Source organism: Malania oleifera, chromosome 2 (genome assembly GCF_029873635.1).
Source record: "Malania oleifera isolate guangnan ecotype guangnan chromosome 2, ASM2987363v1, whole genome shotgun sequence".
Classification (NCBI taxonomy): Eukaryota; Viridiplantae; Streptophyta; class Magnoliopsida; order Santalales; family Ximeniaceae; genus Malania; species Malania oleifera.
Genome location: NC_080418.1, coordinates 101982635 through 102054723, shown reverse-complemented (window position 1 = coordinate 102054723; position 72089 = coordinate 101982635). Strand labels below are relative to the sequence as shown.

Sequence of the window (72089 nt, the reverse complement as noted above, 5' to 3'; positions counted from 1 at the left end):
CAAACTGTCAATGGTTTGGTGTTAAACCTCCATTATTTCCTTGTTTTCACTTCTCTTTTATTTATTTTATTTTCTATTTCTTGGTTTGGGTTCCTACATAGTCCCCCCCCCCAACACCTATAAAAACTTCTTCCTCGAAATTTGCTAACTCATACTTATCATCACTCTTGGAATTACTGATTCGATCATCCAACTCTAAGAAGAGCTGGTAGCCTTCCACATGGTAGCCTCGTCCTAAATTTATTAATTACCTTCACTTATGGCAGAGGAATACAGTTTTTACAATAACAATCCTTAGGAGATTACAAGTAGATCAAAAAAAATTCTCCCAATACCACTTGAAACACTAAACCTAAAATTTAAGGATTTACAAACACTCAAACTTAACTAGACAACTTGGACAAAACATAGTATATATGCAACCAAATTCTTACCTGAATCATCGTACCTACCTGCCTAGTGTTGGTTCTCACTGAATAGTTGCAGGTACTTCTGACATATTTCCTCTTCCAACTCTCATGAAGCTTTTTCCACAGTGTGGTTATGCCAAAGCACCTTTACTAATGGAATATTTTTAGTACGAAGTTCTTGTTCCTTCCAATCTAAAATCTAAACTAGTACCTCCTCATAGGATAAGGTGTCTCATATTTCTAAAAATTCATAACTTAACACTTGTGAAGGGTCTGAGACGTACTTTCTCAACATCGATACGTGAAAGACGTCGTGGATCCTAGAAAAATCTAGGAGTAATGCTATCCTGTAAGCAACCAAACCAACCTTCTTTAGAATCTCGAATGGAATGATGTACCTAGAGCTTAGCTTACCCTTCTTTCCAAACCTCATAACTCCCTTCATCGGAGCAATCCTCACAAATACCTTATCTTTTATCCCAAACTCTAGATCTCGTCAGCAAGTATCAGCATAACTCCTCTGTTGACTTTGAGCTATCTTAATTCTATCCCTGATTAATTTGATCTTCTTGAAAGTTTGCAGAATAAGCTCTAGTCCCAAAATTTTTTGTTCACCAACCTCGTCCCAATACAGCGAAGATCGGCACTTTCGAACATACAACACTTCATATGGTGCCATCTCGATACTAGCTTCATAGCTATTATTATAGGCAAACTCTACAAGTGGTAAAAACTGAATCCAACTACTGTTGAAATCTATCACGCAGGTCCACAGCATATCTTCTAATGTCTAAATCGTTATCTCTTATTATCCATCAGTCTGCTGGTGAAATGCAGTACTAAAATTCAGTTGAGATCCCAAGTGTTGACTTAATGAGTCCTTCCTGTTTTGATTATGGCAAATCAAATAGTTCATACCTGTGCACGGAGCTTATCAAAAGGAATTAACCCTTAGCACACACGGATGGTAAGGACGGAAGGTAGACATAAGGACCATAACATTCACATCATATGGTTCCATTTGAAGAAGCAAAGGAAATGAACACCAAATAATTTCAATTGTATTTATTGCTCATTTGATTTTGGGTCTGTAATATTAATCATGGTCTGTAATAATAAATGCATTGCATGCATGATATGACAGATAAGCTTAAAGACCATAGATTGAGTTTTGGCCCCCTAAACATCACATGAAAAGTCACTTATAACTCATAAGTTATACTTATGTGAACAAGGGTAAAAGGACCATTCAAAGGGCCTCAATCGACCGAACTAGTCTAGTTATACTATGCTGGTTGACCGAACCACTGCTGGCTAAGGAGATTAAGCCTTGGTCGACCAAACTTATGCAGTATAAATGATACAATCGACCAAACCAGACCAAACTTATGCAGTATAAATGATATAATTGACCAAACCATACAAAAATCAACATTTTGATTTCGTATGGTTGACCGTCCAGGTTTGAACACAGTGTCCTCGGTTGACTGAACCGCTATGTGTCTGACACCCCGTACACTCGGTAGACCAATTTTTTAGCTCTCTTTGACCACAATCGACCAAACTATTTGATTAGCCGAACGAACTCTTTGTTGGTTGACCAAATCTCCAACGAGTCAAAATCGCCCAAATATGGTCGACCATATTCTCAGTTGAAAATACCACAGTCGACCGAAGCTCCCAAAGTGGTCAACTGAACCTTTAGTACGGTCGACCGAAACTCTCGGGTTGCCCAATTTTTACCGAGGTAAAACAGGGTTTATTTTTTATTAACCTCACTTAAACTTTTTCAAAAATACTGAATGAGTCCCAAACAGATACATTTTTTGGTGTGTCTATATATACTCCCTCATTTGGTTTGATTAGCACTAATTTAGCAAATTGATTAAGAGAAATTTCCTCTGAAATTTTGAGAGCACTTTCTTCACATATAAGCCATATACACTTCCCTTGTTCGTTCTATTGCAAAATATTTTTTGAGTGAGAGTATTCTACGTGATCCTATATGTCCTACTATTGCTTAAACTCTCATACTTGCAAATTGCTTGTTGATTTTTTCATTCAGAGTTAAGCCCAAAATCTCTCCCCCTTGAGTTAATCAATAGTCATTTTGTGGGGAAACTTTTCATTAGCTTGTGAGTCTTTGCATTTTTTATTGCAAGACTCTTAGGCTTGTTTTGTGCTTTGTAGAAAACTTTTTGACAATCTTTCTTTGAAAATATCTCTTGTGCTTAAACTTGTGAAAATCATTTTGAGATATTTTGATTATATCCTTAGAAATCTTTGAAACCCTATTTTTGGTTGATATATATTTATATATTGTTTCAAAGATACTATCATAGCGCACTCTCACACTTTGATTGCTAAACTTGCATTACCTTAAGAGTAGTCATTTAATCTACATTGAACTTATAATATCCTATCATATTGTAGTGCATTGGTTATACTGGTACAAATATGTTTATTGGAGAAGCATGTATTTTTGTACACAAAATTTATCTTGTGAATCTGTTGCATTCTAGGCGTGGCCTGAAGGGGTAATAATCTAACCCGGAAGGATTGCATGTAAAGGTTGAGGTTTGCCCCGATAATTTGACCTAATTGTAATCTTTCTTGCATCACCCTTTAAATTAGAGGTGACTTATGAAGGTACTAAAGATGTTAAAGATAGTAGAATTGATATGTTGACTAGTGAATATGAAGCATTTAGGATAAACACTGGTGAATCTATTTAGAGCATGTACACAAGCTTCACTCATAATTATTAACTCTTTACATGCATTAGGCAAGACATATCCCATGTATGAGATGATTAGGAAAATCCTTAGAGGCTTGCCACCTGTGTGCGAAGCTAAGGCTACTGCCATTGCTGAGGGTAGAGGCTTAAAAGCAATGTCCTTAAATGAACTGATAAGGTCACTCATCACATACGAGTTGGCCATTAATGAGAGAGTAAATAAGAAAAATAGAATAAAGAAGGTGACTACCTTGAAAACATCAACTAATGTGTCAAGTGAATGTAGTGAACCTGAATCAAGAGATGACATGGCTATGCTTACCAAAAAATTTAGTAGGTCCTTTAGAAAGAACAGCAAGCCATATAGAAGGTTCAGAGATCCAGTATCTGAAAAAGGGAGAATCAAGCAAAAGAAAAGACAAATCAAATGCTCCCACATTCTACAACTGTAACAAGGTTGGGCACATCAAACCAGATTGCCCATTGCTGAAAAAGGAATCAAAGAAAAAAGAAGAAGGCAATGAAAGTCAGAACATCATGGGACAAACAAAATAGCAGTGATTCAGACACGGACACCAGTTACTCTGAGGTTGCTAACCTGTGTCTGATGGCACACGATGATGAGGTGTGCTTAAGATTGTCCTCATCTAAGGACAAATGGTATAAGGATATCGGTTGTTCACGACATTTGACTGGTGATGAGGCCAAGTTCACATCCATTACTCCCAAGGAAGGGGGGTTTGTGACATTCAGGGACAATGCAAAAGGCAGAATCATAGGAATAGGTAAGGTTGGTAAGGAACCTTCCCTCATTATTGATAATGTCTTACTTGTTGATGACTTAAAACATAATATACTGAGTATTAGTTAATTGTGTGATAAAGGATATAAAGTATCTTTTGAAAATGATAAATGTATTGTTGAGAATAGATCTGATAACAAAATACTTTTTACTGCTGATCGTCATGAAAATGTGTACACCACTAGTTTTGATAACCTTGCTTCCCAATATGTAACATGCTTTTCTACTATAAATAAAGCAAGCTAGTTGTGGCATAGACGTCTAGGGCATGCTAGCATGGATCTTTTGTCAAAACTTTTGGAAAAGGGCTTAGTTAAAGGCTTACCAAAAACACATTTTGTGAAAAATAAAATTTTTGATGCATGTCAAATGGGTAAGCAAACGAGATCAAGTTTTAAGAAAAAGAAAATCATATCCACCACTAGACCACTTGAAATGCTACACTTAGACTTGTTTGGTCCTAAGCAAGTTCAGAGTCTAGGAAGAAAATTGTATGTATTTGTTATTGTAGATGATTTTTCTAGGTTCACATGAGTACTATTTCTTACACATAAAGATGAATCATATGATCAATTTACTAAACTTTGTAGAAGAATTCAAAATGAAAAGGGCTATAAAATTACACATATAAGAAGAAATAGGGGAATTGAATTCAAAAATGATGGCATTAAGAACTACTGTGACCTAGAGGTATATCTCACAACTTCTCTACACCTAGGACCCCACAACAAAATAGTGTTGTAGAAAGAAAGAATAGGTCCTTGCAAGAAATGGGTAGGACAATGCTTAATGAACATAAGTTACCCAAATATTTCTGGGCCGAAGTCGTAAACACTGCTTGTTATGTAATGAACAGAGTATTAATTAGGCCCTCTCTAAATAAGACTCCCTATGAGTTATGGAATGGACATAGACCAAATATATCTTATTTTCATGTCTTTGGCTGTAAATTCTTTGTACTTAGGGATAATGAGCACCTAGGAAAGTTTAACTCTAAATCTGATGAAGGAATTTTTCTAGGATATTCTCTTAACAGTAAAGCATACAGAGTATTTAATAAAAGAACATTAATTGTTATTGAATCCATTCATGTTGTTTTTTATGAATCTAATCCTTTTTCCAAAAAGAGAAGATGAAGATGATATTGAAATTAGAAAAGGATTAGATAAGCTCTCCATTGAAAATAATGTAGATAAAGATTCAGAGATTAATGATAAATCCATTGAAGATAATAAAGTTGAAAATGAGATTCAGGAACTTCCTAGAGACTAGAAATTTATTAGGAACCATCCCTTAGATCAAATCATAGGTGAACTCTCTCATGGTATTGCCACTCGATTTTCTTAAGAAACTTGGTTAGTCATTTTGCATTCTTATCTCAAGAAGAGCCCAAAAATATTAAGGAAGTCATAGAGAATGAATCATGGGTAATGTCTATGTAGGAAGAGCTAAATCAATTTGAAAGAAGCAAAGTTTGGACCCTAGTTCCTAGACCTGATGATCACTCTATTATTGGAACCAAATGGGTTTATGGAAACAAAAAAGATGAAAATTGTGTAGTAACTAGAAACAAAGTTAGGCTATTTTCCTAGGGGTATAATCAAGAGGAAGGAATAGACTTTTGAGGAAATCCATGCTCCCATGGATAGGATGGAAGCCATTCGCATGCTACTTGCATATGCCACTTTTAAGAATTTTAAACTATATCAAATGGATGCTGAAAGTTCCTTTTTGAATGGGTATATAAATAAGGAAGTCAACATATAACAACCACCATTTTTTGAAAACCATAAATATCCTAATCATGTGTATAGGTTGCTTAAAGCCCTGTATGGATTGAAACAATCTCCTAGAGCTTGGTATAAGAGGCTTAGTGGCTTTCTTCCAGAAAATGGATTTACCAGGGGTAAATTGATACTACACTTTTCATTAAATTTAAAAATGATCATATGCTCCTTGTACAAATATATGTTGATGTTATCATCTTTGGATCTACAAATGACGAACTGTGTAATGAGTTTGCCAAATGCATGCAAAATGAATTTGAAATGAGCATGATGGGTGAACTGAGCTTCTTCCTAGGACTCCAGATTAAACAAGCCAAACATAGGACTTTCATATGCCAATAAAAATATGTTAGGGACTTACTCAAGAAATTTAATATGGAATACGGTAAAATTTTAGGAACTCCTATAAGCTCTTCCACTAAACTTGACAAATATAAGCAAGGCATCCTTGTTGATGTCAAACTTTATCGTGTCATGATTGGTAGTCTCTTGTACCTTATAGCTAGCTAGCCTAACATTATGTTTAGTGTTTGTATGTGTGCTATATTTCAGGCTACTCCTAAGGAGTCTCATTTGTTAGAAGTTAAGAGAATACTTAGGTACCTCATTGGTACTATTGAATTAGGTTTGTGGTACCCTAAGCATACGTCATTTGAGATTGTTAGTTATATGGATGCTGACTTTGCCGGCTGTAAAGTAGATTGTAAGAGCACTAGCAACAGTTGTCATTACTTAGGACAATCTCTGGATTCTTGGTTCACCAAGAAACAGAACTCAGTTGCCTTATCCACAGCCAAAACTAAATATATTGCGGCTGGAAGTTGTTGTACTTAAACGCTTTATATGAAGCAACAACTTATGGACTTTGGGTTGCACTATGACAAGGTTCCAATCAAATGTGATAACACTAGTGCAATCAATATTTCAAAGAATCCCATCTCACATTCATGAACCAAATACATTGAAATTAGACATCATTTTATTCGTGATCATGTGCAAATAGGGGATGTGGCACTTGAGTTCGTGTGCACTAATGAACAATGGGCTGATATACTCACAAAACCTCTTTAGGAGGATATATTTATACAAATTAGACATGAGTTAGGTCTAATGCATAATAGCAATGCCACCTAGAAATATGATAGAGTGCACAAATTGAGGGGGATCTATATAACTTAAAAAAACTACGGCTCTAAAAATTCAAGTCTATTCTTGCTATGCTTTGTACTCTCTAAAATTATTTGTATTAGTCATTATGCACTACATAATTATTCTATCTCTTGGATGTTGATAGTTATAATTATATTGATTGTTTTGCTCCATACTGGATTGTTTGAGTTGATAGTTGTGGATTATTGTAAATTTGAAATTTAAAAGGTCTTTGATTTTGGGAAATGCTCCATTTTCAAACGGCATGCTGCCAAATTTTCTAAAAATCTTCCCAAGAATCATTCACCTTCCTATATTAGCCCCTTCTTGCTAATGTCAAAAGCGGGAGTAGTATAACATTGCAAAATTGGGAAAGGCAACTACATGGTAGTTTTTAAGCATTAATGACATTGAATGCATAAACTTTGAATTCTTGTCTTCATTCATTATATGCTTGAGCTTCTTTGTTAAAATTAAAATATTATGCATATTCTCAGGGGGAGCCTATTAGGCTTTTCCCACTTTTACTTGTTGTATTTGTCATCATCAAAAAGGGGGAGAACGTTGGCTCAATGAGTCCTTCCCATTTTAATTATGAAAAATCCAATAGTTCTTACCGGTGCACTGAGCTTATCAATAGGAATTAACCCTTAGCACACACGGATGGTAAGAACGCAAGGAAGCCATAAGGATCACAAAGTTCACATCATATGGTGCCATTTGAAGAAGCAAAGGAAATGAAGACCAAATAATTTCAATTGTATTTATTGCTCATTTGATTTTCGATCTATAATATCAATCATGGTCTGTAATAATTAATGCACTGCATGCATGATAGGACATATAAGCTCAAAGACCATAGATTGACTTTAGGTCCCTAAACATCACATGAAAGCCTTTTAAAACTCAAAAATTATACTTATGTGAACAGGGGTGACTTCAAATAAAAATCAGGACCTAAAATGACCATTCAAAGGGCCTCAATTGACTGAACCAATCTAGTTATACTATACTGGTTGACCGAACCACTGTTGGATGAGGAGATTAAGCCTCGATCGATCGAACCTGTGCAGTATAAATGATAAGGTCAACTGAACCGTATGAAAATCAACATTTTGATTTTGTACGGTCAACTATCCGGGTTTGAACACAGTGTCCTCGGTCGACCGAACCGCCATGTGCCTGACACCCCGTACACTTGGTCGACCAAATTTTTAGTTCTCTTTGGCCATGGTCGACCGAACTGTTTGATTAGCCAACGGAATCTCCAACAGGTCAAAATCGCCCAAATACGGTCGACCATATTCTCAACTGAAAAATACCATAGTCGACCGAAGCTCTCAAAGTGGTCGACCAAACCCTCAGTACGATCGACCGAAACTCTCGGGTTACCCAATTTTTACCGAGGTAAAACAGGGTTTATTTTTTATTAACCTCACTTAAATTTTTTCAAAAATACTGAATGAGTCCTGAACGGTTATATTTTTTTGGAGTGTCTATATATACTCCCTCATTTGGTTTGATTAGCACTGATTTAGCAAATTGATTAAGAGAAATTTCCCCTGAAATTTTGAGAGCACTTTCTTCACATATAAGCCATATACACTTCCTTTATTCATTCTATTGCAAAATATTTTTTGAGTGAGAGTATTCTACGTGATCCTATACTCCTACTATTGCTTAAACTCTCATACTTGCAAATTGCTTGTTGATTTTTTCATTCAGAGTTAAGCCAAAAGCTTTCCCCCTTGAGTTAATCAATATTCATTTTGTGGGGAAACTTTTCATTAGCTTGTGAGTCCTTGCATTTTTTATTGCAAAACTCTTAGGCTTGTTTTGTGCTTTGTAGAAAACTTTTTGACAAGCTTTCTTTGAAAATATCTCTTGTGCTTAAACTTGTGAAAATCATTTTGAGATATTTTGATTATATCCTTGGAAAGTTTTGAAACTCTATCTGTGGTTGATATATATTTATATATTTTTTCAAAGATATTATCATAGCACACTCTCACACTCTGATTGTTAAACTTGCATTACCTTGGGAGTAGTCATTTAATCTACATTGAGCTTATAATATCCTATCATATTTGTAGTGCATTGGTTATACTAGAACAAATCTGCTTGTTGGAGAAGCACGTATTTTTTTACACGAAATTTATATTGTGAATATGTTGCATTCTAAGCATGGCCTGAAGGGGTGATAATCTAACCCCGAAAGGATTGTATGTAAAGGTTAAGGTCAGCCCTGATAATTTGACCTGGTTGTAATCGGTGCTGCTCCACTCGTTAAGTGAGCCATAGTGGAATCCTCGAACTTGAGAGCCGAGGCGGGGACGTAGGCACATTTGTTGAACCTTGATAACATATCCGATGTTATCTTTACTTTACTTGCTTTACTATACAGTGCATGCTTGATTGATTTACTTGTGCTAATTTAATTTTTTCATATTTATTAGTTTATTTTATATATTCTCTAGATTGACCCTAAACTTGTGAAATACTATTGCTAGCTATTTGACATAGGAGAGAAAAAATTTAAATATCCAATTCACCCCTCCTCTTGGGATTACAGCAAAGTCAACACCAAGGCCTTTTACAAACTCCTCCAAAACTAGGAGGTGAGTTGTGGACACGGAGATGCCATAAATTCGGACTATCTCCTGTACATTCAGCTTTGCCAGCTTATTCATGGAGTAACTGACTTTAACAGAAACAAAATGTGTTGTCTTAGTCAGACTATCCACTATTACCCATATAGCATTTTTTCCATGCAATGCTAAAGGCAATCCCGTTACGAAGTCCATAGAGATATGCTCCCACTTCCACTCAGGATTACAAAGTAGTTGCAGTGGTCCCGCTGGCCTCTGATGCTCTACTTTCACTTGATGGCATATCAAACACTATTCCACGAACCAGGCAATCTCTCCCTTCATATTGTTCCACCATAAGGATTCTCGTAGATCCCTATACATCTTTGTGCTTCGTGGATGTATTGTATAGAGAGAGCAATAAGCCTCCTCCAGAATTACCCATTTAATCTCTACATCCTTAGGTACACACAGCAGGCTGTAAAACCTCAAAACTTCATCGCCTAAAATATTGAAACATGTTCCTAACCCACTCTGTACTTTCTCCACAATTTTCACCAACTCCACGTCTTTCATCTGAGTGACTTTAATTCTTTCCTACAAACTCTGTTGAACAACTAGACCAGTAATGAACCCCTAATGGTTACCTTCTACAAATTCCATGCCAAGTCATTCCAGATCCATCTTGATTTGCTGTTGCGCTACTACTACCAAGATTGACGCATTCACTGACTTATGACTTAAAGCATCAGCTACCACGTTAGCTTTCCTTAGGCGATAACTGGTGGAGCAGTCATAGCCCTTTATCAACATAATCCATCTCCTTTGTCTCATGTTTAACTTTTTTTGCGAGAAAATGTACTTAAGGGTTTTATGATCGGTGAAGATCTCGCACCTTTTACCAGATAGGTAGTGCCTCCAGATCTTTAATGCAAAGACCACTACTACCAACTCCAAGTCGTGTGTAGGATAGTTCTTCTCATACTCCTTGAGCTACCGAGAAGCATACGCAATAACCTTTCCCCATTGCATCAATACTCATCTAAGCCCTTTATAAGATGCATCACTGTAGACTACAAAACCCTTTTCTCCCGAAGGAATTTTCAGTGCCGGCGCAGTGACAAGTCGCTACTTTAACTCTTGGAAACTCTATTCACACTCATCTATCCATTCATATCTCACATTCTTCCTGGTTAACTTCGTCAAAGGGCCTGATAGCTTAGAAAAACCTTTTACAAAGCTACGGTAATATCCTGCCAAACTCAAAAAGCTCCTGACCTCATAAATGTCTTTTGGTCTTACCCAGTCCATTATGGCCTCAATTTTACTCGGATCCACAGAAAGACCATCCCTAGATATCACATGCCCGAGAAATGCCACCAGTTTCAATTAGAACTCACACTTCTTAAATTTAGCATACAACTTCCTCTCCCTCAATACCTGAAGTACTGTCCTCAAATGATCATCATGTTCCTTAGGACTCTTTGAATAAATCAATATATCGTCAATAAACACCACCACGAACTAATCCAGGTACTAATGAAAGACCCTGTTCATCAGGTCCATGGATGCAACAGGCGCATTCGTTAGTCCGAATGACATAACCAAAAATTCATAATGGTCATACCGGGTCCAGAAAGCACTCTTCGGTACATCCTCTGACTTAACTCTCACCTGATGGTACCTGCATCAAAGGTCGATCTTCGAGAAATCTTGTGTTTCCTAAAGTTGGTCAAATAGATAGTCGATACATGGTAGCGGGTACTTGTTTTTTATCATCACTTTATTTATCTCTCGATAGTCAATGCACATTCTCATTGTGTCATCCTTCTTCTTAACAAACAACATGGGGGCTCCCCACAGAGATACACTGAGCCTGATGAACCCCTTATCCAACAATTCCTGCAATTACCCCTTTAATTCTTTAAACTCGGCTAAAGCCATTCTGCACGGAGCCTTAGAGATCAGCGTCATTCCCGAAGATAGGGCGATGGCAAAATCTACCTCACGCTTAGGAGGTAACCCCAGAATATCCTCCAAAAATACATCAAGAAACTCCTTTACTATCAGAATATCCTCAAACTTAACTTCCCCCTCTGGTGTTTCTTTTGTCCAAGCTAGATACCCCCCACACCCATTCAAGAGTAACCTTTTAGCTTGGGTGGCTAATAGAATCGATGGCGAGGAGCGCACATGCGACCCCACAAATCTATACTCCTACTCCTCTATAGGTCTAAACACTACCTCTTTATTGTAGCAGTCGATACTGGCATAACCAAAAGCTAGCCAGTCCATCCCCAGAATCACCTCAAATCCATGCATGCTAAGAACTAGAAGATTAGTAGGCAGTGTCTTCCCCTAAATACTGATCGAAAAATTTTTAAGTATCCTTCTACATGTTACTGCGGTCCCTATTGGTGTAGCCACTAATAAATTGACGCCCAATGGCTAAGCCTCTATCCCACACAATTTAATGAACTCTTGAGCCATGAATGAATGTTTTGCCTTTAAATCAAACAACACAACAGCTTTATGCAACAAAAATAAAATAGAACCTATCACCACATCACCAGCGTACTCTGCATCTCTCAACGTAAGCGAATACACCCGCACCTGGGCGGTGCCCCTCTAGTGGCCACCTCTGGGTGCCTGATTATATCCCTGAAACTGATGAGGTATGGGGGCATCACTAAAAAGTGCACAACAGTCTCATGCTATGTGGGTAGGTCTACCACATCGGTAACAGCCAATTGATCTACCCCAGCACTCGCCTTGATGCCTCTGATGACACCTGGGGCAAAGAGGGCATGACTGAATTCCCTAAGGAGGTCGGGGTCCCACCGCTTGTTGCTAACTCACGTAGTCACCAGGCCTCCTCTATGTACCCCTACTAGTGCCTGTCTGAAACCCATATGGCAGGGGTCTCTTCCTCTAGTTCGCTACCCCCTCACTATTCTATATACTAGCCTCCACTACCATGGCCTTGTCCACCAACTCAAAGAAACTCTGGGCCTGAAATGCCACCACCTGTGTGCGTAATCCCTGCCTTAGACCTCTCTAAAACCTTCGCGCCTTCCTTAGCTCATCTGGGACTATGTAGGAGGCAAAGCGAGATAGATCCACAAGCCTAGCCGTGTATTGTTGTACGATCAAGTACCCTTGCATTAGATTCAGGAACTCCTTTGCTTTAGCTTCCCTAATGGAAGTGGGAAAAAACTTGATCTCCCTAGATTGGCTCTAGGTAGTAACTGTAGGTCCTGGCATTTGTTCCTCCACCAGCTTCACTGCTCTCCACCACCGCTTAGCCTCCCCAACCGACTTGAAAGAAGCATACTACACTCTCTGCTCATCGGTGTAATGTAGAATAGCCAGAAGTTCCTCAATTTCTTGGACCTAATCCTCAGCCACAATCAAGTCTGCTCCTCCTACAAATTTCGGCAGATGCATACAGGTGAACTGCTTGATGGTGCAGTCCTAGTCTGCAGGTGGGTAGTTCTGCCCTCTGTAGTCCCGACTTATCTCTGTCCTAACCTGCCGAGCTAAACTCAACAATACTATTGAGGCATCGATATCTTCCTTGATGAAATCCTCCATATTATTACCTCTCTAGCATCAAAATCCTTATCTTTAGGATCCAACCTAATAATAGGGCAAAGAGTAATTTTCTTAAAATCCTATTGTCGAAACAAGACTAGTACAGCTAATTAGCTAAAATTATAGGGTTCCCTACATTCGTGTACTACAATACTTAGACTTTCCCTGATGAATTTTTCCCACATAACTAAATCATTCGACCTCCAACTCCCCAATCATGGGTCAGCCTAACTGCTCAAAAACAAGATCGTCGATGGTTTGCAATGATTTTTATGAGACCGTCGCCTCAGGAAAACCACAAAAGACTTTCAAAGGAATTCTGCCTCTAGGCTACTAGACAAAACCCCAACCTCTTAGGTACTCTGATTCACTATCCACCCTATACCTGACCTACTTTTTCGTAGCTAGGCTACTCATTCCGACTCTTATCACCACTCATTCCTATACTTTGGTCATATTATTCCTCTAGAGTCTACGGAATCTAGGAACCTAGGCTCTGATGCCACAACTGTAGCGCCCTGAACCCAGTGGGGCCCAGCGTGCTAATATTCCACTAAAACTATGATACCACAATATCAACTTCCATAATTAATATAAACATACAGCCAACAGAAGCAAAATATACTTATACAACCATACATACCAGAGTACTACTCTTAACGAGTCCTACAAAATTTGTTCCCAAAACATTATACAACCTAGAATGTTCAAAAAAAACTAAACATAACAAAATAGTATCATACCAAGCCCACTCTCGGCTAGATTGTCTAGGTCTTGCCCCAGAGCGCCTAGACTCGGTTTCCTGTAGTTCCTAAAAAATTGATATATTTACTGGGGTGAGACACTTCTCGATAAGATTGAATAAATTATTATCAGTGTGTGGCTAGCATGAGTTCCAATGAAATCAGACCCATTCTTTAATTTACTTTAGTTGACAAATATATCATTTGTATAATATAACTCACACCTATACAGTTGAAAATACACATTTCTTTCATAATATAAAATAGTTCAATAACTAACGACCTTTACATAAATTCACATATATGGGCTGAAGAAACCCCCTTTTGGACATACAACATCATCATGTATAAACCCTCATGATCGAGTTATGCGGTCCGAAGACTGGACCTAGCCCTGGCTGGCCTACCACCAAGCTAAGTCAAACCTCATATCTGCAAGTCCAATTTGCCTACCTAGCCTAGTCTAGCTAGACTCCAGGGGGGTACACAACCTTTCCGTGGCCAAATCAACTTTTCATTACCAACACTTCTATCCAGAACAGTGTGGCTGCACTATCTCAAATACTAGCTATGGTACCATGCTCTCATCACAACTGGTCCTCACGGTTCTTCAACCATATAATGCAATTTAAGTAATAAAACTATAATAAAATTTTCATTTTCGTAATTCAGTATAAAACCTTCCATTTTGATATAAAACCTGTCATATCGAAACCCGGCATTCAGCCGTCATATCAAACCCAACACTCAGTCGTCATATAACATTTCACAAATTCCACCACATTTCCAGTATTTCCATCAAATAGTCCAAATCACATTCTCATGATATAATACCATAAAAAATACTCAAATTCACTTATGCAGTAAAATATGAATAAATCTCATCTCACTTAATTTTTAAACTAATAATCAATAATATACTAAACTGCCTGGGAAAAATAGATTTTTTATTAAAAACTATGTCTGATCATCTCCACAATTTTTATTTAACCAAAACTATATTTTTTAGGAAATAGAAATGATTAACCAACATATTTTAGGTTTTTCCCCAAATACATATAATAATTAAAACATCCATTTCATATGCCTGAATTAACCAGAAAATCATATAAAACATATACGAGTTCATATACTCGAATTTAATCGATTCAAATTCCAGAAAAAAAAAAAAAAAGGCTGACATAATTTATTCCCTTTTCAGGTTCCTAAAAAACTACCTAAAATGATCAGAAACGAACCCTAGCTTTTATGATCCTACCTTATGAAAACAAGTTGGCAAGTCGATAAGAATAAGGAAAGTGATTGGAGGGACTTGCCGGAGCCTTGGGAGGCCAGAGGAGAGAAAGAGATGCGCAGGAGAGAGAGAGAGAGAGAGAGAGAGAGAGAGAGAGAGAGAGAGAGAGAGAGAGAGAGAGAGAGAGAGAGAGAGAGAGAGAGGATTGACATATCTAGTATTAACATGACATAAACAAGCATGCCAAAATTTTAAGGAAGAAACCAAGTAAACAAGACTTGAGGATGCATTGTTGTCATTCACAATATTTAATTTAAACATTCCATCATAAGCATAACATTTTGCTCACAAATATCTCATTCTTAATAATTACATATTGATCAGATTCCGTGATTTTTTAAATCTAGCCCTATCAAGAATAAAACCTATCACTAAATTCTTTCTCATTGAAGGAGTATAATACACAACTTTTAACACTAATACCGTTCCAGATGTAAACTTCATTTCAACCTTACCATTACCTAACACTTGAGTTGTATGTGAATCATCAAGCATAGATGTTTTGGGTTCCTTAAAAGGAGTGTGCAACTTGAACCAAGTTTTATAATAGCAGACATGTCTATTAGCACTTGAATCCTGCACACCACCTTTCAATATTGTGAATCATATTTATATCTATAATCATTGCCACAAATGGTTCCTTAATTATATTGGCTTGAGTATTAGGTCCACATTTTCAAAATTTTCAAACTCGAACAATGTGCCCACTTTTGCCATAAGAAAAAAAAACAAATAAACAAACAAACAAACAAACAAACATTGTTGTTTTGCTTGTTTTGATTATAAGGGAGTCATTGGCTCCAATTTTTTTTACTAGTGTTACCCCTATTAATTTTATGAGTTCTTCGATTATTTTTCATATTTTTTCTTCTTAGGCTTTAATTAAGAGTTTTTTTTTTATAAAAAAATGACCATTATGAAAAGTAGCAATTAAATTTACATTTGTGGTATTACTGTTGCTTTCTTGCATAAGTGCATCTTGCCACCTTACCTTCTTCTCCACCTAGATTCAAGTGATCAAGTGATCAATGTTTCAAGATACATATCCTTTTGCTTGTGGCGCATGCTCTTTTGGAATTCTCTCTAGGATGCGATAACTTGTCAAAAATGCTGACCACCACAAGATTGTCTCCAATTTTTATGCCTACGAATGTTACTCCCACAACTACCATTTGGAAATCTTGAGCTTACTCTATAATTGATTTTTTGTCCACCATTTAATAGCGAAAAAATTGGTTTGTTGCATATTTCTTCGCCCTTGCCTCCTATTCTTACTTTGCGAAGCCTTCTAAATTTTCTTTACAATGGACTAAGTAGTATCATAAAAATCATTAAAAATGATTATCAAGACAATTTAAAATATAATACCAATGTTTAAACTCATCTTTTTCATATTTTTTCAATTTTTCATGTTGATCAACCAACTCATCTTCATTTATTTGTCGGTATTGATTTTGTTCTAATGCTTCTCAATAAAAACATAGGCAACCTAGAGGAGACTAAGGTAGAAGAGCACCTTATCCTTCCATCTCTTGAAGTGGACTCCTTTAAATCAAAAGAGTTTGTTGAGATCTCCAGCATTTTCATTGGGTTTTTCAACTATAGGCTTCATAATTTGACCCTCCTTAAGAATTGTTAGGAAATTAACACAAATATAACAATAAGATTAAACTCAAATCAAATATAAACACAATTCACAATTAGACTAAGACACAGATATCTCGCTCTTTTTAAGGATATTTAAGCCTTTTGCGATTTTCCGGCTTAGCCAACAAACTAGTGCAGCAAAACTCTACTTAACTTGTCTCCCCCAAGATGCAATAGCCCGATTTGAGTCGTATGATTCTCTCTAATTCTACAAAAATGATGATTCCAAAGCTCCACGGGAGTCAATGCTATTGGCGTAAATTTATAGGCACACTAACTTTTCATTATCCAAATACTTAATAAATAGGATGTATCTAAAATAAATAGATACATATTTAAAATCAAGGTACACAAACATAAACTATTTATAGATTTATGAAATACATGAACCAATGATTCAACTAAGTGTAGATAAATTTCTTATTCCAAGGCACATGCCCTTTCCCAAGATACATTCATTTCATTTATAAATTAGTAATATTAAAATATTAAAATACTCACAAAGGGACAATGATAATGAATTCTTTGTAATTTTTACCTTACAACATTTTCGCTCTAGGGTTGATATTAGGCTACATACCCAAATCATCCATAAAAAATTGGTTATGTTTGGTTCAGGCAAGGCCTATTCTTGGAAATAGATTAATTATAATAAGTTAGTTACAGTTAATTATGAAAAAAAATTATGTTGTTACCATAAAACAAATAATGAGTAAAACATTTTATAAATTCATAGCAAGGAATAACTATTCCTATATTTCACCATTAGAGTGTCTATTCTTTTCTAATTACATGTTGAATGAAATAACAAAGAATATACAAGGAATAGATGTTACCTCTATTTTTAAGTTTTTCATTGTATTTCATCTTATTCCAAAAATAACTATTATGAGTCCAACATGACCAAGTATATGCAAATAGAATTTGAACAAATCAATTACACTCTACATACTTCTCAGAAATAGAAATGCATCAACGTCAATTAAGCCATTAGAAAGAAATGAGAGGAGAAATTAGTCAAAACTCTAAATCCTTAACTAAGTAATTCTTGCCAAAAGGCAAGTTAATACATAGACTCAATAGAGATAGGCATAAACTTCCTCTTGCATCTTAAGTCACAATCTTAATTTCAAGTAAATTTGAATTTTAAGAATAAGTTAAACTCGACTAATAAAAGATCCCTTATTTTGTTTTTGAAAATATTTTCTTTGAATATAAATGACCCAAATATTTATAGTTATTAAATTATTACTTTTAGGGCAAAAGATACTATTCTCTTCTAAGGTTTGGCAAAAAAACAATGACCTCCCTTTAGGTTTCGAAAATTCCAAGGACCTCCCTTGAGGTTTACTTAAAAGATACAAACATCCCTTTGCATTTTGACAAGAAGACATGTTTTTTTTAGGGGAGGTTAGTATCTTTTTGGTCCTAACATTAGGAAACATCAAATTGTCTGAGAAGTCATTCTTTCCTTTTATCCTAAGTCTTACACCGACTTAAAGCATAAAACGTATAATATTATTTGCATACTGATAATCTATCTCATGTGTTGACTTTTTGAGTCCTATCTCGTTTTGATAATGACAAATACAAAGTCTTTAATATTTTTCGAGCTTGTGTGCAGGATTAGTCTTGCACATTTTGACAAAATCATATGGTGTCACATGGAGACTTAAAGGGAAAAGAAGGCCCAAAGTGTTTAATTTATTTTTATTATATTTTATTTTGGGTCTATAATATTAATTATCTATCGGTCTGTAATAATTAATGCATGTCATGCATGATAGGATCTATAAGCTCAAAACCATAGATGGACCTTAGGGGTTGACCGACGCCGGATTTTTTTTATCAGCTCTCAAAAGACTTAAACTGACCTTAAGGCTCATAAATCATGCATGAAAATGTTCCTTATTGAATTAAAATTAATCATCATATGAATAGGGACAACCTTATAAAGAGAATAGGACCAAAATGCACAAAAAGGACATGTTCAGTGGACCGAACTTTTACACGTAAAATCCTTTGGTCGACCGAACCTCCACCGGGTCAACAGTTTGACCCTTTGGTCAACCAACCTTAAAATGAGCTACAACGCTCTGGTCGACTGAAATGACACGTGGGGAGATTCCAATGCCCTGGTCGATTGAACCATCAGTTCAAAAATTGTCTAGTCGACCGAACACCAAAGTTGAGTCAACTGAACCCAAAACGGTCGACCGAACCTCGGAGATTTGGAAATCGCCCTATGAATGGTCGACCATCTTCTCAGTTCAAAATTGTCCTGGTCAACCAAACTAAGCACCACGGTCAACCGAACCATGATATTGGTTGACCGACCCTCTCGGGTTGCATAAATTTTACCAAGGTAAATCTGGGTTATTTTTTAATTAAACTCTCTTAATCTTTTTTCCAAAATACCCAGCGTGTCCCCAACGGCTATAATTTTTCCAAATTCTATATATAGGCCCTCATTTGCAAAATTAACTCAAGATTAGGGTTTTGAGATTAGCCAAATTCCTCTGAAAATCATTTTAGCCAAAATCATTTGTACTTCTATATTTTTCATACTCAGTTTCTTCTATACTCATCTAGCCTTTTATTTTGAGTGAGATTGTTTTTACATATCCATCATACAAGCCCAAACTCTCTCACATTTATACTTGCTTGTGTATTAATTTTTAGAGAGTTGCTTAAGATTTTTCCCATAATATTTCACTTATAAATATTTTATTGGGAAAAGTTCTTACATGGCTTAAGATCTTGCATCCTCATTGCAAGATTCATAAGCTTAATTTATGCTTTAACGAAAATATCTTTAGCAAGCTTAAAACCATATTATCTATTCTGCTTTGCATTTGATAAATATTTTTGTGATATTTGTTTAGGGTTATAGAGGTTGTTTGATTATTCATACAAGAAGCATATTAGCTTAAGATCAAAAGTCTCACTCTCACATACACACATTGATATACATTCTTTTGAGAGTTAACACATTGGTTAACAAAATCTCACTTGAGCTTAATATCTTATCATATGTGAGTGCATTATTTGGTTGAGCATATTGGTGCAAATCTGCTTAGTGTAAGAAGCACTTTACTTGTACGAAAATCATATTGTGAATCTGTTGTATTCTAGGCGTGGGCCTAAAGAGGGAGACTAGCCCTATTGAATAATCCCGGATTGGCTTAGACCTAGTTAGGAAAGTTAGGTGCACCATCCTGGTAAGGTGCGGTTGTAGGTTGAGGTCAGCCTCATTAATTGACCTGGTTGTAACCGGTTCCGCTCCACCCGTTAAGTAAGTATTAGTGGAATTCTTGTACTGGTGAGCCAAGGTGGGGACGTAGGCAGTATTGGCCGAACCCCGATAACATATCGTGCGTGTACTTTATATTTCAGCAATTTATTATTCGCACTTTCATTTTCAGCACATGTATGTATTATGTTTATTTCATTATATGTTGTACATGTGTTAATTAGGTTTATATATATATATAGAAAGACTCTAGGTTTGTGTAATACTGCTGTTAGTTAAATTGAACCTAGGAGAGAAATTTTAAATACCCAATTCACCCCCTTCTTGGGAATACACCAATTCCAACATCATGCACACAAGACAAGCAGTTACAAAAAAAAATATAATGCCTTAGACAAGCTTGGCCCGTGAAAATTAGGGATGATCTCTAAGGGCTACAAGATTCCGTTGTGGCTCATTATTATATGGTTGAGGATTTTGTTATTAGAAAATCCCATGACTCTATACAGCCTCCATAAGTGCTCATTGGCATTTTGATGGCAATCATAAAAAGGGCTAGGTTCTGTTGGGGTTGTAACATATGAAAAAGGGTTGCATACACTAGTAGGGGATAGCCAAAAAATGATCTAAACCATGTAGCAAATGGTCATAAAGGGTTGATTTGATTACATATGTGGAACATAGTTATACTAGGTTGATCGAATCATATGTGCAACATATGCTCATACAACGCAAACCTAGTCTTGTGTGGTATGTGGTATACAAGGCTAACATGATTGTGTGGGCAACGTGCTTAATATGTGGCTTTGCCAAGTTGATAGAGTGTTGTATAAACTGTTGCACAATATAATATTGAATTAATCAAATGCAGCAATCAATGAAAGACAAATTAAAAAACATAACCACGCAATATGTGACGCCCTAATTTTTCAACCACTTTTTTTCAACAATAAACAATAATAATTAATCATCATCTGTCAACTAACTCTGATACCATATATCACACATAACCCGTACGGGGGGGTACCAGGTATTTAGTCCATCCGAACATACTATCCACGCAACAGAATACATACTGTGTCTAGGTTCAAAATATAATACCATCCAAAATACAATACAATACCAGAGTGCTAAGACCTCTACATACATATATACACCCCCAAAAATCCATAAAATAGTCTAGGGGTTACACAAAACACATCCCATACTCAACCACTTACACTGAATACTAAGGTACTACGGTCTCCTCTACCTCAGGGCTCTCTCTGCTCTTCTGTCCTTATTTCCTGAAATGTTTAGATTCTGGGTAAGACACCTCTCAGTGAGATGAAATAAATTATTGACAGTGTGTAGCACATGAGTTTAAATATATTAACACATCCATTTAAATAATTATAACAACTGAGAAAATATACTGATATGTACTCATAATCATATATAAAACATAGTGTCATAAACTTTCATATCTTTTTCATAATCATATGCTCATTCATTTCTTATATCATATACGTACTCTGTCATTTCTCATATTCATAATCATACTCTAACCTATGTGTATCCACCAACATATAGCACAACGCGTCTGTAACCCATGGTTGTTTATTTCTTATATCATTTTTTTTTTCATTTTCATAGTCTAGCTTATGAGTATCCACCAGTATAGAATACACGGTTGTTCATTTCACTTTTCACTTTTCATAAACATTTTCTAACTCATGAGCATCCACCAGTATAAAATACGTTGCACGTCTATAGCTCATACCCATTCATTATTGCGTCTGTAATGAGAAACCATCCGGAGGATAATCACTTCGTCATGTATTCACCCCACATGACCACGTTGTGCGACCTGAAGGCTGGACTTAACTGCGGTTGGCCTACCCAATTAGATCAAAATAGGGAACATGTCTATAGTATGATTGGCCTACCCAATCCTAGTCCAGACCCCAAAGGGTAACACAAAACTTCATAGGCCCAATCAAATGTCTCGCCACACTCTGTATCAACGTGTGGTTGCACTAAAACAATGCTAGCAATGGTACCATACTCTCAAAATAACTCTGGTCCATTAGGGCTCTCATTTCCACATTTCAGTATTCATATTTCATTATGTCTATATAATTCTTACTATATATATATATATATATATATATATACCTCATCATTTATGCATAATTCTCTGTTCAACATTTCTATACAAAACATCTTTAAGTATTTCACATATCATCATTTCAGTATAAAACACATCTATGTATTTCTCGTTTCATCATTTCTATAATTCTCATTATTTCTGTATAATTCTCATCGCATTTCATCATTTCTATGTAAAACATATCTGTATATTTCATATATCATCAATTCATAGTAAAAACATATTTGTATATCGCATTTCATCATTTCTATATAAAATATGATTGGGTTTCTCATCTCATGATTTCTGCATAAAAATATTTATGGGTTTCTCGTATTTTCATATCTGCATAAAATATAGCAGTATATCAACATTTTTCAATACAAATCATATATTTCAGTATCATTCACATTCCCAATATAAAGTTGTTATTTCATATTCCTCATGCCACAAAATTTTAAACGGTTATTCACAGTATAATAATCATAAGGAAAATATTCATATCATAATTTTCCAATACTATATACCATATTCTCATTTTCACATACTTTAATCAATCAATTAATTTTCCAAAAATATCTATTATAATTTATTCCCCTTACCTGCTTATTGAGAGAATTCCTGCGAAGATCCTAAAACCCAAGCCCGCGGCATTTTGGAGCTCACATTTTCCCAATTCAATCAACTCAACCCTAGAATTACAATTATTTTAATATTTCCTAGGCTCACACACACTCCCAATAACTAATTAAATTTTTAAAATAATTAACGGATATAATTTCACTATCCTTACCCTAACCTTGGAGTGGTGCTTAGGAAACCCAAATTAAAAATTTGCTCCGGTTAAAATGATGAGAATCGAAGTTAGGATCCCGTGGTGGTGTCCAATCGTCGATTTGTCTAAAGATTTGAGGAAAATTTGAGGAGAGAGAGAGAGAGAGAGAGAGAGAGAGAGAGAGAGTTTACCTCATCCCAGGAGTGGTGCCTATGACGGCCTAATCATGAATCCACTCCGGTTAAAATATTGGCGACAGAGAATAGAACCCAATGGTATTTTTCATTCTTCAATTAGCCGAGAATCAGGGAAGAAATTGAGGAGAGAGAAAGAGAGAGAGAGAGAGAGAGAGAGAGAGAGAGAGAGAGAGAGAGAGAGACAACGAGAATAGGGGGTTTTCTGCCTCTATTTGTTGCTTCCTAATTCTTTAGGAAGGAATGTAATATATATATATATATATATATATAATATTATTATTATTATATTATATTATATTAATATATTATTATATTATATTATATTATTTAATTAATAAGAATTTTTAAATTAATAAATGAATTAATTATTTTTTGTTTTTAATCACTACATTCTCCCCTCATAAAAATTTCGTCCTCGAAATTCGCTATCCATCTCATGCATCAATCTTTGAGAAAAAACACACTGCAATTTTATTAATTACCCTCGCTTATGGCGGAGGAATACTGTGGTTACAAGGGAGGATCTTGGGAGATTACAATCATTCACATAAAAATAAAATTATCCCAAAACCATTCATAACCAAAACCAAAAGACTAACTACTCTATATTGTACAAGTCAATAAACATACATTGCCATTTACTTTTACTCTTACTAGCTCAACTCTGGGCTTCACTGAACAGGTGCGGATATCTCTGGCATCTTATCCTCCATTTCCTATGAAACCTCCTCAACTGCATGATTGCACCATAGCACTTTTACTAATGGAATCCTTTTTGTACGCAGCTCCTTCTCCTTTCGATCTAAAATTTGTACTAGCATTTCTTCATAAAATAAGACATCACCAAGCTTTAGTGCCTCATAATTGATCACATGGGAGGGATCTGAGATGTTTTTCCTCAACATGGACACATGGCATACGTCATGAATTTTGGACAAAATCGGTGGTAAAGCTAACTAGTAGGTAACTGGACCCACTTTATCCAATATCTTAAATGGTCTAATAAACCTAAGGTTTAACTTACCCTTCTTCCCGAATCTCATAATTCCTTTCATCGGTGCAACTTTCAAAAATATATGATCCCCCACACCAAACTCTAACTCTCGTCGGCATGTATTCGCATAACTTTTCTACCAACTCTGAGCTATTTTGATTCTATCTCCGATGAGTCTGACTTTATCACAACTCTTTTGTACTAATTTCGGCCCCAAATTTTGTCTTTCCCCAATTTCATCCAAGTATAATGGAGATCGGCACCTCCTTCCATACAATGTTTCATATGGTGTCATTCCAATGTTGGCCTGCTAGCTGTTATTATACGCAAATTCAACTAATGGCAAAAACTATATCCAACTACCTCCAAAGTCTAACACACAAGTTCGCAGCATATCCTCATGTATCTGTATGCTCTTCTCTGTCTATCCATCAGTCTGAGGATGAAATGTTGTGCTGAACATCAACTGAGAACCCATGGCTACTAGCAAACTCCTCCAGAAATGAGATATGAACCGTGGGTCTCGATCTGATACTATGGACACTGGCACGCCATGCAATCTAAATATCTCATGTATGTACAATTCTTCCCGTCTACTCATGGAGTAGTTAACTCTGTTGGGAAGGAAGTGGGCAGTCGTCGTCAATTGGTCAATGACTACCCATATGGTGTCCTATCCATGCAATGCCAATGGTAATCCTGTAACAAAATCCATCCAAATATGCTCCCACTTCCATTTGGGGATGTGAAGTGGCTGCAATGATCCCACCGGTCTCTAATGCTCAACTTTCACCTGTTGGCATGTCAAACACTACTCTAAAAATTTGACAATTTCATTATTCATATTACTCCACCAAAAAGACTCCCGAAGATTCATATACATCTTAGTACTACCAGGGTGTACTGTATAAAGAGATCAGTGCGCTTCCTCCAAGATAATTCTCTTAATATCAGCATCAGCAAGCACACATGACCTAGTACGAAACCTTAAAGCTCCATCATCTGAGATATTAAACTCTGCTCCCTGACCATTCTCCACTTTATCCATAATCTTCACTAAATCTGCATCTTTCATCTGAGCAACATTAACTCTTTCCTATAAGGTGGGCTAAATTACCATATTGGCAATGAATGCCTGGTGATCTCTCACTACCAGTTCTACACCAAGCTTTTCTAAATCCATCTGGATCGGATGCTGACTCACCATGGCTGACAATGATGAGCCCACTAATTTTCGGCTCAAAGCATCAGTTATCATGTTAGCTTTTTCTTGGTGGTAACTGATGGTGCAATCATAATCTTTAATTAGCTCTAGTCATCTCCTCTGCTTTATATTTAATTCCTTTTGTGTGAAAAAGTACTTCAGGCTTTTATGATCTGTGAAGATCTCACACCCACCTACCCCTATACAAATAATGTCTCCAAATTTTCAATGCGTAAACCACCGTGGCAAACTCCAGATCATGGGTAGGGTAATTTTTTTCATATTCTTTGAGCTGCCATGAGGCATATGCTACAACTCTCCCTCACTGCATCAAAACATACTCGAGCCCTTTGCGTGACGGATCACTGTAAATTACAAAGCCTTCTTCTCCCAAAGGAATTGTTAGAACTGGTGCAGTGATGAGTCGCTGCTTTAATTCCTGGAAGTTCTATTCACACTCATCTGTCCATTCAAACCTTGCATTCTTCCTGGTCATTCTACTCAAAGGGCTTGACAATTTAGAGAATTCTTCTAAAAATTGGTGATAGTATCCTGTCAATCCCAAGAAACTTTTGATCTCTTGCATATTCTTCGGTCATGCCCAGTCCACTACCACCTCAATCTTACTTGGATCAATAAAGATACCACCACCAGATACAACATGCCCAAGGAACGCTACTTGCTCTAGCCAAAACTCGCATTTCCTTAATTTGGCATACAGTATCCTTTCCCTCAAGATCTGCAGTACTATCCTCAAATGGTCCTCACGCTTTTCATGACTCTTCAAATACACTAGTATGTTGTCAATAAACACCACCACGATCGGGTCCAAATACTGGTGGAAGACCCTATTCATCAGGTCTATGAATACGGCAGGAGCATTTGTTAGTCCAAACGACATAACCAAAAATTCATAATGGCCATACCATGTTCTAAATGTTGTTTTTAGAACATCCTCCACCCTAACCTTTACTTGATGGTACCCAGATCATAGATCAATCTTGGAGAAAATCTGTGTCCACTGAACTAGTCAAACAAATCATCAATTCAGGGAATCGGGTATTTATTTTTAGTAGTCACCTTATTGATTTCTCTATAGTCGATGCACATTCTCATCGACCCATCTTTATTTTTCACAAACAATACGGGTGACACGCTGGGCCTGATAAACCCTTTGTTAAACAACTCCTACAGCTACTTTTTCAACTCTTTTAATTCTGCTGACGTCATTTTGCACGACGCTTTAGAAATCAACGTTGTCCCTAAAGCTAGGTCAATTCCAAACTCAGCTTCTTAATTAGGAGGCAGTCCCGGCGACTCCTTTGGAAACACATCAGTAAAATCCCTCACTATCAGGATATCTTCCAATTTTAACTCCCCTTCCAGCACTTCCTTTACACAAGTCAAGTACCCTTAGCATCCCTCCATAAGCAATCTCCTTGCCTATATGCCTGATAACATCTGTGGTGGGGTACGCACACATGTCCCCACAAACCTGTACTCCTGCTCTCTTGGCGGTCTGAATACTTCCTCTCTTTTATGGCAGTCAATACTGGCATAGTGGGCAGCTAGCCAATCTATCCCCAAAATGACCTCAAAACCATGCATATCCAAAACTATCAAATTAGCTAGCAAGGACCTCCCATGTACATAGATTGGACAATCTCTAAGCACCTTTCTACACAACACTGCAGTCTCGATCGATGTAGTCATTGACAAACTGACATCTAATAACTGAGTTTCTATACAACAAAATTTGATAAACTTTTGGGCTATAAAGGAGTGAGTCGCCCCTGAATCAAATAAAGCAGTAGCTTTATAAGATAAAATTAAAACAATACCTATGACTACATCACCGGCCACCTAAGCGTCTCCTGGTGTCAAAGCATAGACCCGCATCGAGGCGGTGTTCCTATGCTGACTGCCTCAAGGTGCCTGGTTATCTCCTCAATATAGTCTAGGAGCAAGTGGATTAACTAGGGGTGCTCGACAATCTCTTGCTATATGACCAGGTTGACTGTAGTGATAATAGATCACCTCTCTAACCCGGCATGTAAGGACCCAAACCTGGAAATTAAATCAGAAAGAAAGGAAAATTTCAACAAGGAACAGCAGGATTCATCGACGAAGGCCCTTCTGTGCTTCTTCACCGAAATTCAGAGCCTTATCGATGAAAAGATCTAGAATGTTCAGAAAATATCAGGCTTAGGGTTTGTCGACGAGGTCCTTCCTTCGTAAAGGAACGGCCTTGTATGGCTCGTCCACAAAGGCATCATTTCGTCAACGAATTTGACCGGGTCAAAGGCCTATAAATAGGATTTTTGTTTGCTTCTTCAATAAAAAATCTAAAAATCTCTCTCTCTCTCTCTCTCTCTCTCTCTCTAGAACCCATGCCCACAGTCTCTTTCTCTTCAATCGTTCACCATTTGTCATCCATTTCTACGATCGAAAGTTACCACGAGGATCAGGGGACAAATCTCTATGAGTCTAGCGGAGTAGATTCTAGAACGCGGGGAAAAGATTGGGTTTGGTTTTCGAGTGTCTTGGGTCGATTTTAGGAATTAGGTAAGGGGATTATATTATGTCAGCTATATTTAAGAGTTTTAACTGAATGGAATGTTAAACTAATTTTTACATATTTAGTTATGACTTTTCTAAGGTTTTCGGGCCTAGGGTTCGATTAACCAATTTTATTTTCAAAACCAACCGTTTAAATTTAAGTATGATATTTTTAAAGTATAGTATAGATCTTTATGAATGTTTTTACTGGTTGGAAATCATTTTTTTAAGCCATAAGCTTATTTTAAAAATTAACCAAAGCGGTAGGGTTGGTTTTCTCCATTTTTCCCATATTTAGTTATATATTAATAAAATAACAACCTTGAGACATTCATACCCCAGTTTTAGAAGCAGAAATTATGTCATCAAGAAGATGATTTATTTATGAATTAACTAATGAAAAATATTGTGTGGCATGAGTATAGTTTTTAATTGGCATTAAATGAGCAGGTTTTATGAAATACTGAAATGCGATGGCTATATGTCGAGATACGATATAGGAGATATAAGAAATGATATGATATGATATGTTGATTTTTACCAAGTCATTATCCAGCAGATATGTAGAAGAGATATGTATAGTTATATGAAATGAATTTTGAATACAATTTTATACGATGTAAATTGCCATATATGATAGTAGAGCCATATTATTATGTTCTCATGTTAAAGCACGATACCGTAGCTAAATGTATGTAAAGGTGCAATCCACATACAGAGAGTGTTGATGGGAAAGGTGATTGGTGACCTGGGTAAAGTACTCCCCAAAGGTTTTCTGGGGCTCCATCCGATGCAGTAATCCCGGATGACTCAGCCTTCGGGCGGCCTTCAGGTATAGATTGAGTAAGCACCATCGTACTACTTATGACTGACTTACCTATAGTCAGTTCGCTATTTGCTAGGTCCATCCTTCGAGCTGCACAACCCATTATGGGCGGAAGCATGTCGCACGTGTATGTGATGGCCTGACGACGCTAGTCCTACAGACCAAGATGTATCTTCTAGGCATATATGGACATATTTACTATAGAAAGGGTTATATTGAGCCAGAATTATGTTATTATGAAAGCAAGTAATTTCAAATATACATTTTAGTACAGTTTTAAATGTCAGTTAAATGATTAATGATAGCAGTATTATGTAAACACGAAATCTCATGTTAACCACACACTGATGATAATGTAATTCATCTTACTGAGAGATGTCTCACCCTAGCATACAAATGTATTTTTAGGTCCTCCAAGGGATCAAGCCTAGCAATCTTCTAGGCTGAGTTAGATAGCAGACAGTCCTTGTCAGAGCTGGTGAGATATTAGTCAGTGTCTGTCTTTTAGGGATTGTGGTAGCAGATTATGTTTTAATTATGTATGGATGTATATGGAGAACAGTTAGAAACTCAAGTATATATTAGATGATGTTTGTACTTCCGCTATGTATGTTTATATAGATTAATATGGAACACCCATTTTCCCTTATTTGGGCATGTTGTATATGTACGGCATCAGAAAGTTTGTATGTTTAGTAGCACTTTAGGGCCACCTAGAGGGTCGGGGCATTACAGATAGTATCAGAGCCATTTCCCAGCCGAAAATGTGATGAGATTCACATCACTTAAGTTTGGTAATGTTCAGAGCTCTAGGTTCTACAAACTAAGTTAAAGAGTTTTACTAGAGTTTAGGAGTCAGAGTAGGATAAGGATGGGAATGGGTATGATATAACTTTCGAGTTCGGCATCGTAAGCCTGGAGACAGAAATCCATTGGCGGACTTCTGTGTTTTTCTAGATCAGTCGATGGGTTTAGAAAATCACGGCAATCCATTGACAGTTTTGTTTCCAAGTGGAGGGGTGAAACTTGAGTTAGAATGAGAGTATCATGTTAGCAGAGTATGTTGTCATTAGGGATGTTAATTCGTTGAGATAAATTTCATAAGTATTGTAGTGATAGCAGATATCTAGGCACCAAGATTCTAAACAATTTTCTCAATTGTCTTTTCAGGATGAAATCCAGGGATAATACTGCTAACGTAGGAGGCAATAGTAGTGAGGGAGCTGTCCATGAGACTGGCAGTGACTCCACGGTGGTATTATGGGATTTCGCTCAATGGCTTATGGCTAAGGTGGTGCGAACATCTAGAGGGCAGGATCGACCCATGATTGAGCTAGGTGATTCTATCAAGAGGTTTACTTGACTGAAGCCCCTTAGCTTTGCAAGGAGTACCGACCCAATCAAAGCAGAGAACTAGAGTTAGGAGATCGAGAAGATCTTGGCTATTCTACATTGCATTGATGAGTAGAAGGTGCTCTATGCAACATATAAGCTGGTGGGTGAAGATGAGAGATGGCTAGAATCAGTGAGGATACTGGAGGAGCAGAGGCCACTACAGGTGGCGATGTCATGGGGTTGTTTCAGAGAGGTATTCTTTTAGCGCTACGTTCTAACCACTAACAAGAATGCGAAGATGGAGGAGTTCATGGTCTTGACTCAGGGGCAACTGTCAGTTTAGCAGTATGCTGCCAGATTCATGGAGTTATCGTGCTTTGCTTCGTTTATGTTATCGAATGAGGCGAGAAAAACCTGGAAGTTTGAGAGGGGTATGAAAAAGGAGATCCAAAAGTAGATAGTGATACTGCAGCTTCAGTACTTTACTACATTAATGGACAAAGCCACTATGGCAGAGGAGAGCCTTCAAGATGATATAGAGGTCCAGAACTAAAAGAAGAGGTCAGCGCCTCCCAATTCTTATTCAAGTGCGAGGCAAGGCACTCGGAATAAATATAGTGGTGGCGAAGGCTAGCGGCGAGAGACTGGCAATGGTACATCTTAGGATTCCATATCTTCCTCAGCTTGTCCTACTTGTAGCAAGCAGCATGCAGGGAAGTGTCTGATGGGTATGGGTGTTTGCTATCGGTGTGGTAAACCAGGGCATCTAGTGCATGATTGTGGCATGCTGAGGAGCAATGTACCCCCACATCAGCCATATTGAGGAGGTGTTCAAGCACCACGTGGTGGTCATCAGAAGGGTATGGCCCAGGCGAGGGTGTATTCCTTAACTCCTAGTGACGCAGAGAATTCAGACATGTAATATTTATATGCTTTCGAATAAAGCTGTGATATTCTTTGATTCGAGAGCGACGCATTCCTTTATCTCCAAGGGATTAGTCAGGTTATGTAGGTTAGAGGGGCATCTATTAGATGCTATCTTATCAGTGGCTACACCATCAGGGTCAGTACTTGCGTGTAGTAGGGTGATTCGGGATTTCCCAGTGGAGATTCAAGGGAGAGTTTTTCTAGTTAGCTTAATTGTGTTTGAGATGCACGGCTTCGACATTATTCTGGGGATGGATTGGCTAGCAACTAGTTATGCCAGCATCGATTGTCGAAGGAAAGAGGTGATATTCAGGCCTCCTAGGGAGTAGGAATTCAAGTTTGTAGTGTCGTGTGTACGATCTGCACCACGTATCCTTTCATCTATTCAGACTAGAAGGCTACTCCAAAAGGGATGCCCAGGCTACTTGGTGTTTGTGAAATAAATGTCGAGAGGAGAACTTAAGTTGGAGGAGATTCCCGTAGTAAGTGAGTTCCCAAATATATTTCCAGAGGATTTGCTAGGATTGCCTCCTGATCATAAGGTGGAGTTCGCTATAGAGTTGGCTCCAGGCACGGCACCAATATCAAAAGCTCCATACCGTATGGCTCCAGCAGAACTGACGGAATTGAAGGAGTAGCTACAGGAGTTACTAGATGAGGGCTACATGCAACCGAGTGTTTCACCTTGGGGAGCACCGGTACTGTTTGTGAAGAAGAAGGATGGGTCAATCAGGATGTACATCAACTACAAAGAGACTAACAAGGTGACTGTGAAGAATAAATACCCATTACCCAGAATTGATGATCTGTTTGACCAATTACAGGGCACACAATTCTTCTTTAAAATCGATCTACGATCTGAGTATCATCAGTTAAAGGTGAGATTGGAGGATGTACTGAAGACTACATTCTAGACTAGGTATGGCTACTATGAGTTTCGAGTTATGCCTTTCGGATTGAACAATACCCCTGCAGCATTTATGGACTGGATGAACAGGGTGTTCCACAAGTATGATCAATTTGTGGTTGTTTTCATTGATAACATCTTGGTGTATTCAAAAAGTCCTGAGGAGCATGCAGTTCATTTGAGATTGGTACTTCAGGTGCTCAGGGAGAAGAAGATTTTTGCTAAGTTCAAGAAATGCGAGTTTTGGTTAGAGCAAGTATCATTTTTGGGGCATGTAGTGTCCAAAGAAGGGGTATCAGAGGACCCGAGTAAAATAAAAGCAGTAGTCGAATAGGCCAGATCGAGGAATGTTCAGGAGGTCAAGAGTTTTCTAGGTCTTGCAGGATACTACTGACGGTTTGTAGAAGGGTTCTCTAGTTTATCAGGTCCATTGACATGACTTAGGAGGAAGAACATGAAGTATGATTGGACTGATGATTGCGAGCAGAGTTTCCAGGAACTGAAGCAACGGGTGGTTATTACCCCAGTTCTGACCATTCCGTCAAGGGATGGTGGGTTTGTTATTTTTAGTGACGCCTCAAAGAAGGGTCTCGAGTGTGTTTTAATGCAGCAGGGTAAGGTAATTGCTTATGCTTCTCATCAAATAAAAGAGTACGAGAAGAACTACCTGACACACGATATGGAATTAGCAGCGATAGTGTATGCATTGAAGACCTAGAGGCACAACCTGTATAGTGAAAGGTGCGAGATTTTTATCAATCGTTAAATTCTTAAGTAAATTTTTACCCAGAAGGAGAATATGAGGTAGCGTAGATGGCTTGAACTAATAAAGGACTACGACTGTACCATTAGCTATCACCTAGGAAAAGCTAATGTGGTAGCTGATGCTCTGAGTCAAAAATCAATTGATGCGGTAATCTCAACAGTGCAAGTTTAGCATCAGATTTGTATGGACCTGGAAAGGTTGGGCTTGGAGGTAGTAGAAGGAAATCACCAAGCCTTCCTTGCTAGCTTGGTGGTACAACCGACCTTATAGGAAAGGATCAGAGCAGCTCAGACGACAAATACAAAGCTGGTAGAGGTTATGGAGGGAGATCAGGATGGATTCAACCCGAATTTCAACATCTCAGATGATAGGGTGTTGAGATTCCATACCAGGATCTGTGTACAGAAAGGCGCCAAGATTAAATGGGTTATTCTAGATGAGGCACATCATTTGCTCTACACGGTACATCCAGGGAGTACAAAGATGTACAAGGATTTACGGGAATCTTTTTGGTGGTCTAACATGAAAAAAGAGATTGCCCATTTCGTGGAGCAATACCTGACATGCCAGCAGGTGAAGGCCGAGCACCAAAGGCTGACAGGACCGTTGCAACCACTTCTTATTCCTAAATGAAAGTAGGAGCACATCTCCATGGACTTTGTCATGAGGTTTCCGTCAGCACTTCATGGGCAGAATGCGATTTGGGTTGTGGTTGACATATTGATGAAGACAACCCATTTCATCCCGATGAAAGGCAGTTCTTCCATGGATAAGCTGGCAACACTTTATGTTCAGGAGATAGTCAGGGTGCATGGAGTTCCGGTGTCTATTGTTTCAGATAGAGATCTATGGTTTACTTTCCAATTCTAGAAGAGTCTTTAGGAAGTATTGGGATCTCAGACAGTACAGCTTTTCGCCCGCAGACAGATGGTCAGTCTGAGAGGACCATCCAGATCTTAGAAGATATGTTATAGGCATATGTACTGGATTTTAGGGGTAGTTGGATCAGATATCTGCCATTGGTTGAGTTCGCCTACAATAATAGTTACCAGGCAAGTATCGAGATAGCACCATTTGAGGCACTATATGGTCGGAGGTGTAGATCTTCGTTGTTCTAGGATGAAGTTGGTGAGCATCATATTCTAGGGCCAGAGCTTGTTCAGCTGGCTTCAAAGAAGGTCACACTCATTATAAAACAAATTAAAGCAACTTAGAGTCGGTAGAAGAACTACGCAGATACACTCCAACGGGAGTTAGAATTCGAGGTAGGTGATGCTACATTTCTGAGGATTGTTCCAATAAAAGGAGTGATGAGGTTTGCTAAGAAGGGCAAGTTGAGCCCTAGGTACGCCGGACCGTTCAAGATTTTGGAGAAAGTTGGTGTGGTGGCGTGCAGGATAGCATACCTCCCGTATTGTCTAGGATTCATGACATGTTCCATGTATCCATGCTTAGGAGGTATGTTCCAGATCCTTCGCATGTGATTAGTTACAAGTCGTTGGAGCTTAGGGACACGTTAGCATATGATGAGATACCAATTCAAATCCTAGATCATAGAGAGCAGAAGCTACGTACAAAGAGGATTCCTTTAGTAAAGGTAATATGGTGTAATCACGCAGTAGAGGAGGCCTCATAGGAGTTAAAGTCAGAGATATGTCAGAAGTATCCTCATCTTTTTAGAGACGCTTAGAGCTAGTCAGGTAAGTAGATCAGTAAGTAAGTGGTTTTCATGTATATATAATGGTTAGAGTGGGTTTGGTTATGTTTTAGCATAAGTTGGGTCTTCGGGAGAGTTTTGTTTTGATATTGTAATCTCCTAAGATATTATGTGTAACCATGGTATTCCTCCACCATAAGTGAGGGTAGGTAATAAATTTGGGACGAAGCTCTTATGTGGGTGACCGCCGGCTCTTCCTAAAGTCAAAGCAATGATAGTTCAGATGATATGTTAGAAACCAGTAGCAAATTTTGAGGATGAAATTTTATAAAGAGGGGAGATTGTAGAGACCCGAACCCAAAAATTAAATAAGAAAGAAAGGAAAATTTCAATAAGGAACAGCAGGCTTCGTCGACGAAACCAATGTTCTCATCGACGAACGTCCTTCTGTGCTTTGTCGCCAAAATTCAGAGCCTCATCAATGAAGAGATCAAGAACATTCAAAAAATATCAAGCTTAGGGTTCGTTGACAAGGTCCTTCCTTCGTCGATGAATGGCCTTGTGTGGCTTGTCGACGAAGGCGTCATTTTGTCAATGAATTTGACTGGGTGAAGGGGCTATAAATAGGATTTTTGTTTGTTTCTTCATTAAGAAATCTAAAACTCTCTCTCTCTCTCTCTCTCTCTCTCTAGAACCCATGCCCATACTCTCTCTGTCCCTCTTCGATCGTTCGCCATTCGTCGCCCATTTCAACGATTAGAAGTTACCATGAGGATCAGGGGAAAAATCTCTATGAGTCTAGCAAAGTACATTCTAGAACTAGGGGAAAAGTTCAAGTTTGGTTTTTGAGCGTCTCAGGTCGTTTCTAGAAATCAGGTAAGGGGATTATATTATGTCATGTATATTTAAGAGTTTTAACTGAATGGAATGTTAAACTGATTTTTATATATTTAGTTATGACTTTTCTAAGGTTTCCAGGCCTAGGGTTCAGTTAACCAACTTTATTTTCGAAACCAACCATTTAAATTTAAGTATGATATTTTTAAAGTATAGTATAGGTCTTTATGAACGTTTTCACCAGTTGGAAATCGTTATTTTAAGCCATAAGCTTATTTTAAAAATTAACCAAAATGGTAGGGTTGATTTTCTCCATTTTTTTCATATTTAGCTACATACCTATATTTAATAAAATAACAACCTGGACATATTCATATGCCAGTTTTAGCAGTAGAAATTACATTATCAAGCAAATGATTTATTTATTAATTAACTGATGAAAAATATTGTGTGGCATGAGTATAGTTTTTAATTGGCATTAAATGAGCAGGTTTTGTGAAATACTAAAATGTAACGGCTATATGCCAAGATACGATATATGAGATATGAGAAATGATATGATATTCCGATTTTTATTGAGTCATTATCCAGCAGATATGTAGCAGAGATATGTACAGTTATATGAAATGAATTATGAATACAGTTTTATACGATGTAAATTGTCACATATGATAGTAGAACCTTGTTATTATGTTCTCATGTTAAAGCACGGTATCGTAGCTAAATGTATGTAGAGGTGCAATCCACATTCCAAGAGTGTGGATGGGAAAGGCGATTGATGACCAAGGTAAAGTACTCTCTGAAGGTTTTCTGGGGCTCCATCCGATGTAGTAATCCCAAATGACTTAGCCTTCAGGCAGCCTTCAGGTATAGATTCAGTAGGCGCCATCATACTACTCACGACTAACTTAGCTATAGTCGGCTGGCTATTTGCTAGGTCCAGCATTTGGTACGCACAACCCATCATAGGGGGAAGTATGTCACACATGTATGTGATGGCGTGATGATGTCAGTCCTACAGACCAAGTTGTATCTTCTAGGCATATATGGGCAAATTTACTATAGAAAAGGCTATATTGAGCTAACAGTATGTTATTATGAAAGCATGTAATTTTAGATATACATTTTAGTGCAGTTCTAAATTCCAATTAAATGAATAATGATAGAAGTATTATGTAAACACAAAATCTCATGTTAACCACACACTAATGATAATGTAATCTATCTTACTGAGAGGTGTCTCACCCTAGCATACAAATGTATTTTTAGGTTCTCCGAGGATCGAGCCTAGCATTCTTCTATGCCGAGTTAAATAGCAGACAGTCTTGTCATAGCTGGTGAGATATTAGTCACTGTCTATCTTTTGGGGATTATGGTAGCAGATTATGTTTTAATTATGTATGGATGTATATGGAGAACAGTTAGAAAGTCTAGTATGTAGTAGATGATGTTTGTACTTCCGCTATGTATGTTTATACAGATTAGTATCGAACACCCGTTTTCCCTTGTTTGGGCAGGTTGTATATGTACGGTATCAGAAAGTGTGTATGTTTAGTAGCACTCCGAGGCCACCTAGAGGGTCGGGGCATTACACGGCAGTCTCCTGGACGTCTCCTATGGAACCTAGGGCAGAGAGGGTGCAATGGCCTGCCCTGTACAGCTCAGTCTGCCATCCACTGTCTTTGACCTCCTCTGCCACCCTATCTCCTCAAGGCCCCCAGCTAGTACCTACTTGAAAATCGAGAGGCATGGGCCTCTTCTTTTGACTTTGTGCTCCAGCACCTCTCTATAGGTTGGTCTCTATAACTGTGCCTTTATTTACTAGTTTTGAAAAATTCTAGACCTGAAAGCCCACAACCTGCTCATATAAACCCTGTCTCAAGCCCTCCTCGAATTTCCTCGCCTTCTTTTCCTCATCCGGCACCATATAAGGGGCAAATAGGGACAGCTCGATGAATTTGGTGGCATGCTATTGTACCATCATGTGTCCTTGAGTCAAATTTATGAATTTTGCAGCTTTAGCATTTTGGGTAGTAGCGGGGAAATATCGCTCAAAAAATAACTCCCTGAAGCGGTTCCATGTCATAGCTACAAGCTCAGACCATTGCTCCTCCAGTAATCTCGCTGATCTCCACCAACGTTTAGCTTCTCCTGCCAACTTAAATGTAGAAAAGGATACCTTTTGTTCCTCAGTGCACAGGAGAACTACCAATGTCTCCTCCATCTCCTAGACCCAATTCTCAGCCACAAATGGGTTGGCCCCTATAGAGAATGACGGGGGATGCATACGTGTAAACTACTCAATCGTGCATCCCCATTCCCTAGAACCCCTGGTCATCTCTGCCATCACCTACTAGGTGACGCTACGTAGCACCACATCAGGGTCTCTGCTACCCATATTGGAAGGCCCTGCATCATCACCTCTAGCATCTGCACTACTGCTTCCAAGGTCCATCCTGAAAATGGCATAAAATGGTCATAGAATTCCATCATCATAACATAACCAATACACACATCAGACTAAGACTTATAAGATTTCTCCTATAACCATTCATCTTAACAATCTCATTCCCCAATCTAAGATTTAGTCTTACCACTCAGAAACAAGAATTAGCGATAGTTTACTATGACTTTCCTGAAATCGTCACCCCAGGAAAAGCACAGAAGCCACCACAGAATATCCTGCCTCCAAGCTGCAATATAGAACCCTAAATTCCAATATTTAACCTCCAACAATGACTAACTTATATCCCAGTCTACCCATCTCCTACCATCATTAAGATCTATTCCTATACTCTAGTATTGTATTCCGCCGAAGTCTGCAGAATCTAGCAACCTAGGCTCTGATACCAAACTGTGACACCCTAATTTTTCTACCATTTTTGTTTCAACAATAAACAATAATAATCAATCATCATCTTCCAACTAACTCTGATACCATATATTACACATAACTCGACTCTAAGAGGGGTACCGGGTATTCAGTCCATCCGAACATACTATCCACGCAGTGAAATCAATATTGTGTCTGGGTCCAAAATACAATACCATCTAAAATAAAATATAATACCAGAGTGTTAAGACCTCTATACACATATATATACCCCCCCACAAATCCATAAAATAGTCTAGGGGTTACACAAAACACATCCCATACTCAACCACTTACCCTAAATACTAGGGTACTATGGTCTCCTCTACCTTGGAGCTCCCTCTGCTCTTCTATCCTTATTTCCTAAAATGTTTAGATTCTAGGTGAGACACCTCTCAGTAAGATGGAATAAATTATTGACAGTGTGTGGCACATGAGTTTAAATATATTAACACATCCATTTAAATAATTATAACAACTGAGAAAATATACCGATATGTACTCATAATCATATATAAAACATAGTCATAATTTTCATATCATTTTCATAATCATATACATACTCATTCATTTCTTATATCATATATGTACTCTGTCATTTCTCATATTCATAATCATACTCAAACCCATGGGTATCCACCACCATATAGCACAACGCGTCTGTAACCCATGGTTGTTCATTTCTTATATCATTTTTTTTTTTTTCATTTTCATAGTCTAGCTCATGAGTAGTATAGAATACACTACGCGTCTGTAACTCATGATTGTTCATTTTACTTTTCATAAACATTTTCTAACTTATGAGCATCCACCAGTATAAAATACGTTGCACGTCTATAGCTCATGGTCGTTCATTATCGCATTTGTAATGAGAAACCATTTTTAGGATAATCACTTCATCATGTATTCACCCCACATGATCGGGTTATGTGGCCCGAAGGTTGGACCTAACCTCAGTTGGCCTACCCGGTTAGATCAAAACCAAGAATACGTCTATAATATGATTGGCCTACCCAATCCTGGTCCGAACCCCAGGGGGTAAGACAACTCTTCACAAGCCCAATTGACTATCTCACCACACTCTGTACTAGACATGTGGTCGCACTAAAACAATGCTAGCAATGGTACCGTGCTCTCAGAATAACTCTAGTCCATGAGGGTTCTCATTTCCACATTTCAGTATTCATATTTTATTATGTCTGTATAATTTTCATCACATATATATATATATATATATATATATATATATATATATCATCATTTCTATATAATTCTCTATTCAAAATTTCTATACAAAACATCTTTAAGTATTTCACATATCATCATTTCAATATAAAACACATCTGTGTATTTCTCATTTCATCATTTCTGTGTAAAACATATCTGTATATTTCATATATCATCAATTCTCAGTAAAAACATATCTGTATATCGCATTTCATCATTTCTATATAAAATACAACTGAGTTTCTCATATCATCATTTCTGCATAAAAATATTTCTGGGTTTCTCATATTTTCATATCTGCATAAAATATAGCAGTATATCAACATTTCTCAGTTTAAATCATATATTTTAGTATCATTCACATTCTCAATATAAAGTTGTTATTTCATATTCCTCATGCCACACAATTTTAAATGGTTATTCACAATATAATAATCATAAGGAAAATATTCATATTATAATTTTCCAATACTATATACCATATTCTCATTTTCACATACTTTAATCAATCAATTAATTTCCCAAAAATATCTGTTATAATTTATTCTCCTTACCTTCTTATTGAGAGAATTCCTACAAAGATCCTAAAACCCAAGTCCGCAACATTTTGGAGCTCAAAACCCTGAAATCACATTTCCCTAGTTCAATCAACTCAACCCCAGAATTACAATTATTTTAATATTTCCTAGGCCCACACGCACTCCCAATAACTAACTAAACTTTAAAAATAATTAATGGATATAATTTTATTATCCTTACCCTAGCCTTGGAGTGGTGCCTAGGAAACCCAAATTAAAATTTTGCTCCAATTAAAATGACGAGAATCGAAATTAGGACCCCGTGGTGGTGTCCAATCGTCGATTTAGTTAAAAATTTGAGGAAAAATTGAGAGGAGAGAGAGAGAGAAAGAGAGTTTACCTTATCCTAGGAGTGGTGCTTACGATGCCTTAATAATGAATTCACTCCAGTTAAAATGTTGGCAGCCGAGAATGGAACCCAGTAGTATTTTTTGTTCTTCAATCGGCCGAAAATCTTGGAAGAAATTAAGGAGAGAGAGAGAGTGGTTGAGGAGAGAGAAAGATGAAAAAGAGAGAGAGAGAGAGAGAGAGAGAGAGAGAGAGAGAGAGAGAGAGAGAGAGAGAGAGAGAGAGAGAGAGGAGAGAGAGAGAGAGAGACGGCGAGAATGGGGGGTTCTACATCTATTTGTTCCTTCCTAATTCTTCAGGAAGGAATGTTATATATATATTATAGTATTATTATATTTTGTTATATTAATATAGTATTATATTATATTATTTAAATAATTATTATTAATTAATTAATTAATTAATTTTGTTTTTTTAATCACTACACAGTATATATATATATATATATATATATATGAAAGCAATAAAAACAACTAAGGGAATTATGTGTTCATTAATGCCTACATCCATGGGAGCAAATCGGTAAAGAATTTTACTATCTGGTTTCAAAAGACACTTACAACATTTGCAACATATTATAGATACATCACAAGTGACATATAAATAAACTTTACGGAGGCTTTCCCTCCAAACCCCAACCAACTTAACGTCCCTATTCAAAATTTGAAATGTGTGCTAGGTTCTTAAACATATCCGTTGACAGAAAGAGCCAAATCATCGATGATTTTTCGTTATACCATCGACGGAAAGATACCGAGAGCAAACCTTCTCTAAAATTTCAGACAAACGGTCGATGGCAACAAGACAAACAGTTGACGGTTTCCTCAGTAATCTCCAGCACACTGATTTTACCATGTTTTCTCCTTGTGCATGCCATCCACTCAATAATATGAGCCACAAATCACAACAATCTCCACCTTAGCAAATATAAGCCCTTTGGGAGAAACTGAAAACATAGCCCGCTGCTCCACCCTGACCTTGGGACGTTAGGTTGGGACAATCTCCCTTCTAGCAACTAGAGACATGAAGCAAGTCCAAGCAATGCTTGAACTTTTCAATGGTAACCAGCTTTGTCAAGATATCAACTACATTCTCATATGTTTGAACTTTCTCAAGTACAAGTTCACTTGAAGAAATCAACTTTTGGATCTTGTGGAACCTCACATCAATATATTTGGTTCTAACATAATACACTTGATTCTTCGCTAAATAGATGGCACTCTAATTGTCACAACGCAACACAACTCCACTTTGTTGTATACCCAACTCCTTGACTAAACCAGTAAGCCATAATGCTTCTTTTGCAGCTTCAGCGACAGCCATATATTCAAACTCAGTTGTATACAGTACCACCATGGATTGTATCATGGACCTCCAAAAAATAGGTCCTCCGAAAAAAGTGAACACATAACCCATTGTAGTCCTTCTGTCATCCATATCCTCTGTATAATCAACATCAACAAACCCCACAACTAATGGACTATCTTGTTGCTTTCCGAACAAGATACCATAGTTAGAAGTACCCCATAAGTATCGAAAAATCCATTTGACAGCTACCCAATGTTGTCTACCCGGATTAGAAAGAAACTTACTTACCACACTTACAACATGTGCCAAGTCTGGTCTTGTACACACCATGGCATACATTAAACTCCCTACAACACTAGCATAGGGGACCATTGACATGTCTTGAATTTCATCATCCGTCCTTGGGCATTCAGCGGTAGACAATTTAAAGTAATTTGCTAGAGGTGTACATACTAGTTTAGCATTAGCCATGTTGAACCTTTCCAACACCTTCTCCACATAACTGCCCTGAGATAACCACAACTTCCCTGCAGTTCTGTCCCAATGAATCTCCATCCCAAGTATCTTCTTGGCTGCGCCAAGATCCTTCATTTCAAACTCTTTATGCAATAAAATCTTCAATTAATTAACCTTAGTTATGTCCTTCGCAGCTATTAGCATGTCATCAATATAGAGTAATAAGAAAATGAAAGAACAATCATCAATATCTTTCATATACACGCAGCAATCATACTCACACCTCTTGTAGCCTATTCGAATCATATAGGAATCAAACCATTTGTACCATTGCCTTGGAGATTGTTTCAGCCCATAAAGAGACTTATTCAGTTTGCAAACTAAGTGTTCTTACCTGAGTTAACTGAATCCCTCCGGTTGTACCATATAGATCTACTCCTCCAAGTCACCATGAAGAAATGTTGTCTTCACGTCCATTTATTCCAAATGTAGGTTGTAATGAGCCACTAATCCCAACACTACACCGATAGAAGTGTGTCGGACCATAGCTGAGAAGATTTCATCATAATCTACTCCCTTCTTCCATGAGTACCCCTTTGCCACTAACCATGCCTTAAATTTCTCTCATTTTTTTCCTGAAATTGCTTCCTTCTTCTTATATACACATTTGCAGCCTATTTCCCTCTTCCCATTTGGAAGCTCCACCAAATACCAAGTCCGATTCTTATACAACAACTCCATTTACTCAATCATAGCACCCATCCACCTACTTTTCTCCTAGACGTGCACTGCCTTTTAAAAAGTAGCCAGTTCCTTGCAACTTGCAATGAAAGCATAAGATACCAGATCATCAAATCCATACATGGGCGGTGGTCTGATAGTGCGTCTGGATCTCCGTATAGGAACAATGTCAACTTGCTGGTTTCCCGCAATAAAACTCCCTGCAACTGGGGGACCAAGATCATTGCCCTGAGTTTCTAACTCCACTTGCACAACATGCTCATCTCTACTCCAGTTTTCTGGCTTCTCTTTCTCTTCATCATATTCTTGAGTACACTTCACCATAGCTTTCTTATAGAAAACTACATCTCTACTGATCACCACCTTGTTTGCTATTGGATCCCACAACTTGAATCCCTTCACACCTTTCTGATACCCCAGAAAAATGCAGTGTCTAAACTTTGTGTCAATCTTCGATCTCTCATCACTAGATACGTGTACATGGGCTAGATAACCGAATACCTTCAATCCGGAGTAGTCTACTATATTTCCCGTCCATACCTCCTCTGCCACTTTCCCCTCTAGTGAAGCCCTTGGTGATCGGTTTCCTAAGAAATAAGACATACTAATTGCCTCAGCCCAAAATTTCTTCGCTAGCATTGCATTTAACTTGAGACACCAAGCTCTCTCAACCAGAGTCTGGTTCATCCTTTCAACCACACCATTTTGTAGAGGTGTCCAGCAAATAGTGAAATGTCTCCTAATGCCCTACTGCTCACAATACTCCATGAATCTCAAATCAGCGTACTTGGTCTCATTATCCTACCTGAGGCATTTAATTCTCCTCCCAGTCTAGTTTTCCACTTTAGCTTTCCACAACTTAAACCTGGCAAACGTATCTGACTTGTGCCGCATTAAGTATACCCAGACTTTCTGAGTAGTCATCAATAAAACTCACAAAATACGCATGTCCTCCTTGTGATGCTACTCTAACCGGCCCCTAAACATTAGAATGTATATAATCAAGAATACCTTCCATATTGTGTATAGCTATTTTAGATTGCATGTTGTTCGGCTTCCCAAGAACACAAACTTGCAGAAGTTCAGCTTACATGTTTTCACGCCCTTCAAGAGTTCCCTCTTGTGAAGTTTTTTCATGTCATGCTCACTCATATGCCTAAGTCGCATATGCCACAAGACGGTGTCATCCAATTCAGAATCTATGGTTGCAGCTCCACCTACAACTGTAGTGCCTAGTAGTGTATAAATATTTCCATCTAACTTTTTTCTTTTCATCACTGTTAGATTGTCTTTGCATACCTTCATAACACCACTTTCAGACTTATAACTGAATCCATTACAGTCCAAAGTGCCTAATGAAATTAAACTCTTCCGTAGGTCCGGAATGTGTCTTACATCACATAGAGTTCTTACATCACCACCAAACATTTTAATTCGTACATTTCCTATTCCAATGATTTTACATGAAACATTTGAATTAACCAACCTGTAAGTGTTGAACCACTCCTTATTAAGAGTCATGTGGTAAGAAAACGCCGAGTCTAGGATCCAAGAGTCTGTTAGGCGATCTAATCCCAATGAAATTGAAAGTATGTTACCATCATTGGATTCTAAATTTCCTTCTTCAACTATATTTGTTGATTTTGAAGTGCTTTCTTGCTTTTCAGCATTCCCTTTCTTCCATTTTGGACACTCCAATTTATGTGCCCCTTTTTACCGCACTTAAGGCACCGGATATCCTTTTTATTCTTGGACTGAGATCGGGACTTATTTTGACTCGATCCATTTCTGAATTTTCCTCTCCCACATTTATGGTTATCCTTCACCATAAGCCCTTCACCATGCGAAATTTCCTCACAAACTTTCTTTCTTTGATGATATTCTAGTAACGCGCTTGCTACCTCTTCCAAATTCAAGGTCTCTTTACCCCATGTAAGAGTCATAATTAAGTTCTCATACGTGTGAGACACTAGCAGGGAATTTAGTAGCATCAGCGCCTTGTCATCTTCCTTGAATTTCACATCAACCTGCATTAAATCACTTATGATTTGATTTAATGCATTGATGTGTTGGTTCAAATCCAAAACCTCCACAATCTTAAGCAAATAAAACCTTTGCTTAAGAAAGAGTTTATTCAGAAGAGACCTAGACATGTACCGACTTTCAAGCTTTTGCCAAACAGTTGTAGGAGAATCCTACTCCATGACGTGATACAACACGTCATTGGCCAGACACAATCTGATACTAGCCATCGTCTCTACCTCCAATTCCTTCCAATTTGCCTCATCTATGCCTTCCGATTAAACACCATACAAGGCTTTCACCATCCCTTGCTGCACAAGCAAATCCTTCACCATTCTCTTCCACAAACCGAAGTTCCCAGTTCTATCAAACTTGACAATGTCAAATTTCACAAACGAAGTACCCAAAGCCATTATAACAATATTCTGATACCAATTTGTTGTATAAATTGTATTTGCACAACAGAATATTGAATCAATCAAATGTAGAAATCAATGAAAGACCAATTACAAAACACAACCATGCAGTATATATATATATATATATATATATATATATATGAAAACAATAGAAACAACACAAGGAATTATGTGGTTCGGTAATGCCTACATCCACAAAAGCAATCAGGAAAGAATTTTACTATTTGATGTCAAAAGACACTTACAACATTTGCAACATCGCAGTTACATCACAAGTGACATATAAATAGACTTTTCGGAGACTTTCCCTCCAAACCCCCAACTAACTTAACATCCCTATTCAAAATTTGAAATTTACGCTGGAACCGTTGACGGTTTTCAGTCATATCGTTGATGGAAAGATACCGAGAGGCATCCTTCTCTAAAAGTTCAGACAAACTGCCAACAACAACTGGACGAACAGTCAACGGTTTCCTTGGGAATCTCCAACACACTGTTTTTATCATGTTTTCTCTTTGTGCATGCCATCCACTCAATTATATGAGCCACATATCACAATAATGAGCTATGCATAAGTCAACACACATTAACTAAGCTAACTTGGGCAAGCCTAAACTGCACGTGTAGTGGCTGCCTTTCACACCTATTCCCACACAATACCATCCATTGCAAGTGCCACTTTGACCTACACACTACTACCACCAAAGCAAAGCACGTTGAGAGGTTTTGTTGGCCTTTGGGGGCTTCATTAATTCGATGCTTAAGTTACAAGAGAAAGTGGTGAGTGTACAAGGAAATAAAAAAGTAAGTTCTTGTTTTTTTAGCCTTTCTAATCATCTTCAAAAACTTTTAAATGTGAGTGCATGAGGGATAGTCGCCAAGGGTTGCAAGATTCTCTTATGCCTCATCATTCGATGGTTGAAGAGTTTGTCGTTGGAAAATGACATGACTCCATCTGGCATCTAGAAGCCCTCATTAGCATTTTGATAACAATCATAAAAAGCTTGGTTCCTTGTGTGTGAAGTTTGAGAAAGGATCACATGCACTAGGAGGGTGACCTAGTCATGGGCTCACCATATATTTATATTGGGAAGATTTGATTCTGTGTATCACATGTCACACAAGGGTGACCTAGTCATGGGCTCACCACATGGTTATATCATGGCAACCTAATTATGTGCGTGACATGTTATACTAGGTGATCTAGTCATTTTCTTGACATGTCTGTTTACCAAGCTTACCTAAGTATGCGCAGATCACACAAATTTATGAAGTTTATCTAGGCACGCCTAAACCACATGTGTGCATACTACTCCTTAAGCCTAAGTAAGGAAAGAATTGTTTTGAGGGTAGTGCTTCTAACCTCTAGGCCTAATCACAATAGGGTCCGAACTTCATCCCTCCTTCCCCACAACCTCCAACACACATTCATGCTAACATGAACTTGCACATTACAACCTAAATGGTATCTTTTTTCCCTTTTAACATTTAATTTTGAGAATGTTATTCATTAATAAGTAAATATCAAATTAATGAGTGCAATAATAAGATATTATCAATTTGTTTAAAATGTGGATGTGCTAACACTTGTTAACTGCATCACAATTTTATAAAAATAGGAACTAAACATTTTTTTTTTTTCTAAATTTACGTAAACTCGTGTTTCATCTTTATAAAATTTTAACATGAAATACAAGTTTAGTATTATTTATTTTGAGTATGATACTGCGGTTGTAAAATGTACTTCTTAGAGGTTGAGTGTCTATGTCATATCTTTAATACCTAACACCTATTAGACATTTATCTGGCATCCATCCACTGCATCATAAAATGACTTGATCTTACTAAATCTAAATTTTAAAATATCATATTGTATAAATTATACTAGCATATTTATATCGAGTCATGCCATATACTTTCAAAAACGGGCACGTCTCATACCTATGTTTTGTATTAGTGTCCCATAATTACCTAAATATGTATATATTACTCAGATCTATTCTTCTCTCAAGCACCAAGATACCATATTTGAATTATATTAATTCAGGTTTTTGGGTTTATGAACTTTATATTCAATAGTTAATATTTGCAAACTATAAACAAAAAAAATAAAAAATAAAAAATAAAAACAAATAATTGCTTTGCAAGTTATAGTTCATTAAGTTGCAAACAAATTTAAGCAGTATCTAATATCTTAAACATTAAATATGCTCATACTCACATGCTTTTATTAGTGTTTCTTGCGAGTAAAACATATGTTTGTAGCCCATAACTGATCTCACCTGATTTAACAAACAAAACCCTTTTCAAGAAAGAAGAGCATTCAAGTAATTAATAAACCTTTGGTTTCTTAACGAATGCATAAAAGATAGAACTGCCAGCACTTGCAATCAACAAAGGCAATTTGTGTGGATGAATACTTTCCACGCATACCAAGAGAAAAAATAAAAACAAAGGGCTTTACATAATTGGAAAATTACAAATTAGTAAGATATTGTCAATGGGTAAAACACATTTGATTTCAAAAAGAAACAAATAAGAAAGCCCACATGCAATTTCCATTAGGTTTTCTACCGAATAACAAGTAAACAATCTCCATTTGGATGTTAATGTTGTAGGTATAAAATAAACTGAATGAAGTGCACTGCACCCCTGCCTCACCACGCAGGGCTCGGTATTTTCAGTTGACAACCTGCAAATAAACCATTTGATAGACTGGCTTGCATTTGAAGAATCCTGGCATTTCAACATCAATAGACATAGCTTTTACCAATAAGTCATTTTTCGACATTAATGTCATCCATTTACAGGCAAGGCATCCAGCAATTTCGTGATTTTAAAACCAAATCGTGGTCTATGAGGAAAAAAAGGAAAAACAAAAAAAAATATGCTGAGCAAAAATCCCAGCTCCTCCATAACTTCTAATGACAACTATTTTCTACAATACACCAAAAACCAACTGCCCCCAAGACGAATACTTCACAACTGATGCTATGATTTCTTTGTCATTCATTGTATTCTTCGCGATCAATTTAGAACAAGATAAACAACAACAAAACCAATAGAAACAAATAGCGGGGCTTGCGTACAGAATAAAGTTCTCTAGAGGAGAACCAACACAGACAGGCTGCCAGCTTTTAAGATCTGCAAAAGAGTTCTTTTTTACTTCCCCTTTTTTTTCACAGAAAGGAAAATTAAAATACATACATATAGGCAAATGTTGCATCAAGGTTCCAGCTTCAAGGAAACAACTCGAGACTGTCTGTTGCGCTTTGCTGCCTTGACAAACACTGCCGAGAGGCAAGAAGGAGCCCACCATGGCCGACGGACTTTTTGCTCTCCTTTCAGGCAAGCCACTGGAAATATATTAGCATCAGTAAACACAATGAAATCAAAGTTATGGGATTAGATTAGATAAATTAGAGATGTATAGCTGATGGAGACTGGTCCAAAGAGCTATCAGTTATATCTCTCAATTCAAGCTCATTCTCTACATCCCGAAATAAAAAGCAAATTAAAGACATGATAATGCAGCTTGGACATGGCATGTAACCCATATTTGTCATCTTGCTCTGCAATTTGAGCACTGAGTGCAATGAGGTGAATGAAACCTGCTAAGCCAACAGAGCCCATATTTTCCAGAAAGATGACAATTAAAAGGATTGCTATACTTTATTAACTTTTCAAGAAGAAGAATTTGCTAAAATATCAACCTTATTACTACAGCAGTTTTTTTATAGGTAAATACCAATGCCACTTAAAACCCCACACAAAGGTAAGGGAAAACCTCCCTTATGTGGGTCATGAGATCAAGCCATGCTCAAGTCAGCCAAGAAGAGGGAATTATTATAATCTGTGAAACCTACTTTCCCTAAACACTAAGTGTCACATCAGTAAGTTTGTTCTCTCTGTCTTACTAATGGAACATTCAATAATATGAAATTTCACATAACAAATTAAAGAAATCAGTAAGTTTGTTCTCTCTCTTACTAATGGAACATTCAATAATATGAAATTTCACATTTCAAATTTAAAAAATCAGTAAATTTGTTCAGTGTCTTACTAATGGAACATTCAAAACTATGAAGTTTCACATTTCAAATTTTAAAAAAAAAATGGAACTTTTCCTCAACTTAGCCAACAGTAAGTTGTATTCATTAAGAGGAACACCATACACAAGGAACAAAATTGAAGAGGGTAAATAACACAAGTTCCTGAAGTTTCACTGAATACTTCACTCCCTGGAGTATTAATTGGATCAGTTTGATCCTCAAAGTCCTATATTAAAGATAGTTAATGTCCCTGTTCAGGGATCTTGTTTAAAAGCTAAAATTAAAGCTTTAAAGATCGAACTATTACAATTAAAACTTCAGGTAACAAAGTGCAATTCAGTGAAACTTTAAGGACTTTTTAAGGGTCACACTGCTACAACTAAAACTTCAAGGAGTTCATATGTTACTTGTAGAAACGCACGTAACATGTTGGGACATAGGGACAATATCATGTGCCAATGATTTTTCATTTTTCATTTTTATTTTTTAATTTTTAGTTTTTTCAAATTTTGTTTTTTTTTTTATTTTTTATTTTTGTATACATGACGTTCTTTTTTTCTGTTGTACAGGCGAATGGTTGAACCATTAACCATTTATTATGAAGAGACAGCTAATAATAATTTCATGATCCACAAATTGGAGAATAGGCCCACCTGTTAGCGGTAACTAGACAACTGATATAGAAGCAGGAAACCCCATGTCTCAACAAGAATGAGCCCCAAACAAGGGGCAAAAGTGAAAAAAAAAAAATCAAAATCCAAGAATTACTACTAATAAAATTAAGCATCCCTATGAATACAATTTTCAAAAACTAGCAAAAATTTGAATAAGATTATTCACAAACTCCAGTCACTGCTTTATGAAAAATAATCAGGTGATATTTTGTGTGTGCACTAGTGTGCCTGTTTGAGAGAGAGAGAGAGAGAGAGAGAGAGAGAGAGAGAGAGAACCTTTAATTCGCCTAAGCTCCTTGCACAGTGTGATGAAGTCTCCCCATTTCATGTGGCATCGCCTTATAAACCGAAGAATCTGTTCAGTTGTGAACATGGACATGCCCTCCAAATACTCTCCATTGACACCATTTTCTTTAAAAATTTGGCGATAGCTACCAAGATTTATTTCTTCCAACCACAAACCAACATCCTGGAAAAACAAAAAAGAGGTGCCTGGGATGCTATATCCATTTGTACTTTCTTCATTTAATTATTAACAGGTCATTGCACTATCAAGTCACACAATGGCCAAAAGTACAATTATTTGTCTAGGAAAGATCAAAGGCTTAGTGATATAGAACCGAGAAGGAAAGGAGAAAGATTGGAGGAGGTAGAAGAAACTTTATGAAGAAAGGGGGAAATTCTGATTGATTCCAAATTGAGGAAAAAAACTACCTGCAACACACAACCACCAAAATACATATGACAGTTAACTAAAGTGCAAATCACACATTAACCTCTAAATAACTAACCAACACAAAACCAAAGTTCAATAAAAACATACTAATTCCTATATCTATGCCTAAAGTAGGTATGCAGAATGGCGATGATGGTCCTGTGTCATACTCCCAGTGTGACTGCAAATGACACCCCAACAGGTCTGAAACACTCTCACCAACATCCATCTATAAGCCATATAGTACCCAAGGCCAGGCAGCCTCTCCACTAAATTGAATATCACTGAAAACCACCATGAGGAGAATCAATGAACTCCTCATCCAAAATAGCCATGAATGTACCTTGTGGCTGAAGCTGCAAGAACACTAGAAGACAGAGCAGCTCAAAGGTGCCTCAGTAAGGTGTCAAGTACTGCGCAATGAAAACAGGACTAATGAATTTGTACGAGTACATAAATCAAATAAATATGCATTAAGTCCAAGTTTCCCAAGGATAGAGAGTGGGCAAAAGGCACTTGGCATGGAATTTCTTAAAGGAATTTATGGTTAGAGTTCAGGCTTAAAACGAACTACAACACTATCACAAACATTAAATTCTCTAGCCCTGCAATGCACATAAACAGCAAGTTTACAATTCAGGTAATTCATGGATAGTTTACCCCTAACCTTAGCACGCAACTCGCAAATGTGATGAACAAGAGAATTTGCAGGCTCAGAAATACAGGAACTTCATGGTAATGGAACAAGGTCAATAGCTTCACTGTGTTTATAGGTGGCAGTAACTCCTAATTGCCATGTTTTTCTCCCTCTATATCCCTCAATATACAATTAACCACCTCAGCGTCACCATTAATTTGGGGATGACACAAGCAAAAGAAACATCACCCAAAATTTCTTCCGAAGACAACTTGATAACCCCATTGGGCATTATGGAACTCAACAATCCATGTAGTCTGATAATCTCCCTGAAGAAGAACTTAGCTACATGTGATGCATGAACGTATGAAATCTGCCATTTGGAGAAGTGATCAACTATAACAAAGATGAAATTAAGTCCTAGAGCTGTTTTAATGATTCCAAGGATAAAATTCATACTCTTTTAGAGCATGTGTGGCAGAGGAATAGAGGTATGAAGTCTAGAATTTTGCTTTCAGATTTAGCTAGCTGACAGATATGACACTCAGGAGACCATACTAGCCATATCCTTCTTCAAAGAAGGCATACAGATACTATCCTCAACCAAACCAATGGTCTTATATCTACCCAAATGAGCAGCTAACCCCACTGGTATGCAATTCTCAAACTAGGATATCCCTAAAAGAAGTGCAAGAAAGGCATAAATTAGTTCCTCTAAAATCTAAAGTGTCATTTTATATCACTGTTAAAAATTATGAAAACAAAAACTAAAAACCAAAAATAGAAACTAAAAATCAAAAACCAGCAACATGTTTGGTTAATATTTTTAAAACTAAAAAAAATAAAAAACTTGATTAAAAAAATGCTCATTTTTGTCCTTGAATCAAATATAATTACAAAATATTATTAAAATAATAAAACCACAAAATAATTTAAATTAAAAATAAAAAAATATTATAATTATTTTACTTAATTTTCATATTTTAAAATTCACCTTACAAGAACAGTCTTATTGTAAATGACAATTGAAATATAGTAAAAATATTGTGCAAATGGATTTTATCATCTTTTTAAATTTTTTTGAAACTTTATGGCCATTTTGCATTTTAGTTATATTTTAAATTCATATTATCATTTTATTCTAATTTTAATTAAAAAGTTATTGAATAAAATGAATGATTCAATCCAGAACACATGAAAACCGTCAATATAAACAAAGAACCAACAACATAAACAAATGCATTTTCATAATTTGTTTCTTCGCTGTACAACAATGATAATAAATAGGCCCTAAATAAATCCCTATAATTACCCTCACCCACCAAGAAAATGATCAGAATAGCAGAATGCTTGTCCTTTCAACTCAAATCCTATGACTTCTGTAATTATGACAAAGAATGACTACAATCTTATTGTTGACACAAAAACAATGTTTGAGAACAAAGATGTACTCATTAAGGAACTCTACCCAATAGCTTGGTATCACTCTAAAAATTAAGAAAGTGAAATATAGAAATGAAAACTAAAAACTAGAAATAGAAACCAAAAACTTAAAATGGAAATCCATTTAACTAATATTCCCCAAAATTTAAACAAATTTAAAAGGTAATTCCAACATGTTCATTAAAAAAATATGATTAGAAATTAAAATAATGAAACTGCAAAAGAATACAAATTAAAACATTAAAAAATAACTATGATTATTGTATTTTTAAATTCATTTTTTAGCGCTCTAAGAATAAATTAGTAATCCTGCAATATATCCGTATTGTATATAAAGGCCAAAAATAGTAAATAGTTTTTGGATGATTATTACTATTTTCTTTCAAAAATCTTAAAATTGCAGGCATGCCTCTATTTTGATTTTATTTCAAATTCACATGAAAAAATTATTTCAAGTTTTTCATCAAATATCATATTTTGTATATACGGTGTCAAATATGCGAGGGTTCCTGCATCATTCTAGACGTGGGCAGGTAAAGACGTTATTTCAGGAAATTAGGATTAGATTAGCAACTTGGAATATAGGGATACTTACAGGTAAAAGCATGGAAATTGTGGATACAATGATTAGAAGAAGAATTAATATAATTTGCCTTCAAGAAACTAAGTGGGTGGGGGAGAAAGCTAGAGAAATCGATAAATCAGGATTTAAACTTTGGTACACTGGAAAAGAAAAACATAAAAATGGAGTAGGCATTATTATAGACAAAAACTTAAAAGATAGCGTTGTGGATGTAACTAAAGGGATAGAATTATAAAAATCAAGATGGTATTAGGACAAGAGAAAATAAATATCATTAGTGTTTATGCTCTTCAAGTTGGCTTAGCAGAAAATCTTAAAAGACAATTTTGGGAAGATATGGATAGTATTATACAAGGCATACCAGAGAGTGAGAAAATATTTATAGGAGGAGATCTGAAAGGACACATTGGAAGAGATAATAAAAATTATGAGAGGATACATAGAGGATATGGATATGGAGACAAAAATGAGTCTAGGGAGATGATCTTAGACTTTGCTACGTCATATGATTTTAGTATAATGAATACTTACTTTAAGAAGAGAGAAGAACACTTAATGACCTTTAAAAGTGGACAAAATAGAAGTTAAATAGATTTTTTTTTAACGAGGAGGGTAGATCGTTTATCATATAAGGATTGTAAAGTTATTCCAGGTAAAAGTCTAACCACACAACATAGAGTCTTAGTGTTAGATATATGCATTAAAAAATGGAAGAAAAAGGATAAAATAAATCAGTGTAGGAAAACTAGATGGTGGAACCTAGAAGGAGAAAATATAATAAAATTTAAAGATAAAATGATCAAAGATGGGGATTGGACCTTAGAGGATGGGATAGATTCAAATACTCTTTGGAATAGATTAGCTAGCTCAATTAAAAAGATACCAAAAGAAATTTTAGGTGAATCAAGGGGAAGATTCTCAAATAGCAAAGAAAGTTGGTGGTGGGATAAAGATGTAAAAAAAATCATAAAGACAAAAAGAATTTGGTATAAAACGTGGCAAAAATGTAGAAACAAAGATAACTTTGAAAAATATAAGGAGGCAAGAAAAGATGCAAAAAGGGCCGTTAGTGAAGCTAAATATAGATCATTTAATAGTTTGTACGATAGATTAGGTATAAAAGAAGGGGAAAGAGATATATTTAAACTTGCTAAAGCTAGAGAAAGGAAGAACAAGGACTTAGGAAATGTAAAATGTATAAAAAGTGAGGATGATATTGTCTTGGTTAAGGACGAAGATATTAAAGAAAGATGGTGAAGTTACTTTAGTAAGTTATTTAACGAAAACCAAATAGAAGACTTAAATTTAGAATTGTCAAATGAGGAAAAGACTAAAAATATAAGATTTATTCGCAAAATTAGAGTTAACGAAGTTAAGTTTGCACTAAAAAAATGAAAAACGGGAAAGCTATGGGACTAGATAACATCCCAATTGAAGTTTGGAAATGCTTGGATGATAACGGAATTATATGGTTAACTAATTTATTTAATACAATTGTAAAAACTAAGAAAATGTCAGATGAATAGAGGAAAAGCGCTTTAATACCTATATACAAAAATAAAGGAGATATTCAAAATTGTAATAACTATCGTGGAATTAAACTTATGAGTCATACGATGAAACTATGGGAAAGAGTAGTTGAACAAAGATTAAGGTTAGAAACGAAGATCTCAGAAAATCAATTTGGCTTTATGCCTGGGAGATCTACCACAGAAGCTATTTATCTTTTAAGAAGATTAATGGAAAAGTTTAGGGAAAAGAAGAGGGACTTGCATATGATATTTATTGACCTTGAGAAAGCATATGATAGGATACCTAGGGAAGTTCTATGGTGGGTTTTAGAAAAAAATGGTGTATGTTGTAGGTATATCGATGTCATTAACGATATGTACGATGGAGTAATGACTAGTGTAAGGACTATGGATGGAGAAACTAGAGAATTTCCAATTACCATAGGTGTACATCAAGGATCTGCTTTGAGTCCTTATCTTTTTGCTTTAGTGATAGACCAATTGACTAAGAGTATTCAAAAGGAGGTTTCATGGTGTATGTTATTTGCAGATGATATCGTATTAATTGACGAAACTAGGGATGGAGTAGAGGATGAGTTAGAATTATGGAGAGGAGCTTTGGAATCTAGAGACTTTATTATAAGTAGAAATAAAACAGAATATATGAAATGTAATTTTAGTAATGATAGGAGGAATATTGGAGACAAAGTTAAACTTGATGATGAAGAAATAAATAGCACTTGTAGATTTCGATACCTAAAATCTATTATGCAAGCTGAAGGAGAAATTAAAGATGATGTAATGCATAGAGTTAAAGCAGGTTGGGTAAAATGGAGAAGTGCTTCAAGTGTTCTATGTGATCGTAGAATACCCTTAAAATTGAAAAGGAAGTTTTATAAGACAGCTATAAGACCAGTTATGCTATATGGATCAGAATGTTGGGCGACGAAGAAACATAATATCCAAAAAGTAAAAGTTGCCGAGATGAGGATGCTTAGATGGATGAGTGGTATAACATTGAAAGATAAATTAAGGAATGAACATATTCGTGGTAAGTTAGGTGTAACTCCTATAGAACATAAGATAAGGGAGGGAAGACTCAAATGGTATGGACACTTGCAACGTAGGCCTTATAGTACACCTATGAGAAAGAGTGACTTAGTTACTGTGGGGGGCAGTAGAAGGGGTAGGGGTAGACCTAAAATAACTTGAGAGGAGATAGTGAGTAAAGATTTAATATCCTTGAATCTATCAAAAGAAATTGTCCATAATCGCATAAATTGGCGGAAAAGGATTCATATAACCGACCCCACTTAGTGGGACTAAGGCTTGGTTTTGTTGTTGTTGTTGTTGTAATGATTTAATCCATAAAACTGAAATCTATATATTAAAGTGACAATATTTAATATAGAGAAAAAGACACTGACCTCCCCTAAAGTTTGACAAAAAGATAAAGACCTCACCTAAGGTAACAAAAATCCCCTTGACCTCCCTTAAGATTTCAAAAAATGCCACGGACCTCCTTTGAGATTTGCCGAAAAGACACAAACCTCTCCTCAAAGACTTGTCTTTTGCAAATTACAAGGGAAGGTTTGTGTCCTTTTGACAAACCTTAGGGGTCATACCTAAGATTGTTAAAACCTCAGGGGAGATCTCTGAGATTTTTGAAACCTCAGGGAAGGTCCCTTTCCTTTTGCCAAACCCCAAGGAAGGTCAGTGTCTTTTACCATTTAATAAAACGAAAATATTAAAAATGCATTTTTCATTTGTTGCCACAACAACTAAAAACCAACAAATAAAAACTGCAAAAAAAAAAAATCTAGCAACATACACAAATGTGTTTTGATCATTGATTTCTTCACCATACTACTAAAAAAACCATCAACAAAAATGATACCAATCAGCCCCTTAGCAGCCCAACTTTTTCTCTAAACTCAGATATCACAAAGCAAGTTGGTCAAAATAGAGTACAAACTCTTGTGGTAAAAGCCGAAAAGGTAATATCTTCAATGATGGAGGGTTTTCACCATGTCATAAAACTCTAAATCATGTTCTGTTTAGCCTCTCAGAGTTTCTCGTTGAAAAAAGCAGTGTCCCTCCAAAATCAAAAGTCCACCACTATCTATCTTGGGGCCTGGAGGCCTCGCAAGCAGGTTAACACCAGAAGTCCAGATGTTGGATTCCCAAGAGTTGCCAAAGTAAGGCACCTTAATCATTTTCTGTTTAATCTTTTCAAAAGCTCTAGCTGCTAAAGGGATCAAATGAAACTTTTCTTAGAGCAATCAATGACGGTAGCCACTAGCCATAATATCCCTTATAAACTGCAAATAGAAAGTAGATAAGCAACAAAAGTTACAACTATAAAATAGTCCTACACTCATACCACTCCCGGTTTTTTTTTGGATAAAAATTAACGATATGTTGAGAGAGAGAGAGAAATTACAGCCTAGGGAGGTATATGAAATCCTAAAAAAAAAAAAAAAAATGGTAAATAAAATAAAATAAAACAAACAATAATTAACCAAGAAGTCCCCTTGCTAGTTCCCTCCGATCCTTCTTTAATTTTACCACCATCTAGCAAAATTTGTTTCCTCCACAAACATACATCCATAAACCCAATTTATCCATCAAATGTAGAGGTTGTAGATCCTTCCTACAAAAATCTCCTTTGCTTTGGGGGGTGGAGGTGGGGATGGGGGCAAAAATTTCATCCCTACCCATTGCTTTTTATCCATGCCATCATTTTCAAAAATGTAATTCCCTCTAATCCTTCCATGGGAGGACACTGCACATGCCTTAAATTCCCAAGCAAATCACATGAATTAGAAGCATAACCACACTGATCCTAAATCTCATCCAAAAGCAAACCCTCGTCACAAACAAATTACCTAGGCCTTCACTTTCATTGTCCAAAATATATCCCCCCCCCCCCCCCCCAAAAAAACAAAAGGCTCCCTACTAGCTCTAATTTTTTTATTAGATTAACTACTATACCATGCACAAAAACCACAAAACCAATAAAGAGCACACACTAGGCTGTAGAAAGTTGGGAAGGTCAGCATACAACTTGGCTTCACTTAGAGTGACAAAGACCTAACAAAGACAGACCAAGTGCTCCTCTCAAGCTCAATTATAGACCAATATATAATAAAGATATACCACCAAGAATTTTCTTGGCTGCAAGACACGGATTGTTCACAACTCAAGTAAACCATCACGGATTTTAAATAGAGGCCTAATTTTAATACGGTAGTAGCAACAACATAGATGAATTTTGGAGTGCCAACTAAAGTCAAGTAACATATGAAACATGTCCTCAATTCCAGGCATAAGAAACCTATACTCAATGGGGTAATCTAATTTATGGTTGTTGTCTTTAATTATCTATGTACATCCTCCAAGATCCATTTCTCTTAAAGTGGTCTTAAATTTCAGTAATTATGCTGAAATTTCATTAGAAGTTTTGGATTTTGATAGGCTTCAAAACACAAGTTTTTCATTTTGTTTCTAAATTATTAACATCATATATTTTAACATTTCCCAAAGTTCCATCCACAATTTCCATAATTTGTTATACGTCCTCAACAACTCTTTAAATTGATAATAAAATTTCTATCAAATTGAAATTTTCATCAAAGTTTCTATAACTTGAGACCCTTGAAATTTCCTTCAAAATTGAAATTTTAGTCCTTGGTTAGCACAACACAAGGACTAAGGATGCACTTCACAAAACTCCTCTAAAAGCTCTCCTATCCACCTATTCAACTCAATATGCTTATTATTCAACTTGTAACGGGGAAGACCATGTAATAGTGCTTCAAAAACTAAATTATGGCATGCTGAATATCTCTTGTAGCCTGATCTGGGACTTACCCACAAGTGCACCTATTTTGTTCATGTTCAACATGCAGGTCAACATAAGTTGTATCCTTGAGCTATTAAAGGCATCTTTATTAGGTATTTTAGAACCCAAAAAAAGTAAATTGACAATCCTCAAACTCATCAATGGAAAGCTGGCGCTAATGTCACCTTTGTTGAGGGCATACAATAATTTTATTAGGTCTCAATAGTATTTAGACAACTCTTGATCATCAGCACTCAGTGATTCTACTTTTGCACAGACCCCCATTCCTGCTGTCATACCTTGACAAGTTTGCTCTGTTCCAGGCAAGACATCTGCCCCTACTCCAAAAGAAAAGGAGCCTAGGAATCATAAGGGTACTGGCACTGCTGCTATCCAACCCTATGTTGTATTAGTTTCGTTCGACCTCAGTCTACTTGGAACTGAATTTGACCATTTTCATCTAAAAAGTAATTTTGTACTCAAAAGTCAATTGTTTTCTCAAAAATTCTTGATCACCAATCCTATTACTAATTATATTTCCTTGATTCATCTTCCTTTTGTTATTCGTTCTTTTTCTCTGCCTATTTGCTCTATTTCTATTCCATCTTCTCAACTTTAGGCCCTTGCTAATCCTCAACAAAAGCATGCTATGCATGTGGGCCATTTAGTCTCACTGTCAAAAATTACAAAAACAAAAGCCAGTAGCAAAAACTAAAAACCAAAAGCTAGCTACCTATTAATATTTATAAAATTAAAACAAATTAGTAACACGATTGGACAAATGCTCATTTTTGTCTTTGAATAAATGACAATTAGAAATAGGATTAAAATAATATAAATTAAATTTCAAAATTCAAAAAATTATGATAAAAATGGAAATTAGTATAATTACTTTACCGAAATATTATATTTTCAAATTCACTTTACAAAGACAATCTTATTCTATGTGACAATTAAAAAATAATAAAATATTTTGTAAATGGCTTTTATGGATATTTTCATTTTAATTATATTTTAAATTCACATGGTGATTTAATTTTAATCCTAATAAAAAATTATGTATAACAAACAAATAATTTAATTCATAAAAGTTAATTCTAGATATTAAATTGAAAACCATAAAATATGGTTTTCAATTTTTGTGAAAACAACTTAAAATCAACAATAGAAAGGGAAAACTAAGAGTCATTTTGGTACCTTTTTTGTTTGCTATTTTTTGTTTCCAAACAATGAAGAAATATATTATGAAAACATGTGTATTTATCAGTTTTTGTTTTTGTTGTTGGTTTTGAGCTATTTTTAAAAAATTGAAGACCAGATTTTATGATTTTCAGTTGTTTAGTTTTGACCAATTTCTTGCTAAAATACCTTAATATTCAAAATCAACTTTTGCAAATTAAATAATTCATTTTAACATCATTTTTTAGTTAAAATAAAAATATAATAAATATATAATTACGAAAAATTCATAAAATTTCAAAAATAAAAACCATTTAAAAATATTTTTACTATTTTAAAAAATTTTCATGTACAATAAGATTGTTCTCGCAAAGTCAATTCCAAAATATAATAATTCAGAAAAATTATTATAATAACTTTTATTTTTATTATAATATTTTTAATTTTTATTATTTTGTACTTTTATTGTTTTATTCATATTTTTTAATTATTATTTGATCCAAGGACAAATATGTTCATTTGTTTTAGTTTTACAAATGTTAACCAAATAGGTTGGTAGTTTTCTGTTTTTAGTTTTTATTTCTAGTTTTTAGTTTTTGTTGTCATGAATTCTGACAATGATACCAAACAGCCCTTAGATAAACAATGTGTTTTCATAATTCGTTTCTTCACTATACAAAAAACGAAAACAAAAAACAAAAAAATAGAAAACATATATGATACCAAGTAGACCTATAACTTCTTGAGGGATATGGGAATTGGTGGATCTTCCTTCATTAAGAAATTAGTTGGGTGTCATTGGGTATGTACCATTATGTATCCTCATGGTACTATTGAAAGGCTAAGGGCTTGATTGATAGTCAAGGGGGTTACTTAAGACTCGTGGTGTTGATTTCTTCGAGACATTTATTTTGCAAAAAGGCTAAATTCTGTTCAGGTTCTGCTGTCCTTCGCTTTTAATTTGATTGATTGGTTGCCTCCTACTTGGGAGTTGAAGTACTACTTTTGCTTTTGTCCAGGCCACCAACAATCTATCATCCCCTACAACAATAATTATTTGCGAGTTATTCCTTAAGAATTAAGATACTCCTTTTTGTTAGATTACAACTTCACCTGGAAGCTTAAGCTCTTAGGTTATGTACCAACAATGTATATGAAGCCTCAACACTTACCTCGCACCTTCTTGCATGCTGAGAAAAACACATGATTAATAACATTCATTATAGGGAATCAGGGATTAAGATAATTGTAACCATATAACAAATGCGAGAACAAGACTAGAACCTAAAAGTGGTAGGGAGCTGGACAGTCTTGGCAGGACAGGTTCGGGTTGGTCCCTCCCAGTCTAGATCAGAGAGAGGTTGAGAGAGATTTAGGGTCAACTCTTCATTTTCTATTAAACAAGAGTATATAAATGTCATATCACCTTGGCTCATATAACACTCCCCCTTAAGCTTGAGCATATAAATCACATGTTCCTAGCTTGTTACAAATATAATTCACCCAGAACTTCCAAAAGGGTGGTAAATAACTCTGTAAATTGGTCCTCTTATCTGACCAACGCTGTATGAATCACATTTCTTAGGAGCTTCTCTTGAATAAAATGAGACAACTTCAACATGCTTGGTTCACTTACAGAATACCAAAGTAGATACAATATAGATAGTTGTCAGGCAATGACACATAAGATTCATATGCCGTGATTGCTTAAAACCAAGTTCTCCTAGCATGTGCCTTAACAAAGTCTCATATATATATATATAGACAATGCTTGACCTAGAAACAATAGTTTTTAATAAGAAACGAAGAGAAAGAATACACATTAGGAGAGGCTAAGATATCCTTGTACCTAGAAAATAAAAAACAAGAAAAAGAAAATAAAATAAAATAAAACCAACTCTAAACCCAACAAACACCAAATAAGAAAAACCCCCTTCAATCCCTTCCCATTATAATTGACAAAACTTTGTAAATTTACCAATTCCCTTTGATTTCTCTTCATTTTTCTTTTAGCACCATCCAGACGAACTTCATTACCTCCAGGATCAACGAAGCCCATATTCATCTTATCCAATAAATTTTTTCTAGATCCTGCACACTAACCTCCTCCACAAAGGCAGGAGAATATAGAGACATCCTTCAAACCTCCCAGCAGAGGAGGAGGCAGATAAGAAAGATCCCTAAGATATTCAGAAGAATTGAAATCATGACAAAATTGATCTTTGATTTATCCAACAATAATCCAGTATGCAAGCTCACTGTCATTGTCCGAAATATCACCCCATTTGCTTTCCTTTCAATCTGATTTTTCGTTTTGTCCTTCTTCTACAGAGACCAGATCTGAACCCATTTCATCCTGATCTTGGGCTTCTTTACAATATTGGCCTATATCCAAACCAATCACAGCTTGGACTTGGGCTTGTTTATAAAATTGACCCAGACTCAAACCCACTTTATAGCCCGAGTCCACGTCAACCACAAACATCCAGGCCCACTCCATCCAACCTTCATTGCCCTATCTTCCACTTGAGAAACCCTAGCTGCCTCGGGCACCCTAGCGTCCACAGCCAAAACAATAGACAGAGGTGCTGCAGTTGCTGCTACCCCTAAACGCTGGGGATCATCGGCAAAATATGGAGGTGCAGCCGTGCAGGCGTCGTGATCTGCATCCCATTCCCACAACTGTCAGACGACTACTTACCTCCTTCCTTCACAACCTTTACTCCAAGAATGAGCATCTTCCTGAAACTCCTCACAAACCTCGCCCTCACCAAAATCATTTTGCCTTAGCTTGAAATTTCTTAGCACTCCAAATTCCAGAATAAATCCTTGCCACCCATCTCCTTTAGCCCCATCAGGAACAAAAGTTAAAACAAATTTCCCTTTCCATCCCAACTCTTAACTCCAAAACCTTCCCCATCTTCCTTGAATGAATGGAAAGCCAATGTCTAATGCTTGCAACCCTCATGCTTCGAAAACCTTTTCCCAATCCTCATCTTTGCCAAACTAATTTTGCCTTCGCTTGAAATTCCTGAGCCATCCCTCCAAAATCTTGAATAAATCCTTTCCACCGTTCTCCTTTATCCCCAATAGGAACAAAAATTGAAAAAATTCCCCCTTTCCATCCCAATTCTAACCCCAAAAACTTCCTCATCTTCCTTGAAACAATAGAAAGCCAATACCTAACGCTTCAAACCCTTATGCTACGAAAACCTCTTCCCAATCCTCCAAAAACCAAGGACGTCCCCTCTGGGAACCATTTGTCTTATGACAAGACAACCTAAACCCATCGATTTCGCTTCGATTTATGCTCAAGCACAAATAAAAACTCACTCTTACCCACTTTGTCCAATCTCAATTGAAGGTTTTTCCTCATATCTTGACTAATCTTCTAAAAGTCTCCTTCCTTCATGGTCTCCAATCGCCATAGCTAAAAAGTCAGATGACAGAAAATGGTGGGGGAGGAAGAGGTTTCACAAGACATCATTTTTTTTCTCAAGCAACAACAGTTTCTTAGTTAAATCTTGAAAACCAAAGTCTTAAATTTCCACAAAATTGTAAAAATAGTCATTAAAATTTATGGACCCATTTAGGTCTGGCAAACAATTTTTTGTTTTCCATTTTAGTTTTCCAAAATATTAAAAAAAAAAACAAAAGTTAGATCATTTTTTCATTTTTACAACATTTGTATGAAATAAATGAACAATGATAAAATGTTTTGCCACAATTCACTTGTGGAAATAGTTTTATTTTCCATTTTTAATTTTCAAATAATTAAAAATGCTAGATTGTTTCCCAATTATCTAAATTTTTATATAAAAAAGTTGGAAAACATCTTTTCATTATTTTTTAGATTTCTAACTCTTACAACATATGGGAGTATGGAATTCAAATCTTGGACTTTGATTTGTGTGGATTGTGTATTGAGTTTCTTCTAAATCCACAAAAGTCCAAATTCAAACCACAAAATCCATGATCCCAAATACTACCTTATATAAATATGCTGTAGCCAAAGGATCTTCAATTATCATGAACTTCAAATCTATTTTACCTTTATGCGGAAAATAAATAAACCATAACATAAACTTCACATACCAGAATCAGCCATGCCTAATTAACCAAGTACACCCGGAGAAGCTGTAGAAATCATTTCTCCCACTTTTCCTCGATCTCTTTCTTTCCTTCAACAGATTTATAGGATTTCCTGATGATCAAAGAGCAAAGGCAGAGAGAGGACAATTTCCTATATGCCTTTCTTCTACCTTGCAGCCAACATCACCATTCAGCTAACCCTTAGAACTTATAAACTTAGTTTTTCCATTCTCTTCTTTAGCTCTCTTTTCCTTAGCTTAGCTTGATGTTTGTTTGCCCTTACAGCTACTCCCCATAACAATAGCTAATATATATATAATATAGGAATACCCTTCAAACTTCCAGCCATAAATATCTCATTAATTCTAAGCTAATCCTCTCATGTTAACCCATAAATACATTCATTCAATATCCTTTAGAATATGGGCATATACCTTTCATGTGGGACCCATATCATTCATGCGGGACATATCCTTTGGGATATATATATATATATATCCTACATTCTCCCACTAGGCTATATGAATGATATTAATATGAATTAACAAATAACCATAATGTGCACAAAATATTAACTTATTTATACTTTCAAGAAGATTACCATAATATCATAATTAAGCAACCTATAAGCACGAGTTATGGCGGTAAATATCATTAAACCGAAATCTTCCCTTCCATGTACTACAATTGCTAATAAACCACTTAACTATGATCCATAATAGGAAGTTACCATACTATCCCTGTAATGTCTTTGTCAAAGACCATTTCTGTTTGATAGTAATCCATCTCCATAATCACGTGATTCATGGTAAACAAAAATAATGTTTAAAAACACTTTTATTGATATCATTATATATGTTGTAGAACAAAACATAAAAATTCACTATCATACATTAGGAATTACAACAAAGACCCCATGTGATCAGCATGTTCCTTAAATGCCTTTGGTGTCAATCCCTTCGCTAAAGGATCTGCTATCATGAGCTCTGTCCTTATATGTTCTATAAGCATTGTTTGTTTCTGAACTTCCTCCTTAACGGCCAAATATTTGAGCTCTATATGCTTAGCGCCATTAGAATATGTCATTTTTAGAGAAAAAAACTGTTGTGGAATTATCACAATAAATTCTCAGCGGCCTGGCTATACTGTCAACAATCCCAAGTCCTAAGATAAAGTTCCGCAACCACAAAGCATGAATTGTGGCCTCAAAGCATGCCACAAATGCAGCTTCCATAGTAGATGTTGCGATGATAGTCTGTTTGGCACTCTTCCATGATATTGCTCCTCCAGCTAATAGGAACAAATAACCATAAGTTGATTTTCGACTATCGACACATCTAGCAAAATATGAGTCAGAGTAACCAATCACCTCCAACTGATCTGTTCTTCTATACGTGAGCATACAGTGTCTGGTTCCTTTTATGTACCTCAAAACTTTCTTTGCAGCTTTCCAATGATTCATTACGGTATTACTTTGGTACCTCCCAAGCATCCCAACTACAAAACTAATATCTGGTCTCATACAAGTCTGCACATACATCAAACTTTCAATAGCAGATGCAAAAGGAATATTTTCCATACTTTTCTTTTCTAATTCATTCTGTGGACAATCCTTTACACTGAAATTGTCCCTTTTACAAATAGGAGCAGGAGTTGGTTTACAATCAGTCATATGAAATCTTTCTAGAACTTTATTAATATATCCTTTCTGAGACAACCCTAACAGTCCAAGTGATCTATCCCGAAATATTTCAATTCCAATCATATAAGTTGCCTCACCCATATCTTTCATTTCAAAGTTCATAGAAAGAAATCTCTTGGTATCATTTAATAAACCAAGATCACTACTGGCAAGTAAAATATCATCAACATAGAGAATCAGAAAGATAAACTTGCTCATACTGACTTTTAGATATAAACACCGATCAATGGTGTTTTCCTTAAATCCAAAGGTTGTGATGGTATCATGAAACTTAAAATACCATTGCCTAGAAGCTTGTTTAAGTCCATATATTGATTTCTTTAATTTGCAAACCATATGTTCCTTTCCTTTAATCATTAAACCTTCAGGAAGATCCATATACACCTCTTCGTCTAAATTCCCATTTAAAAATGCAGTTTTCACATCCATTTAGTGCAACTCTAAATCAAAATGAGCCACCAAAGCCATTATAATTCTAAGGGAATCCTTTTTTAGATACAGGAGAAAATGTCTCTTTATAATCAACACCTTCCCTTTGAGTGAAACTCTTTGCTACTAGTCTAACTTTATATCGTTCAATGTTGCCATTACAGTCGTGTTTGGTCTTAAGGACTCATTTACACCCAACTATTTTAAACCCTTCAGGCAAATCAACAATGTCCCAGACTTTATTTTGTCCCATAGATTTCAACTCATCATTTATGGCATTGATCCACTTTTAAGAATCATTACTTTCAATGGCTTGTGAAAACGTAACCAGATCTTTCAACTCATCATTTAAGGAACATGCTGATCACATGGGTCTTTGTTGTAATCCCTAATGTATGATAGTGGATCTTTACGTTTTGTTCTAGAACATATATAATAATATCAATAAAAGTGTTTCTAAACATTATTTCTATTTACCATCAATCACGTGATTATGGAGATGGATTACTATCAAACAGAAATGGTCCTTGACAAAGACATTCCAGGGACAGTACGGTAACTTCCTATTATGGATCATAGTTAAGTGCTTTATTAGAAATTGTGGTACATGGAAGGGAAGATGTCGGTTTAATGATATTTACCGCCATGACTCGTGCTTATAGGTTGCTTAATTATGATATTATGGTAATCTCATTGAAAGTATAAATAAGCTAATATTTTGTACACATTATGATTATTTGTTAATTCATATTAATATCATTCACATAAACCAAGTGGGAGAATGTAGGATATATATCCCAAAGGATATGTCCCACATGAATGATATGAGTCCCACATGAAGGGTATATGCCTATATCCTAAATGATATTGAAAGAATGTATTTATGGGTTAACATGAAAGGATTAGCTTAGAATTAATGAGATATTTATGGCTAGAAGTTTGAAGGGTATTCCTATATTTTATATATATTAGCTATTGTTATGGGGAGTAGCTATAAGGGCAAGCAAACATCAAGCTAAGCTAAGGAAAAGAGAGCTAAAGAAGAGAAAGGAAAAGCTAAGTTCATAAGCTCTAAGGGTTAGATGAATGGTGATGTTGGCTGCAAAGTAAAGGAAAGGAAGAAGAAAGGCATATAGGAAATTGTTCTCTCTCTGCCTCTGCTCTCTAATCATCAAAAAATCTCATAAATCTGTTGAAGGAAAGAAAGAGACCAAAGAAAAGTGAGAGAAACGATTTCTACAGCTTCTCCGGGTGTATTTCTTGGTTAATTTGGCATGGCTGATTCTGGTATGTGAAGTTTATGTTATGGTTTATTTATTTTCTGCATAAAAGTAAAAAAGATGTGAAGTCCATGATAATTGAAGATCCTTTGGCTGCAGTATATTTATGAAAATTTTCTTACATGTATTTCCATAAAAGAATTCTATGCTTTCTACTAATTTCCATAATTTTCAAATTGAAATTGACATCAACATCGAATTTTCGTACTTAAAGCCTCAAAATTAAAGACCTTGTCAAGGTCATCAAGTTACCACCAAACAAGGCACAACATTTGATGGTGCAACTTCTATTATTTGGAGTTCTAGTTCAATCTACATCAATATAACCATCAATGTGAAAAATAATGATGATTTCCATTCAGCAAACTACAAACTGGTGCACTCTCAAAAATACAAACAACTGCATCCCATTGACTATTTCGTGGAGTATCAAGAAAATGACAAACACTTATACAGAGATATTTAGTCAAGTGGTTGAAAGATAATTCAAGTTTCCAACCAATCTTCTATATCAAGCAAGGTCAGATGGCAACTCACCTTCACCAACCACAAGTTTTGTGTTAAGAGTCATGGGAGTATCCATAAGCTTTGCCTCCAACATTCCTACTTCAGATAGTAGGTTAATAACATTTTTCCTTTTGAGGTAATGAAATACCATGACCAGATCTAGTACCGTCAATGCCCAAGAAGCATCTCAAGCAACCATGATCTTTAGTTTAAACTTCCTTTAAAGAAACATTTTCAACTTTGTAATTCCATTACCATCATCCCCTGTGATCAAAATATCATCCACATGAAAAAGAAAACAAAAACAAAAACAAAAGAGAATGTTCAATTCATACGAAGACTTCTTGATGCAACAAATGAACCCAAACTTCTTTGGGCCATAAATCAAAGAGTAAGACGTTTTAGTGACTAAGGGTAAGGTATCCAAATAATTAAGTCCATAAACCTTAGTATGCCCCTTTGCTACCTGGCAAGCATCTAACCAATTAACAATGCGATCAGGAAGTAGTTAAACACCCACCAACCAAATGTACCCATCTACACTAGAATACTAACTCCAAAGTATCATTGTACTAAGTGCATTTCCTCTTCAATTGATGCTCTCCATCTGGCATGAGCCGAAGCCTCGAAAACAAACTTAAGGAAAGAAATAGAAGACAAAAAACAAACAAATGCACAATTAAAGGGTAACAAGTGTGCATAAGAGCTAAAATTGGAAATAGGATGTGAAGTACATGCTCAAATACCTTTTCTCAAAGAAATATAATGTTCTAAATCTAAAGAGGTGGGTTATGGTTTGGGGGTGGGGGGGGGGGGGGGGGGCCGCCGCAGGGATGCAACTAGATTTCTTGAAATAGAAACGATTGGAGGCCTAAAATTGTTGCAGTGGTACTCACCATCTGACAACTCGCAACAAGGCTTGAAAGCATCAATACAAACTTAAGCTTATTTATATTATGATGCAACTAGATTTCTTGAAATAGAAACGATTGGAGGCCTAAAATTGTTGCAGTGGTACTCACCATCTGACAACTCGCAACAAGGCTTGAAAGCATCAATACAAACTTAAGCTTATTTATATTATATGTAGATTAGAAATTTAAATAAACATTCGTCAAGCTAATTTAGACTTGAGTTAAATACTTTAATCAATACATAAAATAAATTACCTGTGTGTGTGTCTGTTTTACGGTAATCTAATATTTTAGGGAAGTAATACTACAATATATAGTTAATAGATCTTTAATATATCAATAATAAGGTGAAGCTATGTGTTTCCTATAAAATTAAAAATTCTAAAATTCTAGAAAACTAAATGAAGTTTTGGAAAGTAAGAGGCGCCAATTATCTGTTTTAGTATATAATATAGATAGATGGCAGGCAACAAAGGATGAATGTCAGCACTAACGAAAGGCAAAAATACTAATATAACTGGAATAAGCCACCTTTTTGAGAGAGAGAGAGAGAGAGAGAGAGATTCCCACTCTACACAAACATTAAGACATAAAAAAAAATATAGAACCTTCCGCTTGCTTGACCAAATTAAACAATATCTCCCCTGCTCTTGGTAAGTTCAAACTATAGTTCTTCAGTTTCATAAACATTTAAATATAAGATATCCAATTCACAAGCACTCAAATGAACAAAACCATAACAAATGGACTACACAAAAGTTGTGTATCTTAAGAAAGATAAAATCTAACAGTAAAAGCCAAGACAACTGCCCAAATAAATATTCGGTGTAATAAAAGAATTTCCACACGCGCTCATTTAACGGAAAATATTAAACCAAATGTCAGGACAGAAAATCAAATCAAATCAAATAAATAAAGTAGGAAATACTTAAACTGTGCGAACACAATTCTCAGATCCATCAGAAAATCCAAACAAATTTCTTGGACCAAATTCACCAAAAAATCTTACAATTAAATAAAACGCAAATCAGACAAGATCTAGTAACATAACAAGGATCTCAATCAAATACTTAAATAATCCAAAAAAAAAATGAAGAAATCGGTACCTCAACAGTCCAAATGAAGAAATCAAGAGGCTCCGGAGGCCGTTCTTTGTTCATCTCCCAAATCAGTGCTCGAGAATCCAAACTGACAATCGAAATTATACCAAACTTACACTCAAAGAGTGTTGAAAGAACGAAAATAGAATTGAGAACGAATTTTGGCGAGTTGTGGATTCGATTACCGTGAGAGAAGCGTGTGAATTAGGGTACGGCTTTCTACATTTGAGAAGGATGAGACTGCGTATGGAGGGTGTGGAAAAGGCGACTGGAGGCTCGCCGAGTGGTTTCTCTGCTCCTCACATAAAACCACACTCTCTTTCTATTCTGTGCTTCGGCTTTCACCCACTCTCTATTTCTCAATGGACCGACGGACCCATTTCACATTTTCAGCTCCTAAAATATATGTCCGTTTCTGTTGTACTATATTCCAGCCCGCACGCGACCTCACACTAGCTCCCTCTCACGCGCGCCCACTCAAATTATTTAACAAAAATAAATTACTCCTTAAAGTTCATTAGATTGTGTAATTTAATTCTTCATGTTTCCTATTTTATCTAATTTAGATTTTTACTTTAAAAATAACTTAACCTGAAAAATTAAGAATTAAATTTCCACAATTTAAGGTGTAGAAAATAAATTACAATTCAATAAAATTTGAAATACTTTGAATATAATTTTTTCTGCAAAAATCAATTATAAAAATTAAAATTTGAGCCAATGCGCGTGCATGCTACATAAATTTAAGGTGGCATCTAATATGCATGTAAAAATTTATATTACCTTCAAAAAAAATAAAAAAAAATTAGGTTAATTTAATTTAATTTCGTTTATAAAGTTATAGAATGATCTATATTATTTGATAAAAATAAATTATTATTTTATTTTTGAGTGTGAATGTGTTGAAAACTTTGATGACATCCGCATTAACCAAAACAAAACTTTAAGGTCAACCTTAAGACTTAATAAGATTATAAAAAATAAAAATAAAAATAAAAGTCAACCCCTCCCCAAGAAAAAAAAAAAAAAAACAAATGGCAAAGTGTATTATAATTTTTTAAAATGTTTTCAAGTATATTGTGCATTTCCATAAGCATTTTAATTCTAGCCTTGCTCGTCAAAAATACTTTAATAATCCTCTTCAATTATTGTTTCAAACTGATATTTTTTGGAAATATGATTTTTGGGACAATAACTATTTTAAACTTTTTTCACGTTTTTCAAGACATAAGTGTGTTGTTAATTCTAAGTGGTCATTTGGTACCAATGTCGAAAATTATAGAGATGAAAAACTAGAAACAAAAATTAAAAACTAAAAGTTAGCAACCTTGGTTAATATTTATAAAATTAAAACAAAAAAACTTAATTAAAAATGCCCAATTTTATTTTTTAATTAAATAATATTATAAATGTATTATTAAAATGATACACTTTGATAGTTATTATAAAAAAAAAAAATTTAAATTATTATAATTATTTTACTTACTTGTTATACTTTCAAAATTTACTTTAAAATAAAAATTTCATTAGTCATGACAATTGAAAAATACTAAAAATATTTTATAACTGCCTTTATTATTATTTTTGAATTTACGTATGTTTTTATTTTAATTACATTTAAATTCATATGATCATTTTATTTTAATTCTAAATTTAAAGTACATAAAATGAATGATTTAATGCAAAATAATTATTTCTTAGATATTAAAATTTTTTACATTGGTTGTCAAAACAACTGAAAACCATAAAGCTTGGTTTTTTGGATTTTTCACAAACAATTGAAAACTAATACCTAAAATAGAAAATTGATAACATAAACAAACACATTTTTATAATATGTTTTTTCACTATACAAAAACAATAACAAAAAACGAAAAAAAGTGGGAGGAACCATTGACCATTAGCTTCATATTACCTTTTTTGGGCTAGCTTAAATACCCACTACTTATAAAAAAATGGAAGTTTGCTTGTCCTATCAAAAAGAGTCAAATAGTGAAATTAGACAAGATGTTATCTTCTTACTTTTAGGAAAATAAAATTAATTTGACTAGGAACTTATAAAGGTGTCCTTGGAGGAATGTAAGGGTTCCAAGAATGAACTAATTGACTTTGAGAAAGACCCATTAACCACCTTGATTTTCCATTCTAAATTTTTTTTTTTTTTTTTTTTTTTTTTTTTTTGGACAAACTAACGGCTTCTCATCCTGAGACTATTTTAGTCACACAATGAATCCAACAATATAGAACAAGGCACTCACATCGATTTTCATGTGACAAGTTTTTATTCATAAATAGCAATTTTAAACTTAAGATGAATAAGTACAAGCAAACAAGGTT

At 35.9% G+C, this 72089-nt stretch overlaps 1 protein-coding gene across 2 annotated transcripts; it reads right to left on the bottom strand.

Moving 5' to 3' along the window:
* Positions 1-47854: 47854 nt before the first annotated feature.
* On the bottom strand, positions 47855-70146 carry LOC131147743 (uncharacterized). 2 transcript variants are annotated; one of them, XM_058097290.1, is made up of 5 exons: positions 69938-70131; positions 69759-69840; positions 50093-50285; positions 48298-48446; positions 47855-48234 (listed from the first exon to the last, which is right to left on the bottom strand). In XM_058097290.1, exons 2-4 carry the CDS (start codon positions 69810-69812, stop codon positions 48316-48318), a joined length of 378 nt encoding a protein of 125 aa, XP_057953273.1. In that variant the 5' UTR covers positions 69813-69840; positions 69938-70131; the 3' UTR covers positions 47855-48234; positions 48298-48315. The 2 variants fall into 2 exon arrangements, with proteins under 2 accessions (XP_057953273.1, XP_057953271.1); XM_058097288.1 differs by having other exon boundaries at positions 47855-48446; positions 69938-70146.
* Positions 70147-72089: the final 1943 nt, after the last annotated feature.

Excerpts from the sequence above, each read along its gene's own strand:
- LOC131147743 (XM_058097288.1), bottom strand. The coding sequence starts at position 69,812 with ATGAACAAAGAACGGCCTCCGGAGCCTCTTGATTTCTTCATTTGGACT. Across the intron at positions 50,286-69,758 it reads TCTTCATTTGGACTGTTGAG|GATGTTGGTTTGTGGTTGGA; the intron begins GTACCGATTTCT and ends TTGTTTTTCCAG. Across the intron at positions 48,447-50,092 it reads GGAGCTTAGGCGAATTAAAG|TGGCTTGCCTGAAAGGAGAG; the intron begins GTTCTCTCTCTC and ends ATATATTTCCAG.